The following is a 72,089-nucleotide window of genomic DNA, read 5'->3' on the forward strand; positions in this document are numbered from 1 at the left end:
GGCATTAAAAGCCCAAGAAAATCAGTGTTTTAGATTCAACCACAGGAATGGAAAGTTCCTGAATCCTTTCAGTTAGCATCAAGCTGGGTTTGCTGCCACACTTCGAGGCTTGACGAGGAAAAGCCATCAGTACGTCTCATGTCGGCATCCAACCTTGTGACCCAGAGGTACGGCTTAAAGAGGAGCCCAGCTTAGCACTGCCCTGATGCCTTTTCCAGAATCCAGAGCATATGTTCTGAAAGGCTCCCCCAGTGCACCCCCAATGTGGGGAGGAACCAAGCACCTCCTCAGCCAGCCATGTGGACACTCTGAGCCTGCCCGGCCAAAGTAAACACCCCTGTCTGTCCCCACCCCTGGTGTTTATGCTCAGAAGGGCCTCTGTCCTCCACTTCACTTCAAGGCCTGAGGACCACATGCAGGCCTGGGTGATGGCTGGGCAGGCCTGAGGAGCCAGGGGGCCATTTAACCGGCAATTAGGACCTGTACATACCCCTCACCCGCCCTGCCCACTTCCTCTTGACAACTGCACAGCTGAAGAGCACTTTTGGAGGAAACGGATTGGTCAGCCTATCTTCATGGCCTAAATGACCAGATCCCAAAAAGGTGCAGCCCTCTGGGAAGGTTCTGTTGTGCCGATCCCATTGCCTTGGGGCAGTTTGCTTCACTCCCGCATTAGAAGCAGAAGCATGGAGGGGGGTGGGGAGGACAGCTACTCTAACCGTGTACATTACTGCAAACACTTTCAGGGCCGTGTGACTATAACGAAAAGGCGTCTGGACACAGAGCAGGGAGTGCTTGCTCCCCCGCCACCCCCAGCAAGGCCCTGGCCGGGACAGCTGCTCCCGGTGTCAGAACTGGGCTGTGATTTCCGCTTAGTGGAGGGCTCTCTCTGAGCCCCCAGACCCTCCGCCATGAAATCGCTGGTGATGTCTGAAAGGGGCAGGAAGGAGGGTGACTGGGGCCGAGGACGGATGCCGTCTGCACAGCCTTGGGGAGTGGCCTGGGGCTCCGAGGGTAGTGGCCCAAGATCCAGGGCTCCCATCACTGCATACACTGGTTGGCCTGGCACTTATTCTACACCGACTGCCCAGGTTTGCCTTTCGGTCCCATCAGCGGTAAAAGTCACCCTCCAGGTGTGCTTTCCAGTGGAGAAGACCCCACAGAAGTCCATTAGTGCAGCACCACCTTCAACGGGCCCTCTGCCCAGGCAAGTGCCTTCCCGCTACGTCACATATACCATTCAACTCTAATAAAGCAATAATGAAAGTATGAAATACCACAGGCAAGAAGATGGGAGGAGGGTCATCAGTGAACAAGGGTTTTCAAGAAAGTGGAAGAAGATGGGAGGTAGATGGCAGAATGAGCGTAGAGCAAAGCCCAGGATAAAAATGCCGCAGGCATGCTGGGGCTGATAGGGAGCAGGTCTGCCAGGCAGAACCCAGTAGGGGCTCAGGATTTGAAACAGCAGGTACCATAGAAAGCAGAGAGACAAACGGTGCTAAAAATGGGGACTGCTGAAAGAATCACTGACAATGGGCCCCACCTTCCCCAGCCTCTAGACACTGCCTGGCATAAGATCTCAAAGCCAAGCCAAAACAGGGGGGCCCATCTTCAAAGACTTTGACCGCTGTGAAAATGCAACAAGCAGGAAAACGGAGATCCTTCAAGCCATTCTTGGTGCTGTATTCATATCATAATTGGGAAGCCAAGTCGAAAGACGGTTCCTGATCTTCAAAAAATACAAGTGATGTGCCAGGGTCTTTATCCACACAGGTGGCCCCACTGTAAGGTGAACCAGGGGACAAGGGGTTCCCTGGCCACCTAGCCTGCAGACACAGGGCTGCCCCGCACAAATTACGGACAGGAAGACACCATCGTCAGGAGTGGGACATCCCAGCAGATGCCCCCAGGCACCATATGCTAAACCAGCAGACCACATCCACCCCACGCAGGGTCTCCACACCAACTAGTCCCACTATCTCCAGCCAATCAGCCTCACCCTGAGGCCCCGCCTTCCTTAAGCAGGATAGAGTTTGCCATCTTTGGGCTTTAAAAGCTCCACCTGTTTTCTTCTCCAGAGCCTCATCCTCAGAGCATATTGGATTCTGCACTGGAGCAGGTTCCCTGCTTGGCCGTAACTTTTCTTCGTGTTTGATTTCTGGTCTCTAATAATTTTTCTTTTATAACATGCTGAAAGCCTTGAAAACCCTGTGCTTTGGTAGGTGATTAAGCTCCCACATCATTCCCACAAATGAAAAATACATGAAATAAATTATAAATGTGTATTTCAAGAGAAGGCAACGTGTCTGAAGTCTTCCATCATTGGAGTTTGTTGAATAGGATGCTATGGGGTATTAGAGCAGTGTGTGCCCGCTCTAAAACACGCATGTGCATGTGTTTTCACAGCTGCTAAAGAGTCTTTCTCCCACAAACTCTTATATGGGAGCCCAATACACAGAACTGACTACAAGAAGCTGCCATGGCAAAGCAGGGGAGGGGAATCAAGGCCCCATCTGCTCAGATCGCCTTCTCTTTCCCTTCTCGTGGCCCAAGTAACTTCCTAAGATGACATTTCCAGGGAACACAGTTAGCAACCCTGCCTCGGAACAACTAAAAAGTAAACTGAACTATATGAAAAAGAGGAGGTACTTTAACTTTATAAAATATACAAAATTTAAAACATGAGCAGTTATCCTTACCTGCACACTTGTGAACACTGACCAATAAAGTCACAGGGAAATTCAGCCAGGCGTAATTCAGCCATCACCACCACCGTCTTCACCACCACCGTCCTCATCCTCACCTATGTTTAATAAATTAAAGGTGAGCCAGGCCTAAGGGACTGAAGCATACTCAATCATTCAATCCAAACAACCAAACCATGAGACCAGTATTGCTATTATCCACATTTTAAAGAATTTGACCAAGGTCCCATAGCTAGTGGGTGACAAGGGCCCAAGATGCAAGCCCAGGTCTGCTGGATTCTCCTTGCACACTCTTAGTCATGGTGTTCCACTAGTACCCATAATAGCCACTTGTGTCCTTCTTTATGTGTTTTATGAATTTTTTTTACTTGTATTAACCACTTTCATAAGAAGGAAGACAGGTATCAGAGGGAGAGCCAACTCCTTAAGTCCTAAAGAGACAGGTAAGGCAGGGATGCCCTGGGTGGCTCATCTAGCCTGGGATCACCATGGAGGTGACCCCAAATGTACCAAAGGAAGGGCTCAGAGGAAATTTCTCACCCCAAGGGGACTCAGTGCTCCTGAATCAGCCAGGTCTGCACATCCTTCTTCAGCTTCTTCCCTTCCTACTCATCAGACACATTAGAAAAGCTTATTAGTTTTGATATAACCACACACTAGCATATAACTATACTAAGAAGACAGGGGAGAGAAGGAAGGGATGTAGAAGAATTAATATTCCTAATCTACCAAAACAGACAATGTCTAAAATTGATAAGTCAGGGACTTCCCTCATGGTGCAGGGGTTAAGAATCCACCTGCCAATGCAGGAGACAAGGGTTCGATCCCTGGTCTGGGAAGATCCCACATGCCACGGAGCAACTAAGCCCGTGCACCACAACTACTGAGTCTGCGCTCTAGAGCCCGTGAGCCACAACTACTGAGCCCATGAGCCACAACTACTGAAGCCTGCACCCTAGACCCCGTGCTCTGCAAAAAGAGATGCCACCCAATGAGAAGCCCACTCACCGCAACTAGAGAAAGCCCACGTGCAGCAGTGAAGACCCAATGCAGCCAAAAAAAAATAAATAAAAATTGTGAGAAAATATTTTTTAAACCTTTTTTTCATTAAAAAATAAAATTGATGAATCAACAGACAGCAGTATATTATTTAGAAATTTGAAGGAAAATATTAGCAGAAACAGATCCAATAATTTACAATTGTTCTCTGGGGAAGACACAGTAGAGGCCAAGGGGCAGCTACTTAAGAGACTGCTACACTTTTATAAGCATTTTAGCACCATTTGGTTTTTCAAATCGAGTGCCAATATTTGATTTGTGAAAATGAAACAAAAATAATAAAACCTACCCTCCTAAGTGGTCTCCTTTAGCTTAATGGACTCCAGAAAGGAGTTCAAACAGAGACAGTGTGGTTTGATGTGGTTTGTGGAGCCATGCGATCTGAGCCACTGCAGATGGGGGGTGCCTGGTGTTGGGTGAAGAGCCCTGGATCTTGAAACAGAAGACCTGGGTTCCAATCCTGGCCTTGGTGCTCCAAGCTCTGTGGCTTTCCGCAAGCTGCATAATCTCTCTGAGCTTCTTTACCGCATAAGGGCAGGCAGCCAGACCTGATATAACCAAGAGGATTAAATAATATAGATCCCAACCCAGTGAAGCAAACCTCGTGAGGAGAAAAGGGTGGGGACCTGAATGTCTGGGCCAGGCAGGTGAGAGCCATGGAAAGACAGACTTGGATAAGAGACATAGGTTTCTTGCCTATGAACAGGCACTGAGCTGAAATTTTCCCTCTCCCCTCCACACTGTTCCCCCGTTCCCTGAGACCACGGAGTATATTTTAGGGTTCCACAGACTCAAAAGAGAGGTGGGTATCCCAGGTGTCAATCTGCATCCCTCTGTATGAGGCTCACTCAGACCCTGAATCCATCTGATCCTGGCCGGGGCCCTCTTGAACAAAGTTCCTCCTTGACTCTTCTGAATTAAAAAAAAAAGAAATCTCCAAACTACTTAGCCTTAGGATCAAACCTTAGGCCCCAAAGAGGAACCTCCAGCCCTTTCTCCAGGATAGGATCCAGCTCACCACTGTGTCAAGCCTTGTGAGAGGTCTGATCACAGCTGTCATTTTAGGACAAGCAGGTCCAGGAACCAGCCCAAGCTGAGGCCATTTTTTCCAGGTTCTGAGCATTTAGAAGAGCTCACGGCTCAAGGGCCAGCTGCCGACTGCCTGGTTGCCAAGGGTCCCTTTTTCCCCCTCCTCTCCCTGGACTCAGAGCCTGCACTGGTTTGGGAGTGAGAGAGGTCTGGCAGGTCCATGCTTTCCTGGGACTGCCACAGAACCTCTTCCTACCCCTCCAACTCCCATGACCAGACCCACACCCATTGAGACAACACTGTTTGTGCTCATATGCCATGACGTGAAGAGGTAGAAAGATGCCCTGTGCAACAGCCCTGGGCAGAGAGAACCCAAAACAAGACTCCAGATCAGGCCCAAGGCACTCCCACCACGATGCGGAGGCAATGAGAGAGTTAGGCTGAAATCTCCCCGAAGGTCGCAAAGAACACAGTCTGCTCTCTGTGTAGACAGCATGTGGGGTGAACACACGGACCTTCAGATTCAATCCCCCCAAAGTAAAGTTTATATTCTTTGGCACTTAATACTTGGCAAGGGTTAATCATAATGTCAATTAATACAATGATTAAATTAATAAAATACATCTGGATGGGAAAAAAAACCCTCAGAGACCAGCTTTGATTCCATGAGCACAAGGTAAAGGACCCAAGAGGGGGAGACAGCAGAAGGAGGGTTAAGGGGACTAATTACCCAGTGATTAAATGTCATTTTCCTTGAGTCAAGTGATTCTCATTTTATTCAAGTGTGCTGGAAACGATGGTGAAGATTTCTTTTTTTTCATTTTGGGGAATTTTTTTTTTTTTTTTTTTTTTTTTTTCAAATAACTCAATCATCTGCTTTTAAAAGTAGTCTGCAATTTCTAAATTACAGTCTTTAAAATTCAAGCTGACACTGTCAACTCCTGCTGGTTAGGATTTTCTGAATCACCTACAGAAAGACGGCTGCTCCGCCGAGAGCCTGTCTGGGAAACTGGCCTATATATTCTGTGCCCCAAAGCATCTGTTTCCTCAAAGATGTAGCCGGGAGGCTCAGGGTACGAAGCCAGGCACCTGCTCATTTCCTTAGGAGTAAAGCTGATGGTATATGTGGTCTGGCCCTCCATAGGGATATTCGCTCGGGGGCCAGACCAGGCGGGCTTACAGCTTTTGGTAGTGACGGGAGGGCAGGGCACATAGTGGGCTCGTGTGGTGGTCAGGTGGTCCAAGGGCTCGGTGGGAAGTTTCAGCTGCGGGATGGGCTTGACTGGCTTGGTCTGCACGCTGGCCCACTGCTTAAAGTCCTCTTTGGTCGTGGTGGAACTTTCAAAGCGGCCACCCTTCTTGACCGAGAGCACCGGTCGGTAGGATCGAGCTGGGGCACCCTTAGGGTACTTGTAGTGGGCCTGCACTGTCGTCAGAAGGTCCATCTTTTCTTCAGGAGCGACATAGGTGGCGGGAGCTTTGGAGAACATCTGGGGCGTTGGCCAAGCTTGGTACTTATCTCGAAATTCGCTGGTGTTAGAGAACGGCATGTCTAGCACACTAGGCCTGGCTGGAGGTTTCAAGCTCTTGGCTGGCTCCCCCATCAGGCCCCGGTATGACTCGTTGTGAGTGGTAAGGCTTTCAAAGGGGATTTCACAGGGTCTGAACTTCTCCGGCTCATGCACATAGCGTTTCTCCATGGGGTGGGCCACGTAGCTCATCTTGTAGTCTGTCAGATCCTCCAGGGGGATGTTACAGAGCTTGAGTGCGGCCGGAGGCTTACAGCTCATGGTGTTCACCAGGCCCTTCATGGAGTAGTCATCCTGGTGTGTGGTTCGGCTATCAAACTTGGTTGACGCTGGCCGGTAGCTGTGTGGCAGACGAAGCAGTTCTCGTCTTGGTTGCTTCCAGGGTAAATAATCAGCTGAAAATAAAGCAGAAGTGGTAATCACTCATAAATCCAGTCACTCAACCTGCATGTATTCCAAGAAGCCCCAAAGCCACAAGCCAATCTCCAGTGAGATGTTCCCTGAGACAAAGAACAGAGCAGATCCCTGCTACTACCTCAACCAAGGGCTTGCTGTTCCAACTCTGTGGTATTTGAGGGCTACTGTGCAGAAGAGACAAATTTATAGGTGTCTCATCATACCCACAATGCTGCATGCAGGGATTTTAGAGGGTCCACAGCCATGGGAGGATACAGGGAATCGATTCCAACAGAGAAGTCCAACCACTGGTTTACCCTGATCCAAGAAGAGTTCCACCCCTCTAAGGGGAAGGTGGCCTCTGTGAATCAGCAGAGAGTGACTCTGAAGGTGCATGCAGGGCAGTGAGACAGGGGATTCACAACCCACCACTGCTGGGCCACCAGCCAGACCTACCAGGCCTCCCTGGTCATCCGTGGAGTGACAGCCATTAAGTCCCTATAATCTACACAAATCAAATATGGCACTCCAAGGGAATACGGGCACTGTGTTGGCTAGCCAACTCTGAATCCACAGGGAATTCTCTTGCCTACAACTTGACAAAGAAAACAAAAGCAGCTTCCCAGGAGTCTTTGAGGTATATAGCCAACACCAGTGGAGTCCACAGGCACACTTTCTTTAAACAGCTTTACTGAGGTATAATTTGTGTGACATAAAATAAAACGTACCATCCTTCATACACAATTCAATAACTTCTACAGAGCTGTGCAACTATCTATAATCAAAATCTAGTTATACTGAGTCACCTTGCTGTACAGCAGAAATTAACACAACATTGTCAATCAACTATACTTCAATAAAAAAATAAATTTAAAAAATCTATTTGTAAAACATTTCCATCAACCGAAAAAATATCAATCAAGCCCATCTGCGATCTTCATTCCCATCCCTGGGCAACCATTTATCAGTTCTTGGTCTCTATAAATGTGCCTTTTTCTGGACATTGCCTATAAATAGAATTGCACAATAGGTAGTGTTTTGCATTGGCTTCATTCACTAAGCACGTAATGGAGGTTTATCCCTGTCATAGCATATATCAGTTCACTCCTTTTTATTGCTGAATAGTACTAGAGTATATGGATATACCAAATTTTGTTTATCCATTCTTCAGTTGATGGGCATTCGAGTTGTTTTCACCTTTTGGCTATTATGAAAATCTCTGCTCTGAACATTGATAGACAAGTATTTGTGTGGCTATATCTTTTCATTTCTCTTACAAAGATACCAAGAAGCAGAATTGATAGGTTATATGTTAATCTATGTTTAACTTTTCAGGATACTGCAAACTCTTCCAAAGTAGGTGTGCCAGTTTACTTTCCTACCAGCAATGTATGAAGGTTCTCATTTCTCCACATCTTCAACACTTGTTATTGTGATTTGTTTTTTAATTATAGACATTCTGTAGTGGGTGTTTAGTGGTATCTCATCGTATTTTAATTTACATTTCCCTGATGACTAAAAATGTTGAGTATCTCTATATGTGCTTATTAGCCATTCATGTGTCTTTTTTGGTAAAATGTCTACTCATATCTTTTGCCCATTTTTTAAAACAGTTGTTTGTCTTATTTTTGAGTTATAAGAGTTATTTGCATATTCTAGATACAAGTCCAATAGCAGATATGTGATTTGTAAATATTTTTTCCCGGTCTATCACTTATCATTTCATTTTCTTGCTGGTATCTCTTGAAGCACACAGAGGTTTTGAATTTTCATCAAGTTCAGTTTTTTCCCTATGTCTTAGCCTAAAAGATTTAAAATTTTACCTTTTACATTTAGGTCTCTAACACTTTTTGAGTTAATTTTTTAGTATGGCGTGAAGTAAGGTCCACGCTCACTTTTCTGCATGTGGATATCTAATATGTCAGCTCTTTTGGTTTGATTTTTACATATAAAATTTAGGATCACTTTGCCAATTTCTGCAACAACAAGAACAACAACAAGCCTGCGGGAATTTTGATAGGAGTAGCATTAAATCTATAAATAAATTTGGGTGGAACTGTATCTTAGCTGTGTTGAATCTTCCAGCCTATGAACATGGACTCTTGCTACCTGTTTCCATATTATTTCTCTCGGCACTATCTTGTACTTTTCAGCGTACAAGTCTTACATTTATTTTTTTTAACTTATTACAAATATTTTATTCATTTTGAGGCTATAATGAAAACTGTCCCTTAATTTTGTTTTCAGATTTTCAATGCTAATATATATTTTTTCAATGCTAATTTTTATATATTGCTCTTCAACACTGACACACTGATGAATTCATTCTAGTAGGGTTTTTTTTGTGGATTCTTTAGGATTATCTTATCTGAGAATAAAGACAGATTTACTTCTTCCTTTCTAATCTAGATGCATTTATTTATTTGTTTTTCTTGCATTACTGCACTGGCTAGAACCTCAACTACAATGTTGAACAAAAGAGGTGAGAACTGCTATCCTAGCCATGTTCCCAATCTTAAGGGGAAAGCATTCAGTCTTTCCACATTAAGTATGATGTTAGCTGTAGGGGTTTTTGTGGAAGCACTTTATCAGGCTGAGGAAGTTTCCTTCTATTCCTAGTTTCTTGAGAGCTTTTATGGGTATCAGATCTTGTCAAATGCTTTATCTGTGGCTTTCAATCATGTAGGTTTGTCTTTTACCTTATTAATATAGTATATTACATTAATTGATTTACTGATGTTAAACCAACCTTGCATTCCTGGAATAAACCTCACAGTTTTATAATTATTGGTTCTGCAATTGTCTTTTAATTTAGAGAAAAGTATATATTTACCTACATAAGCAGTTTTATCAGTGCTCTTTATTCTTTGCATGGATTTGTGTTAACGTTCAGTATTATTTTCTTTTAGCCTGAAGGACTTCCTTTATTATTTCTTGCAAGGCAAGTCAGTGAGCTACAAATAAACTCAGTCTTTGTTTATCTGGGAATATATTTTCCCATCATTTTTTTAACATCTTTATTGGATTATAATTGCTTTACAATGCTGTGTTAGTGTCTGCTGTATAACAAAGTGAATCAGTTATACATATACATATGTCCCCATACCTCTTCCCTCTTGCGTCTCCCTCCCACCCTCCCTCTCCCACCCTCCCTCTCCCACCCCTCTAGGTGGTCACAAAGCACTGAGCTGATCTCCCTGTGCTATGCAGCTGCTTCCCACTAGCTAGTTATTTTACATTTGGTAGTATATACGTCCATGCCACTTTCTCACCTCGTTTCCCATCATTTTTGAAGCATAGTCTTTAATAGTTATAGAATTCTTGGTTGAGAGGATTTTTTTTCCTTTCAGTACTTTGAGTATGTCACACCACTGTTTCTGATGAGAAGTTAGTTATTGTTGTCATTTCCCCGTATGTGATGAGTTGTTTCTCTTTTGCTCTTTTCCAAATCTTTGGCTTTCAACAGTTTGACTGTTATGTGAATAGGGGTGGATCTCTTTGCATTTCTTCTCTATGGATTGTGCTTCTTGGATGGATGTGCAGATTAATATTTTTCATCAAACTTAACAGTTTTGACAATTAAATACTTTTCTGCCCCTTCTTCTTCTGGGCCTCCCATTATCTGTCTGTTGGTACACTTAATGGTATCTCACAAGTCTCTGAGTTCATTTTTCTCCATTTTTTCTCATTCTTCACATTGGATAATCTCTACTAAGATCTCCATTTTCATGGATTCTTTCTCCTGTCAGCTCAAATCCGCTATTAAGCACCTCTAATGAAGTTTTTTATTTTGATTATTGTCCTTCCAATTGCAGAGTTTTCATTCAATTATTTTTAGGATTTCCCTTTACAGTATTCTCTATTTGACTGGAAATTGTTGTTATATTTCCCTTTATTTCTTTAAACATGGTTTCCTGTTGTTCTTCGAACATATTTATAATAGCTACTTTGAAATATTTGTCTGCTAGGTCTAACATCTGGGCCTCTTCAGAGATAGTTTCTACTAACTGCTTTTTTCCTGGATCACACTTCCCTGTTTCTTTTTATGCCTCATCATTTTTTGTTAAAAACTCAACACTTTGGACAATATGCCTCAGCAACCCTGGATTCTGATCTTCCACCGGGAATAGTTTTTGCTGTTTGTTTAGTGACCTGCCTGCAGTAATTCTATAGAGACTTATCTCCCCTGCAATGTGCGGCCACTGATGTTTTTGCTGAGTTTTTTTCTTTTTAATTGATTTTATTTTTAAGCCTAGGTTCCTAAGAGCCACCCTCTATCAGCATAGTTTAGCAATCAGCCTGTGATTTACCAGAAGTTATACTTAATCACCTTAAGCCACTAAGGCTTTCACCATTTGCTAATGGATCCGTGTGTGGGTTGGAGAATATAGTCAAAGATCAGGCAATTAACAAGTCTCCCCCGGCTTTTATTTTCTGCTGGGCTGTCTCTTGTCTCCTCTGCACATGCACGAGGCATCATATTCAGCCAGGAAAGATGAGTAGATAACTAGACCCTTACTCTGATCTCTTGAGCCTGCACACTGCCTTGCCCATATGCATAGTCTTCCAGACCACCAGGAATATGTATGAGCTTATCAAGGCCTACTCTGTGTCTGTCTCATTCTCTGGAACTCTTTGGGAAATTTCTGACTCTTCTACTGGACTGTTGCTTGCTTCAAGTAGTACTGCAACCTCAGACTAACTGCAGAAGTTGTCTTCCCTGGTTACTTTGCCATTAATATCACAATTTTTTTATGGGAATGCCTGCGTACGTACTTTACTCCAATCAGCCCCCACTGGCAGCAGAGCTGCTGGCTTTCACAGCCCAGCCTGCCCAGGCAGAACCTACCACACAGATGGAACTTGGGGGAGGGGTGATGGAAGCAGCCCCAGGATAAAACACCACACACCCCCACTGTTCATAACAAGGTTTAGTAGTTTTTCCTGAATAAATGGTTCTCAATTTGTTGTATGCCTTTGGTTGATTTCCAGAGTCCTAAAATGATTGGTGTTTTACTATTTTGTTACTTTTTTGGGAAGAGAATTTGTCAGGCTCCTCACTCTACCGCTCTGTAAGGCCTGACATACCCCACCCCCCAGGCACACTCATAAGCTTATTTTAGGCTAATAATACTACCAACTATTTATTTTAAATTGGCTTCATTTTAATTGAAAATCTAATCTTTCTCCAAGAGCCATTCATGGCTCTATCAGCATCTTGAAAGCATTAGGGGGCCTTAGAGGGAACCATCTCGCTGAATATAAGCCACATGTCTCCCCCTCAGACTTTAAGCCTCACTGAAATGGGGGCATCTACTTGTAGATGCCTACACACTGCCTCAAGGTGCATGGGGGTGGGCAGGACAGGGTTTCCTGGCCCTCTTCTGGGATGGATGAAGTGTTACGAAAACAGGTTCCTAAACTGAAAGTTGCCTCGCGATTTCTGATACCCAGCAATACAGCTGAGACCACATTATTACCTAACCTCCTAACTTCCTCCAGCCAGCATATATTACAAAAAACCTCCACAGGACCCTGAAAACCTCAGAATTCCACATGACAAACTATTCACATGCCTGAAAAGCCACCAGTAAAAGCCCTTCAGGGCCAGTGTCATGTGCATAATTGGCAAGAACCTCTTTAAAAGAGATTCCATTCAATAATGTGTCTTTAAAAAAAAAAAAAAAAACTTAGCTAAACCTGAAGCTGAGTATCAACTAATTACACTCTCAGTCTTTCCAATTGCACAGCGTTTTGAAAATGTCAAAATTACAACCAAACGCTACTGGAGCATATATTACTGGTGGTTTTCTGGAGCCCGGTAAAGGTGCTGGCCATGAGAGTAGTAAGAGAAAACTTTGAATATTTTTCCTATGGAACCATAGTAAGCAGAGCATACAGACGTAAGATAGATGCACCCATTGAAACACATATATTTAATGACCTTGGTCTTTGATTTCTTTTTTCCCCTCCTTTGTAAGGAGAATCAATGTATGGCCACAAAACTATGAAGGCTGCTACGAAAAAGACTTATGAAAGCAAATTTCCACAAGAGAAACAAGTCATCAAACGAGTGATAAACCAAGAGATAAGGCAAGGATGTGGACCCTCAAAGATGCATGAGGTTGTGCCGGACCAACCAAAGGGCAGAGTAGATGTCATGGGTCTTCTCTAATCTTCACTCCTGCTCTTGGCCTGCACCCACAGAGTAACAGACCTGATGGGGATTTGTGCAAATCTAATGCTAAAAGGTGTCACCTGGAGTCCTTGTAAACGGTGATCCAGAACCCTTCGTTCATTTATTCCCTCGCTAAACACATCTTTGTTGCTGCGTCTCCTGTGCTAAAAACTGTAAGTGCGTGTTTGGCATTCAAGACCAAGTTTTGGAAGCCACTATACCACAGAGGAGTAATGGAAGAAATAAACCACTGAGATTATATGAAATGGCAAGTATTATTCAAAAAACTAGTAAGACACATAGGTGGCAAACTGACACCTATAGGTGAATTCTAATGACAAATACGTTCTCTTTGACTACAAACTGATTTGTCTCTTTTTAAACCTGAATTTCAGAGGAGAACTATGAAATCCACCCTCAAGTACATATGCAGCCAGAATAAAGCCAAAGGGTCGGGACTTCCCTGGTGGTACTGTGGTTAAGAATCTGCCTGCCAATGCAGGGGACACAGGTTCGATCCCTGGTCAGGGAAGATCCCACATGCCACAGAGCAACTAAGCCTGTGTGCCACAACTACTGAGCCTGTGCTCTAGAGCCAGCAAGCCACAACTACTGGAGCCCGTGCACCACAACTACTGAAGCCCACACACCTAGAGCCCGTGCCCCACGACAAGAGAAGCCACCGCAATGAGAAGCCCACACACTGCAACGAAGAGTAGCCCGCACTCACCGCAACTAGAGAAAGCCCATGTGCAGCAACAAAGACCCAACAGCCAAAAATTTAAATGAAAAAAAAAGAATCCGCCTGCCAATGAAGGGGACACGAGTTCAATCCCTGGGCCAGGAAGATCCCACATGCTGCAGAACAACTAAGCCCATGCACCACAACTACTGAGCCTGCGTGCCACAACTACTGAGCCCACATGCTGCAACTACTGAAGCTCGTGTGCCTAGAGCCTGTGCTCCACCACAAGAGAAACCACTGTGATGAGAATCCCGTGCACCCCAGCGAAGAGTAGCCCCCACTCACCGCAACTAGAGAAAGCCCACGCACAGCAACGAAGACCCAACACAGACAAAAGTAAACTAAAAAAAAAAAAAAAAACAAAGGGTCTAAGCCTGCCTGGTTCAGAAGAGTCCTGTTGCTACTCCACTGGTATACATTCATTAAATATGTGTAAGTAGATAGCAGTTAACAGGTGCCAGAAGTTTAAGAAAAATAAAAGAGAAGAAAATAAGGTTTTCTCAGTCTTAACTTTCTCAGTAGGGAAAAGTCAGCCACGATTCAGTTTTAGCAGCGGAATACTATTCTCTGGTTTGCAGAGGGCAATTTGAGATGTAACTGTTTGGAGAAGGGGAGGAATATGGGAGAGCTGGAGGTAGGAGAGATTAAAACTTAAGTATTAGATTGTTTTGGTTTTTTTTTTTCTGTGTGTTGATTTTGAGAGGTGAGTATTTTGTGGGAGGAAGTGGGGGGACTTTCCTTAAAATAACACCACTAGGCTACTCCATCCTTGCCAACCCCCAAGGAAAGCAAGGAGCATTTCTCACCCCTAGACCTCTCCCTGCATGTAGGGCAAGGCGGGGAAGGAAAACTGAGCTGAGCAGGCAGTTGTTCTGAAGAATCTCTAACTATTCCAAGATGTGTAAATCCAGGCAGCCCACAGGGAGGATGTGGAAAGTAGAAGATGTAGTTGGATGAGCCCGACCAAGTCCCTGCCCCTCCCCCAGTGAAGGAAGTGCTCACTCCAGCTTTGTTTTTTCCTGGTTCTCAGCGTCCATTTTTGGCCCTCCTGTAAACACTGATTGAAAGGGGAGACAAATGAGCTCTGCAGAGGCCTGGGTGCCATCCCACCACATGCCTGGTTGTGTTGACCCCTTGGTAAAACATCTGCTATGGTGCCTGCTTTGTTGAGGGTAACAGGCAAAGAAAAAGATCCCTGCCCTCCAGGAGCTTGCAGTCTAGCCAAGGAGACAATGTTAAACAAAATTACAAAATGAATTACAAAACAAGCGAGTACAAGACACTCTTAGAGCACCTAACAGGGTGTGTTTGGTCTGGCATGAGGGAAGGTCTGGGACTCCCTCTGAAGGTGTGATCCTTCCGCCACTCGCTGAAGGATGATGCTGGACAGGAGACAGGAGGACAGCTCTCTAAAGAGGGAAGAGCAGTGCAAAATGCCCTGAGACAGAAAAGAAACAGAGCAAAGGAACGGAAAGAAGTTCCTGTGGTCGGAGCAGAGGGGCTCAGGGAGAAGGAACCAAATCTGCAAGGAAGCAGAGGAGTTGGTAAAGGTGTGGGATTTTATCCTAAGAACCATAATAATTACTTAAGGAGTTTTAGGCAGAGGTCATGTGAGATTGCCATCTGCAAAAGCCCTCTCTGCTTCCATTCTGTGGATAATGGAGATGAGCTGACAAGGTCGGAGCGATGCTCAGGCACATGTCCAGGTGCAGACATGGAGAAGACAGGGTTCGGTTGCTGCTAGGAGGAAGCAACCGCAGGACAGAAGACAGAGGGAGTAAGAGACAGGCTGCAGAGATATAATGTGGAATAGACTGTATGATGACAGGCACAGGCGGGGCTGATGCTGAGAAGGAAGGCTGAGGCATCAGTGGGCTGGAGATCCCAGTGAGGCCAAGGACTGTCAAGGTGGGTGTAAATAGGGCAGCAAGCCAGAAGGACCCGATGATGGAGGGCACGAAGGTGGAGCCATGCAGGGGTATGACGATATCCAGAATGTGGCTTGGCAGAAGGCGGCTACAGAAGAGTGGAAGAGGACGACACTGAAGGTAAGAAAGTAAAAGGACACACACACAAAAAAAAAGAAAAAAAGAAAAAGAAAAAGCAGAGAAGCTCAGCCACATGCAGAATCTTCAAGAATAATAGATTTAGAGCTCCTGGAAGGGCTTCAGGAAGATTCCTACAACCCCGCAAGCCTCCCCACCTCCCCTCGGCTACGTGTTTGGCGTGGCTAAGTAAAAGCCGTTAACATCACAATCACGTAGACACCCACAGACATGTGACAGGAACAGTTTAGCACATACTTTCAAGGCAGCCACGTGCATCGTAAGCAGCAAAGTCAATGGTCACAAAGCGGGCCTCCATCCCCATGGTCTCAGCCCTGTGGCTCGTGCTCCACGCTGCCTGCGCTACCACACCCGCCACTCCACACCCTGTCTCTCCTACTAGACTGTAAAGTCAGGGGCAGGTCGTTATGCTTCCTTCACAGTTCCCAATACCATGCCTGGGATGCAGGAGGTGCTCAATGAGGAATGCAATCGTCCCATTAAAATGAAGTTCAAACCTGGCAAAACTCATTTATGAAGTTAAAAGTCAGCATAATGGTTCTATCCTGGGTGGAAATGGTAACTGGAAGGGAGTATCAATGCCATAGGTCTTGATCTGCATCCTGTTTCCAGGTGTATTTACTCAAAATTCACTGGTCTGTATCATTATGTATTTGTGCATTTTTTCTGTATGTTACGTTTTCATAATTTTTTTAATGAACCAATCCATCAGTCAGTGATGGAACTCAACTAAACTTAAACTTGAAATGCTTCCCTCATATAGGATGGGAACGGCAAGCTGAGGCAGGGGTTGGCAGATATTTTCTGTAAGCGGCCAGATATTAAATGTGTTAGCCCTCGCATGCCATACGGTCTCTGTCTCAGCCCCTCAGCTTTGCTGCTGTAGCACAAACGTAGCCATAGATAGCAGAGAAACCAGATGGGTGTGGCTGTGTTCCAGCAAAACATAGCCATGATACTGAACTTTGAATTTCACTTACTATTCACATGTTCTAAAGTAATAGTCTTTTTCTCATTTATTTTTAAGCATTCAAAAATGTAAAAAGCTTTCTTAGCTCTCTAGCTGTACAGAAACAGGCTGCAGGCCAGATTTGGCCACAAAAAGTACTCTGCCCAGCACTATTTGCAATAGCCAGGACATGGAAGCAACCTAAGTGCCCATCGACAGATGAATGGATAAAGAAGATGTGGCACATATATACAATGGAATATTACTCAGCCATAAAAAGAAAGGAAACTGAGTTATTTGTAGTGAGGTGGATGGACCTAGAGTCTGTCATACAGAGTGAAGTAAGTCAGAAAGAGAAAAACAAACACCATATGCTAACATAGGTATATGGAAACTAAAAAAAAAAAAAAAGGACGGTTCTGAAGAACCTAGGGGCAGGACAGGAATAAAGATGCAGACGAAGAGGATGGACTTGAGGACACGTCCTCAAGTATTTTACACTACCAAATGTAAAATAGGTAGCTAGTGGGAAGCAGCCGCATAGCACAGGGAGATCAGCTCGGTGCTTTGCGACCACCTAGACGGGTCGGAGAGGGAGGGTGGGAGGGAGACGCAAGAGGGAAGAGATATGGGGACATATGTATATGTATAGCTGATTCATTTTGTTATAAAGTAGAAATTAACACACCATTGTAAAGCAATTATACTCCAATAAAGATGTTTTAAAAAAACAAAAAGTACTCTGCCCAACCTCCGCGCTGAGGGGGTGTGTATATAAAACCCACTCCCCAGCCAGCGCTCAGGCTCAGCCCATCCTTCCCCCAACCTGTGCCTCAGGCACTCTCCCACCTTTATAAGTAGGCAGACACTCCATCTTGTCCCCGCATGGGTATTTACTGTCCCGAGGTCTGATGGGGTCCACTCGACTGACAGGGTATGGGTTGTAATCTTGTTTATATGTCGTGAGCAGATCCATATTCTCTTCACTTGGGACAAACGGGTCGGGCTGGTGGATCTTCACCGGTAACACTCTGTGAGGCCCAAAATCTCTCCTGTAAGGAAAATAAGCACACACCTTGGGGGCCCTTGCCTTGGAATAAGGCTCATGGTTTCCATTCAACCCAGTTCTACAAATGCTTGCTGAGAAGTCATCCTCTCCTCTTTCCCTTAGCACTCTTCCTCCTGTTTCCCACTTTTGAGAGAGATACCGCCATTCACTCCTCTCTCAAGTCAGACGCCTTCATGGTCCAGTCATTCCCCAAGTGTGCTCGCCTCACAGCTCCTCGGTGTGTCTCTCCCCTTCAGTTCAGACCCTGACCATTTCTCATGTGGGTCATGTGATAACCCTTCCCCCCCGGGCTTCCTGCATCATTCCCACCATTGCTACTTCCATCCTCACAGCGCGGTCAAAATCAACTCTCTAAAACCCAAATCACACCTTTCACTCCTCAGCTTAAAAATCTTCCAGATAAAACCCAACTTTCCAGCATAGTATGCAAGCCTTCCTGGACCTGCCTCGGCCTCCTCCCCAGCCACAGCTGCCCCCTCTCTCTCCCACTCCCCACGCACATTCTACCTCAGCCACCCTGGACCACTGGGAAGGTCTCCCCTGTGCCTGCTCTCTCCCCCTCCCTCCCCCAACCTGTTCACTGTGGAGCTAACTTCTGTTTTTCAGGTCCCACCACCTCCTTCTCTGTGCTCCCAAGAGCTCCTGCTGAGATTTATCTCCTGCCTCTATTTGATCTCACAGAAAACCCAGTAGAAAAGGCCAATAAATGGAGGCAGTGAACCTTTCACTTCTCAGCTCTCTGGCATCAGCACCCCCATTATTTCAGGCTATATGAAAACAATGGGATAGGAAAAGCAAGACACCCTTTACTGAAGAGTTTAGGAAGCGCTCTCTTCCCAAAGCATCCCACAGTTCTAAAAAGGCCAAGATGCTACTGCAACACCACCACGAAGCACCCTGCAGCACCAGGGCTCAGCTTGGGCACCCACTGCCTACCGGGGCAGTCTCAGCCTCCCACTGCCCAGGGCAAACTCTCTTGAGCAAACATTTCCCCCCATCCTCCGAGAACTTCTGCTTTACACAATAGCCTGTTTTTGCCTGAAACCCATTTATCCAACTGGACAAGAGGAAGGTAGGTTTTCCCTGATGGTGCTTGCTAAAACAACCTCACCAAGGGAAGGGGAAGGCTTCCGGACAGGAAGACATCAGGCCCAAACACCAATAAAACCTACTTCCTGGCCAAAATGTGGAGCAGCATTACTGAGCCATGCTTGACTAGCAGAGGTAACACGCTCCACTGTAACCTGTCTTGCATGAATTATACACATGGTTGTCGATAAACCCAAACCGGGGCCTGAAAATGTTTGTTGGGATGGGAGGAGGGAGTTAGGAAGCCGGAGAATTAGTCTCTCTAGGGCTCAAAGGGGGAAACAGGAGATGCTTCAGTTGAACTCCCTGTAATGCCCTCTGGGTAGGTTTAAAAATACATCTCAGCAGCAGTTACTGGACCTGCAGCCTGGGCTGCCTTCTCGGGGGCCCCGTGTTGGCAAACAGCAAGAGGAAGCCCAGTGACCCGAGGCGACTGGAAGCTGACTGTGTAAGTCGGGGTTGATGGAGGGAATGGGCTAAACAAGAACCCAAGAATCAACTCCATGCTCCTACTCTCCTTAGTGTGCAAGCACCTCACGCCGGTGTCTGTTCGGTGCTAAACCAACTGCAGCAGGACTAGAGGCGTCAGGCCCTAGGCTTCCGAGAGAAATGGAAATGCCCAGAAAACCCTGGCTGAAAACTAGTTAACTGCAAAGTGGCTTTGGTCAGAAACTCTCTGTTCTCAGGGAAGAGCTCCAAAGGGGTGGAGTGGGGTTGAAAGCAGCCTGAGACCACACAGCTCCATACAAACTTGTCTTCACTGACGGCTACCCAAGGGTTCAGCCCTCTTTGCTTCCAACAAAGGAGATACCAGGGGATACCAGGGGCAGGTACTGAGAAACAAAGCTGAATGCCCAAGCTGCCCCGTGGAGCCCTCCGAAGCCCAGAGCAGCCAGGAGCGCTTTCCTGTCATCGCCCTGTCGCACCCTGGAACCCTGCACACAGGCCACAACATTCTCTTCTGCTGTTACTTCTACTGAGGGAACCAACTTCCCCTCAGAGATACTGCAAGAACCTTCCTACAAGGCCTGCCAAGCTCTCTGGCAACTAAAATGTGCTTAATGCCCCCATTTCCTGCTGCTACAAGAAAAGAACAGATAAATGCCCACAACCAAACTCACCAATTCATGGACTTTCCTGAAGCTGGTTTCTCAAAAGCAAAATGTGATGCAGCAAAGTCCTTACTGACCATGTTCAGGGAATGAAATTGTTAACTGAATCTCCTCTTCCGACAAAAAATTTAAGTTATTGTAATGAAAGTACATTTATGGGTTGAATTTACGGAGGTAGTGATCTACCTCTGAAGAGAGGAAAGAAGTTTAAAGTTTAATTCATTTCTCTTCCACCCAAAATTATTTACTGTGGCTTAAGGGTGAATTTAATCAGAATTTATGTGTTTTCTCATTATGTTTTCATGTTCAGAACATTCACTGAAACCTATCATTAACCACAACATAACTGCAGGTCCCCAACCTCACATAATCTTACAGCCTTTAAGCTCACGTAAAAGAAAAATATTTTATCCTTCCCAGAAACTGCTCAATTTTAGTAGCTTTCTTTTTGTTTAAGAACACTCCCTTCTCTTCCTGTGGTACATTTCCTAGTCCCTGTGCCCATTCTGACTATGAACCAAGAAAAAAATTGGTCAAAGATGTTAATAAGTTTCTTTTAGGTGCATAGCCATGAAAGTTATCTAGTATGGAAAGCCCCGAGTTAAACTCTGAGTTAAGTAAAGGTTAAAGAGAACTTGCTGGGAAGCCATAACAATTTGACTTCCCATCATTAGGCAAAATTAAAGAAAGGCATTTGACAAGAGTCTGGCAAAAGGAAAGAAACTGTAACGTAACAGCTAACTAGGGTCATGAGCCTGGAAGAGGGAAAAGGATATTTTCATCATGATAAAGAGGATACGCAATACTTTTTTAAATTTATTTTTAATGTTTATCTATGCAAACTTCAGAATTTGTGAGTATGCCCAGAGAGTTCATCATATTAAATGGAATCCATTTTAAGAAGAGCTCCTGGTTGGAAATTAACCCATGCACTTATGATCAATTAATCTACAACAAAGGAGGCCAGGATATACAATAAAGGAAAGACAGTCTCTTCAATAACTGGTGCTGGGAAAACTGGACAGCTACACGTAAAAGAATGAAGTTAGAACATTCTCTAATACCATATACAAAAATAAACTCAAAATGGATTAAAGACCTAAATGTAAGACCAGAAACCATAAAACTCTTAGAAGAAAACACAGGCAGAATACTCTTTGATATAAATCGTAGCAATATTTTTTTTGGATCTGTCTCGTAAAGCAAAGGAAATAAAAACAAAAATAAACACATGGGACCTAATTAAACTTAAAAGCTTTTACACAGCAAAGGAAACCACCAACAAAACAAAAAGATAACCTATGAAATGGGAGAAGATATTTGCAAATGACATGAGCAGTAAGGGGGGTTAATATCCAACATATATAAACAGCTCATATAACATCAAAAAAACCCCAAAAAGCCTGATTAAAAAATGGGCAGGGGCTTCCCTGGTGGTGCAGTGTTTGAGAGTCCGCCTGCCGATGCAGGGGACACGGGCTCGTGCCCCAGTCTGGGAAGATGCCGCGGAGCATCTGGGCCCTTGAGCCATGGCCGCTGAGCCTGCACGTCCAGAGCCTGTGCTCCACAACGGGAGAGGCCACAACAGTGAGAGGCCCGCATACCATAAAAAAAAAAAAAAAAAGGGCAGAAGATCTGAATAGACATTTTTCCAAAGAAGACATGCAGATGGCCAACAGGCACACAAAGAGATGCTCAAAACCGCTAATGACCAGGGAAATGCAAATCAAAACCACAGTGAAATATCACATCACACCTGTCAGAACGACTATCATCAAAAAGAACACAAGTAACAAATGTCGGAGAGGATGTGGAAAAAAGGGAACCCTTGTACACTGTTGGTGAGAATGTAAATTGGTGCAGCCACTGTAGAAAACAGTATGTAGGTTCCTCAAAAAACTAAAAATAGAGCTACCATATGACCTAGCAATTCCACTCCTGGGTATATATTTGAAAGAAATAAAGACACGAATTCGAAAAGATACATGCACATCAATGTTCACAGCAGCAGTATTTACAATTGCCAATATATGGAAGCAACTTAAGTATCCATTAACAGATGAATGGATAAAGAAGATGTGATGTGTATGTGTGTGTATATATATATATATATACACACAATGGACTACTACCCAGACATAAAAAAGAATAAAATTTTGTCATTTTCAACAACATGGATGGATTTGGAGGCTATTATTCTAAGTAAATAAGACAGAGAAAGACAAATACTGTATGATGTCACTTACATGTGGAAGTGGAATCCAAAAATTACAGCAAACTAGTGAATACGACAGAAAAGCAGCAGACTCACAGATATAGAGAACAAACCATCAGTTACCAGTGGGGAGAGGGAAAGAGAGAGGGGCAATACACCGGTAGGGGATTAAGAGGTATAAACTATCAATATTATGCATAAAAAGCTACAAGGATATACAGTAGAAACTCACACAACATTGTAAAACAACTATACTCCAAAAAAAAATTTTTAAGCTACAAGTATATATTGTATAATACAGGGAATACAGCCAATATTTTACAATGACTATAAATGGAGTATAATATGTAAAAATTGTGAATCACTATGTTGTACGCCTGTAACCTATACAATATTGTACATCAAGTATACTTCAATTAAAAAAAAGAAGAGTTCCTCCTCTTGGCCCAAAGCCAATCCCTTCACCCCTGCCCTAAATCTCCCCAACCTCTTTCTCAAGGACCCCTTCTGTGGAGCCCGTCAGTGGTTTCACCTTTTCCTCCTACTGGCTGCTTTCTGTCAGTTTTGGGCGGGGGGGGGGGGGGAGGTTGTTTGTTTTTTGGCCAAGCCATGCAGCTTGTGGGATCTTAGTTCCCCGCCCAGGGAATGAACCCAGGCCCTTGGTAGTAAAAGTGCAGGAATCCCCTCTATCAGTATTTAAACATGCTGCAGTCTTTCCCACTTTTAAAGGAAAACAATAAACAACAACAACCCTCACTGGAGTTCACTCTCCTCCAGTTCTCTCCCCTCCACTTCTCTCTGCTAGAAAGGGCTGTCTACAGATACAGGCTTGCCTTCCTCACCCCTTACTCATGCGCCATCTATCAAATCTCATTCTCCTCACTCCTTGCTTCAGCCAAGGCCTCCAAAGTACCACCTTATTTCCAAATCCAGTCACTGGTCGCCAGGTTTTTACCATTATGCACATCTTCATGGTGTCCATCCTCTCACTCATTTTCGTAATACTTTCTCCCTTGACTTCTGCGATACTCCTCCTTGTCATTTGTCCTCTCAATCTCTTCTATGGGGTTTTGCTCTTTGTCTTTCCATTAATTTCATTTCACTACTTCCACATGTAATTCTGAAACTCCCGGGGTACAGGAACCCTCTAAGGAAACCATCATGTCATTGCAGGCAGGTTGGGCAGGCCATTCCAGCACACTGAGAAAGATCCCTAGGTTGATTCACAGGGCTTGATTCGTGCCGCTTATCCTGGTAAGGACACACTGAGCCCTCCTAATCTTCTCTGTGATAGATGGATTCCAAGAATATGCCTCCAGTATGGACATCCCTCAGTATCCAGTATCCGTGGAGGACTGCTTCCAGGACCCCCCATAGATACCAAAATCTCTGGATACTCAAGTCCCTTACCTAAAATGGTGTAGTATTTGCAGATACCCTGTGCACATCCTGTTGTATACTTTAAATCATCTCTAGATTACTTACAATACCCAGTGCAATGTAAATGTTATGTAAATAGCTGCTAGTGCATGGAAAATTCAACTTGAGCCTTGGGGAACTTTCTGGAATTTTCAAAAATATTTTCAATGCACAGATGTGGAACCCACAGATATGGAGGGATGACTGTACCTGTCTATTCCTCTACTCTCTCATCTCCTCAAACCCCACTAAAGCTGAGGATAAAATCTGTCATTGCTTCATATAAACTCTGGACAAAATATGAAAACAACTACCTGTGAGCACTAAAGAACAACAAAGATAGGCAAATTCTGGAGCCGAACCAACAGGTGGAAGAAGGGAATGGTACTGGGTGAGTCTCTGTGTTAAGCTTCCTTTTTTTTTTTTCAGTGCTCCCAGTCTGAAGGCAGGCTCCAGTCTGTGCCAGGCAAGGCAGCTAAAATGTGAATAGAAAACCTTCCATCCTTCTTGACTGAAGAACCAGAGGATGAAGTTTGAGACAACCACAGATGCTGGAAAGTGAGGGAGGAATCCTGAAAAGGAGAGGCCAGAGACAGGAAGGCTCAAATTCTGTTTATAAACTGGGCCCAAATCTCTGGTTGACCTCACTTGCATGGGACAGACTTCAAACAATTGTGCGAAAGATAAAGAACTGAACTGAGATTAGAATTGCACCCAAAACACCAAGTTTCCATTTTGAGTCCAATCAACTTACTATATGCTTTAAAAAAACACACTCTACAGAGGAATGTAAAAAAAATCCAGACTCTACATGCACCCCAATGTTCACTGCAGCACTATTTACAATAGCCAGGACATGGAAGCAACCTAAATGTCCAACAACAGAGGAATGGATGAAGAAGATGTGGTACATATATACAATGGAATATTACTCAACCATAAAAATGAAATAATGCCATCTGCAGCAACATGGACTTAGGAAATTGTTATAGTGAAGAAAGTCAGAGAGAGAAAGACAAATATCATATGATATTGCTTAAATGTGGAATCTAAAAAAAAGTGGTACAAATGAACTTATTTATAGAACAGAAATAGAGTCACAGACATAGAAAACAATCTATGGTTACCAAGGGGGAACGGGAGGAAGGATACATTGGGAGATTGGGGTTGACATATACACACTACCACATATAAAACAGATAACTAATAAGGACCTACTTTATAGCACTGGGAACTCTATTCAATACTCTGTAATGCCCTCTACAGTAAAAGAATCTAAAAAAGAGTGGATATATGTATAACTGATTCACTTTGCTGCACAGCAGAAACTAACACAACATTGTAAACCAACTATACTCCAATAAAAAAATTTTTTTTTAAATCCAGAGTCTCCACAACATAACAATAACAATGCACAGGGCAGGAGGGACTCTGAAGGGTTGGGCAAGAGGCCTCTGCATTTGGCACCCTATGAGCAAGTGAAACTAGATGATGCACAAAGGAAAAGAAAAAAAAGGTTCTGCTGTTTGCCTTCTGCCACAAGAGTAGCATGTCCCCAAAAGGAGCTTCTCTTTGACTCTGGTACCCCAGAATAAGAAGACCTGTGGAACAGAGTAGCCAACATGTGGCAACTGCCATGCAAGACTTAACAACAAAAACACAGTCTGGGGGGACCTTCAAGATGGCGGAGGACTAACACGTGGAGCTCACCTTCCTCCCCACAAATACATCAAAAATACATCTAGGTGTGAAACAACTCCTACAGAACACCTACTGAACGCTGGCAGAAGACCTCAGACCTCCCAAAAGGCAAGAAACCCCCCCCCATGAACCTGGGTAGGGCAAAAGAAAAAAGAATAAACAGACTAAAGAATAGGGACGGAACCTGCACCAGTGGGAAGGAGCTGTGAAGGAGGAAAGGTTTCCACACACCAGGAAGGCCCTTCGCGGGCACAGACTGCGGGTGGCGGAGGGGGGAAGCTTCGGAGCCGCGGAGGAGAGCACAGCAACAGGGGTGCGGAGGGCAAAGCGGAGAGATTCCCGCACAGAGGATCAGTGCCGACCGGCACTCACCAGCCCGAGAGACTTGTCTGCTGACCCGTCGGGGCGGGCAGGAGCTAGGAGCTGAGGCTCGGGCTTCGGTCGGAGCGCAGGGAGAGGACTGGGGTTGGCTGCATGAAGACATGTGTGAAGGCGGCTAGTGCACCACGGCTAGCCGGGAGGGAGTCCGGATAAAAGTCTGGACCTGCCTGTTTTGAAGGGCGCAAGGAGAGGGGATTCCTTCCCCGTGTGCCCACAGAAGGCAGAGCACCACCTAAGCGAGCTCCGGAGATGGTCGTGAGCCACGGCTATCAGCTCAGACCCCAGAGACGGGCATGAAATGCTAACGCTGTTGCTGCTGTGCAGCCCGCCACTGCCAGGGTCCCGGGATCCAGGGACAACTTCCCCATGAGAACACACAGTGCGCCTCAGGTTGCTGCAACGTCACGCCGGCCTCTGCTGCCGCAGTCTCACCCTGCATTCTGTACCCCTCCCTCCCCTCAGCCTGAGACAGCAAGAGAGCCCTAATCAGCTGCTGCTTTAACCCCCTCCTGTCTGGGCGGGGAACAGATGCCTGAGGGCGACCTGCACGCAGAGGCGGGGCCAAAACCACAGCTGAACCCCAGGAGCTGTGCAAACAAAGAAGAGAAAGGGAAATCTCTCCCAGCAGCCTCAGGAGCAGCAGATTAAATCTCCACAATCAACTTGATGTACCCTGCATCTGGGGAGTAACTTAATAGACAACGAATTGTCCCAAAATTGAGGCGGTGGACTTTGGGAGCAACTGTAGACTTTGGGTTTGCTGCCTGCGACTGATGTGTTTCTGATTTTTATATTTATCTTAGTTTAGTTTTTAGTGCTTGTTATCATTGGTGGATTTGTTTATTGGTTTGGTTGCTCTCTTCTTTCTATTTTTTTTCTTTTATTTTTTAAATATTTTTTTAATTTCTTTTTTCTTCTTTTTTCTCTTCTTTTTCTTCTGAGCCATGTGTCTGACAGGGTCTTTGTTTTCCGGCCGGGTGTCAGGCCTGAGCCTCCAACGTGGGAGAGCAGAGTCCAGGACATTGGACCACCAGAGACCTCATGGCCCCACCTAATATCAATTGGCGAGAGCTCTCCCAGAGATCTCCGTCTCAACACTAAGACCCAGCTCCACCCAGCGGTCAGCAAGCTCCAGTGCTGGACTCCCCATGCCAAACAACTACCAAGACAGGAACACAAACCCACCCATTAGCACAGAGGCTGCCTAAAATCATACTAAGTTCACAGACACCCCAAAACACACCACCGGATGTGGTCCCGCCCACCAGAAAGACAAGATCCAGCCCCACTCACCAGAACACAGGTGTCAGGGTCCCCCACCAGGAAGCCTACACAATCCACTGAACCAACCTCACCCACGGGGGACAGTCACCAAAAACAACAGGAATTACGAACTGCAGCCTGAGAAAAGGAGACCCCAAACACAGTAAGGTAAACAAAATGAGAAGACAGAGAAATATGCAGCAGATGAAGGAGCAAGGTAAACACCCACCAGACCAAACAAATGAAGAGGAAATAGGCAGTCTACCTGAAAAAGAACTCAGAATAATGAGAGTAAAGATGTCCAAATCTTGGAAATGGAGAAAATACAAGAAGTGTTTAACAAGGACCTAGAAGAACGAAAGAGCAAACAAACAATTATGCACAACACAATAAATGAAATTAAAAATTCTCTAGAAGGAATCAATAGCAGAATAACTGAGGCAGAAGAACGGATAAGTGACCTGGAAGATAAAACAGTGGAAATAACTACCACAGAGCAGAATAAAGAAAAAAGAATGAAAAGAATTGAGGACAATCTCAGAGACCTCTGGGACAACATTAAATGCACTAACATTCAAATTATAGGGGTCCCAGAAGAAGAAGAGAAAAAGAAAGGGTCTGAGAAAACATTTGAAGAGATTATACTTGAAAACTTGCCTAACATCGGAAAGGAAATAGTCAATCAAGTCCAGTAAGCGCAGAGAATCCCATACAGGATAAATCCAAGGAGAAACGTGCCAAGACATATATTAAAAGACTATCAAAAATTAAATAGAAAGAAAAAATACCAAAAGCAGCAAGGGAAAAGCAACAAATAACATACAAGGGAATCCCCATAAGGTCAACAGATGATTGTTCAGCAGACACTCTGCAAGCCAGAGGGAGAGGCAGGACATACTTAATGTGATGAAAGGGAAAAACCTACAACCAAGATTACTCTACCCAGCAAGGATCTCATTCAGATTTGACAGAGAAATTAAAACCTTTACAGACAAGCAAAAGTTAAGAGAATTCAGCATCACCAAACCAACTTTACAACACATGCTAAAGGAACTTCTCTAGGCAGGAAAAACAGAGAAGGAAAAGACCTATAAAAACAAACGCAAAACAATTGAGGAAACGGTAACAGGAACATACATATCGATAATTACCTTAAATGTAAATGGATTAAATGCTCCAACGAAAACACACAGGCTCACTGAATAGATACAAAAACAAGACCCATATATATGCTGTCTACAGGAGACCCACTTCAGACCAAGGAACACATACAGACTGAAAATGAGAGGTTGGAAAAAGATATTCCATGCAAACAGAAATCAAAAGAAAGATGGAGTAGCAGTTCTCATATCAGACAAAATAGACTTTAAAAAAAAGACTATGAGAAGAGACAAAGAAGGACACTACATAATGATCGAAGGGTCAATCTAAGAAGAAGATATAACAACTGTAAATATTTATGCACCCAACATAGGAGCATCTCAATACATAGGCGAATGCTAACAGCCATAAAAGGAGAAATCGACAGTAACACAATCATAGTACGGGACTTTAACAACCCACTTTCACCAATGGACAAATCATCCAAAATGAAAATAAATAAGGAAAAAAAACCATATGATCATCTCAATAGATGCAGAAAAAGCTTTTGACAAAATTCAACACCATTTATGATTTAAAAAACTCTCCAAAAAGTAAGAATAGAGGGAACCTACCTCAACAAAATAAAGGCCATATATGACAAACCCACAGCTAACATCGTTCTCAGTAGTGAAAAACTGAAATCATTTCCTCTGAGATCAGGAACAAGACAAGGTTGCCCACTCTCACCACTACTATTCAACATAGTTTTGGAAGTTTTAGCCACAGCAATCAGAGAATAAAAAGAAATAAAAGAAATCCAAATTGGAAAAGAAGAAGTAAAACTGTCACTGTTTGCAGATGACACGATACTATGCCTAGAGAATCCTAAAGATGCTACCAGAAAACTACTAGAGCTAATCAAGGAATCTGGTAAAGTAGCAGGATACAAAATTAATGCACAGAAATCTCTTCCATTCCTACACACTAATGACGAAAAATCTTAATGTGAAATTAAGGAAACACTCCCATTTACCACTGCAACAAAAAGAATAAAATACCTAGGAATAAACCTACCTAAGGAGACAAAAGACCTGTATGCAGAAAACTATAAGACCCTGATGAAAGGCATTAAAAGACAATACAAACAGATGGAGAGATATACCATGTTCTTGGATTGGAAGAAACAACATTGTGAAATTGACTCTACTACTCAAAGTAATTGTCAGATTCAATGTGATCCCTATCAAACTACAAATGGCATTTTTTGCAGAACTAGAACAAAAAATTTCACAATTTTTATGGAAACACCAAAGACCCTGAATAGCCAAAGCAATCTTGAGAAAGAGAAACAGAGCTGGAGGAATCAGGCTCCTTGGCTTCAGACTATACTACAAAGTTACAGTCATCGGAACAGTATGGTACTGGCACAAAAAACAGAAATATAGACCAATGGAACAGGATAGAAAGCCCAGAGATAAACCCATGCACATATGGTCACCTTATCTTTGATAAAGGAGGCAGGAATATACAATGGAGAAAAGACAGTCTCTTCAATAAGTGGTGCTGGGAAAACTGGACAGCTACATGTAAAAGAATGAAATTAGAACAATTCCTAACACCATACACAAAAATAAACTCAAAAATGGAATAAAGACCTAAATGTAAGGCCAGACACTATCAAACTCTTAGAGGAAAACATAGGCAGAACACTCTGTGACATAAATCACAGCAAGATCCTTTTTGACCCATCTCCTACAGAAATGGAAATAGAAGCAAAAATAAACAAATGGGATCTAATGAAACTTAAAAGCTTTTGCACAGCAAAGGAAACCATAAACAAGATGAAAAGACAACCCTCAGAATGGGAGAAATATTTGCAAATGAAGCAACTGACAAAGGGTTAAGCTCCAAAATACACAAGCAGCTCATGCAGCTCAGTAACAAACAAACAAACAACCCAATCCAAAAATGGGCAGAAGACCTAAATAGACATTTCTCCAAAGAAGATATAGAGATTGCCAACAAACACATGAAAGGATGCTCAACATCACTAATCATTAGAGAAATGCAAACCAAAAGCACAATGATGTATCACCTCATACCGGTCAGAATGGCCATCATCAAGAACTCTACAAACAACAAATGCTGGAGAGGGTGTGGAGAAAAGGGAACCCTCTTGCACTGTTGGTGGGAATATAAATTGATACAGCCAGTATGGAGAACTGTATGGAGGTTCCTTAAAAAGCTAAAAACAGAACTACCATATGACCCAGCAATCCCACTACTGGGCATATATCCAGAAAAAATCATAATTCAGAAAGAGACACATACCACAATGTTTATCGCAGCACTGTTTACAGTAGCCAGGACATGGAAGCAACCTAAGTGTCCATTAATAGATGAATGGATAAAGACGAGGTGACACAAATATACAATGGAATATTAGTCAGCCATAAAAGGAAATGAAACTGAGTTATTTGTAGTGAGGTGGATGGACCTAGAGTCAGTCATACAGAGTGAAGTAAGTCAGAAAGAGAAAAACAAATACCATATGCTAACATACATATCTATCTAACATACATACATATCTAAAAAACATACATACATATCTAAAAAAAGACATGGTTCTAATGAACCGAGGGGCAGGAAAGGAATAAAGACGCAGATGTAGAGAATGGACTTAAGGACATGGGGAGGGGGAAGGGTAAGCTGGGACAAAGTGAAAGAGTGGCATGGACATATATATACTACTAAATGTCAAATAGATAGCTAGTGTGAAGCAGCTGCATAGCACAGGGAGATCAGCTCGGTGCTTTGTGACCACCTAGAGGGGTGGGATAATGAGGGAGGGAGGGAGACACAAGAGGGAGGGGATATGGGGACATATGTATACATACAGCTGATTCACTTTGTTATACAGCAGCAACTAACACAACATTGTAAAGCAATTATATACTCCAATAAAGATGTTTAAAAAAATAAAAAAACACAATCCAAAAAAAAAGCAATGTACAGGATCAATCCAAATTTCTTGACATACACAGAGAAAATGTGACGCATTGTCAAGGGAAAAAAAAGATAATCGTGAAGACCAGCCCCAAGCTGACCCAGATGTTGCAACTAGCAGGCAAGGATTAGACAGCTGCTATTTTCACTATGCTTTGTTGCAAAACGGAAAATAAGGTCACAATGAATTAAAAGGCAGGGAATCACAGAAGAGAAAGAGAAACTATATATGAAAAGAACCACATGTAAATTCTAAAACTGAAAAACACAACATCTAAAATAAAACACTCACTGGATGGGCCTAATAGCGGAATGGAAATAGAGGAAGAAAGAAAGGCTCAGTGAACTTGAAAATGGTTGAATAGAAGCTCTCCAATACGAAGGACAGAGAGAGAAAAAATTGGGGCAAAGAAATGAACAGAGCCTTGGGTACAGAAAAAATACTTAAAGAAGGAACGGCCAAAATGTCCCCCAAATTAATCAAAGATGCACATCAAAGGCTTTTAAACTACCCAAGCAAGTCTAGTGCCGAGACCTTTTACTGCATGTCTTAATTCTCAGGTCCAATCTATAGAGGTGAGGAAGTATGCCCGCACTGGGATAGCTGTGAGTAGAGAAATATGTATTTGAACAGGAAATGTGTAATATTCAATAGGTAGGAAAAGACTCAAGCCTACTACCATCTTGCTTCTTTCCTGGCTTTTCTAAAAGCCCTTTCACTTTTAGCTCTTCCCCCTTACACTCCTATTTACCAAGGAGTCTTGTCAATACAGGAAGGAATCTGTGCCACCAACTCTCTGCCCTCTTCCCTGCAGTCAAACCCATCAGGGGTGAACCCGATTCCATCCTCCCCCTCTGCGCCTCCATTTCACCCTACCCTCGGCCCCTCTCCCTTTAAGAAAAAAGGTCTAACACCATCTTGAAGACTCACCTCTTTTTTCTGAGGCTGTCACTTTGCCCATCTTTAGGGATCTCACTTAGCTAACAAAATAATGTCCCAAAATGGGGCCCAACTGTTTTACATGGTGACATGCCTAAGGGGGAATGGGGCTTGAAGTACAAACCTCTCATTCATAAACTGATCTCAGGTCTACCCGAACTAAAGGCAGATCCTCTGTGAGAGAATTACTCAGGGCGGCAAGAAACAGTTCAACGTTAAGAAGGGCTGAAAAGCACAAGCACTCACCTCGTGATACCTGCTGTAAATGCCCGAGATTCACAGTCAGTACGAGTTGTGTGCGGCTGTAATCATGCCTCATGCTGGGATGATAACCTCTCCAGAAACCAGGTGTTTTTTGTGTCTGAGCTTAATCGCCAAACCTAGCCAAGCCACGGGCCACATGACTTTTTCATGCAGCAGGTGGCAGCCCCAAACTCAGAAACTAAGCCAGGTCAGCCTTTAGATAGGTAAGTGGGTCGGACATTCTAATAATCAAGAGTTCTAAGGGCAGAAGGATGACAATCCACACAGACACAGAGGTGTGCAGACACAGGGCTGACCCGTCCTTTCCCCAGCATCCTCTGGCAGAGAACCTAGATGACAACAACTCTACATTTCCCAATGGGGAACAGTTTTACTGTATGTATTCAGATATGGGCCAGAGTCTCTGCTGAGTTTATAAAGTTCAGAAAAGATGGTTGGTACAATCTCGATTTTTGTTAATTTATGTCAATAAAAGCCCACCAAAGCTCAAAAAAAAAGGGAGGCATCCTGACAGGGGCATAGGTATTTTTTTTTTTTTTCAGCCTATGAAAATGTGCCCAGCAGGGTAGGCACAGGGCTGAGAAATGATGAGACTGAGGGACGGGGGAGAGAAGAGATGCCTTCTGCTCATCCGTCCCTTAGTCCTCTTTCTGGGGAAGGAAATAAAGGAGAGGAGAGAAGCACTTCTGTTCTTTTTTCTTCCCATGGGTAACCATGATCCTGCCACTTTTCTTTTTAAGGCTCTTACAATCATTAATAAGTTGTTTTGGAAATTCTTTCAGGATCTTCATTCTTCCACTTCGGCCATATCTTAACATGAATGATTTTGCTATTCTGGCCTTGGCAGGGACAGAGAGACTTTCCGGGTGATATGTTTATTGTTGTAAGTGACACAAGGCAAAGATAACTTAGGACAGGTCAAAGGGCAAGTTTTTGTTTTGCAAAGCACCATCGGGAAGAGGGAGGGCATGTGGGGCTCCACTGGAGGCCTCAGAGCTAGTGGATGGGACAGGACGCCTGCTCCAGAGAAAGGATTTGTTCTCATTCTCCTGAGCTTGTGGGCAACAAACAGAAAGCATCCCTCAACATCCAACCCTCCAAGTATCCAAATATTTCCGGGACAATATCTGAAGCTGGCCTGTACTCTGTATTCCACAAGGCACTCCTGACTTCCTGCAAATCAGGTACAAAGAGAAGTGAAGACCAGCATCTGGAAACCGAACGTGATGTTTGTAATCCATTCCTCAACATGCTCTTATCCTTTCCTACCAATTGCATGTCTCTTATACATAAGCCTAGTTCCTTTCATGAGCACTGACTGTGGTTTCTTAAAACGAAAAGCAATGCTCCAGAATGATCCACTTCTCTTGTCGTGGTCTTTAGACTCATGGAAACAAAGAACGCTGCTTTCCTGGGAAAATGAAGCCCAAACTTTAAGGTTTCTATTGTTTAGTAAGTCACAGGTTGAAAAACAGGTTGCATAGATTACATTTTTTTTCATGAATCAGGACCCAGAAACCTTGTGCTGACCTCAAATCATTTAATATAACTACTCAGCATAAAGGTGACCTGATTCAAGTCAAGAGTCAGAAAAGACCCTCGAGTCCCTCTCATTCTCAAGCTGCCCCTGTCCAGGGGTTCCCACAAAGCCGAGAAATCCCTGGGCCTCATTCCCCACATTGTGGGTCTTTTGTGATAACCCAGACATGGACTTCTTCCTTTGGATCTAGAAGACAGCAGCTTTTAGGAGGAATACTTCATGCCTCCAACCCACATTCTCAACAGAGGACATTTCCAGGCCTACCCTGGGGGAAACTGAATGAACTGGTGTTCTGCTTAGCCAGGGTCACCTGGGACCTTTACAGAAAAGCACAAAATTGCAAGGCAAAGGCCGAAGCAATAGGAAGAAATTTTACCACGTCTTGCAAACCTGTAATGTGCGGGCATCGCGGTAGAACAATTTCACCTCCACCACACAGCAATCCTGCCCTGTAGGTATGAGGAACTTGGGAGGCAGAGAAGGCACCCAGCTCTCAGGTCTCATGTGGGGACTAAGTTCTACAACCTGAAACACTGCCCAACTGACTCAAAGATGTTTCTACTCCTCTGGGTCACCAGTCACAGGTCATCACCTGGAGATCACTAACTGAGCTGTCAACAGCAGATTCTGTTAGAGCCCTGCAACATGTGGAACAACCCTGAGACTGATCATGTGTCCCCACCCGCTCAGTACAGATACCTCTGCAGGCCAGACACGCCGAGCCACGGGGTTCAGTCTCCTCGCAGAGCTGGAGCTCAAGAATCAGAGTTGCTAAGTCAAGGGTAATGTAAAAGGAAATATTCTTTGTTCGTATTCCTGATGAATGTTCAAGGGGACCCCAACTCAAACTCTATAGCATAATTTCAAAAAAGCTCAAGTTCTCTTTCACCACGACCGACATCACTACCACCACCCAAGCTGACCTAGAGCTTCTGTGCAGAAGCCCAAAGTTCCTTTTGCTGCAGCAGCCACCCTCTTTCTAGTTATTATTTTCCTTTCCTACTTAACCTCCCACCCTTTTGATGTAGATCAATTTACAATTCCCACCCCACGGCTCCCCCTTCCCCCGCCCCAGCCCCAAGTAAGAATCCTTTCTCTTTAAGAGGGGGCTAGGGAAAACTAAACAGGCTAATAAATGCAGGATTTTCTTTGAGGGATGCAGTAAATTAACACTCAAGCATTAATAGCATGCATTGACAGTGCACGTCAATGCAATTTGAACGTTAGGTTAATGCTGTACGTTACTCCATTAGTGGTGTGCATTTATACGTTCACACTGTTGCCCTCACCTAGATGTGGTCAGGCCTTCCATTGGTGCGCACCCTTTCCGGTACTCCAGCTTGGGCTTGAAGGACTCTCTGGGCAGGTAAGAGTGATAGAGAGGGTAGTTCTTGGTATATTCGGAGAAAAGACATGGTTTCTCTGTTTTATCATAGATCCTGGTAGGGAGGTGTGGACAGCGATGCCGCCTAATTTTAAAAAAAGAAGAAAAAAAAAGGAATGTTAGGTTAGTTACCTTCTTGGGAAGAATACATGCAGTTTGCTACCTCCTCAAAATCTGACCCAGAGTATAAAATCATGACTGCCGGCATTGAAAACAGCAGTTTAACCCTTCCTTTTCTCTACTGAACTGTGTGAGGCGGCCAGAATTTCTTAAATGATCTGTAACTGCAATTGGTTAATTGTCAGAATTCCTTGAACCATAAAATTATGCACAAGCGTGGCTGATGACCAGCCATCACACGCGCCATGCTGCTTGTTTAAATACTGAAATACTTCCATACCATAATAGGTGAATGGTTGTGGCCCCCAAGGCATCTGAGTGCCAACCTAGTCCCTCCCCTGAGGCCCTCCCTCCCAATCACCCAGCAATTAAGGGCTTAACACCTGCCCTAATGGGGGCTCCAAGGCTGTGCTCCAGGGCCAGGCTACTGTCTTTCCTCATTAGTTCCTGGGTCAATTCAGAATATCACCCTCGCACACAAGGGGCATCATACCTAGCAGAACCACCTCAGTTCTGAGTATACTAAACACCATTGACTATGTGAAACCATTTGTACATTGAAAGTCTGGCTCCTTTATTCTTGCAGGTCTCACTTCACTTAGGCTTCCGCTGATCATCTTTACCTAAAATACACCCCTCCACGCCCTCACCTCTCAAACAGAGTTTCTCTCATCACGTGGATGCCTTTCCCATCACTTACTCTTATCTGTAATTGGCACATTTGTTGCTGAGTTTATTATCTGTCTCATCTATCAAGCTCAGAACCTTTTCCTATCTTTTTCACTGCTACATCCCTGGTACCTCTCATATCCTGCCTGGCACAGAGTAGGCATTCAATAAACATTTATTAAACGAATACTGAACATATGAATGAATGATTAAATAAACTTTATGCCTCATTATGCAGGGAGATGATAGATAATAATTTGAAGTTATAATTTATAGTGAGTTTTTCCATTTTACATGCATGGTAATAAATGACCTTATTATTCTACTTGCAGGTGAATAAAGGGCAGCTACTTGAGCTGCCCGAAACAAAGTAGTGTATCAATTATTTAAATGCCCACATACAACCCTTGCAAACCAGCTAGGGTACCTCTAATCATCAGACACCAGCACATCAACAAAACTCCACGTTAGTGATCTCCAACTTAGTTCTATCCAGAAATGGCATAGAATTTTCAAAACTTTTTTTACACTAAACTGATTCTGATTACAGAAACGAAGATACACAGTATTCTGGGGCAGCACATCAGAGAAAAGAGAAACAGACATACAGAGAACTCATCACTGCTCCGATCAAAAGCTGGTTTCTAGGCAACAGTTAGCGTGCCGCTCCCATTGTTAATAAGTTCAACCCTCCGCATAAATATTGCTGCCACCACTGTTATTGCTGTGTGCCTCTCTTCAACCTCCAGCCACCGCCCTGTCACCTGTCCCCACCAGGGAAAATGGTCAACACGTGCACGGTTCGTACGGGTAGAGCTGTATATGAACACGTTTACCCCTATTTTCATTTCACGTGTAGATTTGTGTATCAGGTTAGGATTCCCACAAACCTCAAATTAAAAGCCAAAAAGTGCTGGTTACTCAAAAATACCTCTGCAGATATATTTTATTCACCCATACTCTGAGAGAGAAATCAGGACTTTATGAAGGGTAACTTAGATTCAGGCACTTGCAGTAAAGTGGATTCCACAGGCCTAACAGTATTTTCCCTCTCTAGTGCCCTTTTTTTTTTTTTTTTTGCGGTACGCGGACCTCTCACTGTTGTGGCCTCTCCCGTTGCGGAGCACAGGCTCCGGACGCGCAGGCTCAGCGGCCATGGCTCACGGGCCCAGCCGCTCTGCGGCACGTGGGATCCTCCCGGACCGGGACACGTACCCCCCTCCCCTGCATTGGAAGGTGGACTCTCAACCACTGCGCCACCAGGGAAGCCCTCTAGTGCCCTTTTTTAAACCAGTAAAACTTTGCTTTTATATAACCCCCTTTCTATATTGTTACTTTTAAAAAATGTAACATATTGTAAAAGGCTCATTCCAAAAGAAAAATAAATTAAATGGCAAGAAACTACATTGCAACTGGTATTATAAGGGGATTTCAGTATAGCAACACAGTTGCATCCAGACATGGATGTTCCATTAAATGGAATTATATATAATATATATTTATAGGGCAGATTTTATTCATTTGACGTGTTGGTAGTTAACTAAGACCTTGTCTCACTTTGAAACATCAAAAACTCTCAACTGAAAGTCAACTTTTCATCGCCTAGTGTGCTCGTGGCGCCACCCTCTTTTCTCACCTGTGCCCACCCCAGCTTGAATGTCCCTCTCAAGACAGAAAGCACCATGTATTCACCTTGTTGGTGAAGTTTAAAGGTGGAACCCCTTTATCCAGGAGTTCCTCAAGGATAAAGACCAAGTCTTCTACTTCTGTGTTCTGGAAACTAGCCCAACACCTGATATATTTTATTTAATATCAGATGGACAGTGTATAAGAGGATGAACTGCTGAGAGAAAAGGTATTTACAAAGACATGACTGATTTGTTCTAACATTAGTAGAGCCAAAAGGGAAAATACAGATCAGATTCTCAGTTTTTATGGACCTAGACAGTGTCTAAATAAAGTTTATGGGATCACCGTGCATGGGGTATTCAAAAGCAGTCTTAACAGTCATGAACCAAAGAAAGGAGAGACGTCTTCTCCCAGCTCTCTGATGCTTCTACCATTTTAAAGGAGCTGGTGGGCCACCTTGTTCAGGAGCGCACTGAAACAAGCCAAGATGGGCCAACAGACAGAGAAGAGAAGGAGAGGAAGAAGGTGTCCTTAATCTATCAGAACTCTGAAGTCTTTCGACTCCAAGAATTACTAAAGGACCACAAGTAAGAGGAAATAATCTGGACTTTTTCTGACATTTGGTAAAGGGAGCAGTAGAGACCTTTCAATGGAACCCAGAAAAAGTTAATAGTTGACAACAAGCTAGAATCATAGAATTTTTTAATTGAAAGGGGCCATGGAAAATATCTGATCTAACGTCCCCACTACACAGATGAAGTATCTGAAGCTCAGAGAACCATGTATGTAACCTAGCCATAGAGAGAACCTAGGTCTCCATCACATCTGAATGACCAAGTATGTTTCCTGAGGTGCACCCAGCTCAAAGCCATCTAGGACTCAGATGACCCTAGAATGGATGATAGAACTTTAAGTATATAACAAGTCCCTCCAGAATAGCACCATCCAATAGAAACAGAAGGCGAGCCATGAATGAGAACCACATGTGTCATTTTGTTGTTTTTTGTTTTTTGGGGGTTTTTTTGCGGTACGCGGGCCTCTCACTGCTGTGGCCTCCCCCGCTGCGGAGCATAGGCTCCGGACGCGCAGCCTCAGCGGCCATGGCTCACGGGCCCAGCCGCTCCGCGGCATGTGGGATCTTCCTGGACCGGGGCACGAACCCGTGTCCCCTGCATCGGCAGGAGGACTCTCAACCACTGCGCCACCAGGGAAGCCCCATACATGTCATTTTAAATTTTCTAGTAGCCACATTAAAAAGGTCAAAAGCAGGTGAACTTGATTTTAGTATTTTACTTTTAATCCAATCTATCCAAAATACCATTTCAACATGTAATCAATACCCAAAATTGAGATATTTTCCTTTCTTACTATGTCTTCAAAATCCAGTGTATGTCTCACACTGACAGCACACATCAGGAGGACCACGTTTCAAGCCATATGTGGCGGTGGACTCCCTACTGGGAAGTGCAGGTACAGACAGGAGAACTGCAAGCACCCGGGTGCTGGAAGCTCCCCTACAGATGGAGGAAAGACAAAGATGCCTAGAAGTATTTTTGTTGACAAATAGGGTATCTGCCTCTTAGACTCTCTGACCTGCCTTCATGTAACACAATCAAAGGCATTAAAAGACATGAAAAATCAGTTGGAGGATTTTTTTCATTATCTCCTCACTCCACAGAGCTCAGCTTCAGTGTTATGCACCTGGAATGCACCCTGTAGCTGCTCTCTTTCCTGCCACCTCCACTTTCCCAACGTTTCCCTTCCTTCGAGGCCCATCTTGAATGCTACTTCCACCACCACCGTCACCGCCATCACCACCACCACAGGAAGCTACTGACGATCCCTCTGTACCCTGTTACTGGCCGTGACTCTCTCTCCTCTGACTGCGCATGGTGTAGTGTCCCTAGCTCTTTCAGGACCCTTTACTGCTCTGCTCTGCCTTGCATGGTCCTCTACTTATAAATTTTCAGGTTAAGAATTTTCATGGTTGCAAACAAAGCCGTTCATCGGGGGAAAGCATGGTAATTCTTCCTGCCACCAAGAGGCAGCGTGAACAGTAGCTACTAGAACATAACTTGGAACTTTTCAAACAAATGAACTACCAGTAGTTCTTTAGAACCCAACCTGTTTGTAAGCAGAACAGCTTTCGGTGGATATGGGTGACACGTCTTGCCTCTCTCATGGTCTTTTAGAATCCCCTGCTGAGCCCAGCCTGCTGTGGGCAGTGAGGAGGGCTCTCCATTCCAGGAGGCAGAGGGCATGGCAGAAGGAGACTCTGGAGGCAGGAAGATGTGGTTTCCAATCCTAGCTCTGTCGCTGGCTGCTTGTGTAACGTGGAGAACATTATTTAACTCTTCTGAACTTCGATTTCCTCCTCTGTAATTTGTGGCTAACAACTTCCACCATTTAGTATGACTGTGTGACTTTCTCCTCAGATACCAGAGGAAAAATGCCTAGCGCAGTCTAAGGCAAGCACTCTGATTAAGAGGCCATGTTTATTGAGCAATTACTGTACACCACATGGGCTAGGAGTTCTGTATCTCATCCCATCTAACCCTTACAGCAACGCTACGATGGAAGCACTCTTATTTTCCTCATTTTACAAACATGAAGACTGAGGTTGAAGAGATGTGATCTCATTGAAGGTGACAGAGCCAGATGGTAATGAAGTCAGGACTTAGAACCCCAGGCTTTCTGCCTGGTTCCAAAGCCTGTGCTCTTAATCACAGCCATATACTGTGTGGCTTAATGGGATGCCAGCCTGTACCAAACACCTCTGTTTCCTGGCTGCTCTGATAAACCTAAGGGCAGTCAATTAATAGGCAGTTCTTAGACCTACCCATTCCCCGTCCCCCTAGCTACACTCAGCCTTCCAGGACAGGATGTGCCCCTCTTTCCCGAGGACCCCAAAACCATTCTAATATAAACCAACAAATAGATGCAATTCCAAGTGCTTTTTAAAACACTGATCATTCCACAGAACTTTCTTTACTGTCTAAACAAGAAAGTCTCATTAGATAAAGTCATAACAGTAACAACCAGGAAAACAAAGAACATGGAACGCTGGGTCTCAAAGGACCCTCAAGATCAGCCAACCCTTCAGTTTCAACAGGCAGGTGAGGGCACTGAGATGGAGGGACGCCAGGCTTCCGGCCAAGGTCACACAGCTGGTCAGCGGCAGCGTCCACCCCAGGTCCCACACCACCTGCCACATAATTGACTTCCATTTACAGCCTGACTTAAAACTCCAAGTGCAGACTCTTAAAGGATCTGCAGCCCAGTTTTCCTTTTGTCCGGTAGTTGGGAGCCTGTGACCTGTCACAGCTGCCATGCGACGGAGGAAAACACTTAGAGCGGAAAATGCATTCTTGGTCTAGAAGAGGCGAAGGTGCCAACCATCACCAAACCTCAAGTCAAAAAGTCATCATTCTATGCCGACCGTTTAGAACGATTTCAGGGTGTCTGGAGTAACAAGAACTCTGAGATCCTAGAGGCAGGGTCCTCTCAGAGGAGGACCTACATCTCCGGAACGGTCTTCTCCCTGAACAGCTCACAAAGCCAACCCAATTAGCCTCTGAGGATGGACAAAGCCAGTGCTTTTCCCAACGTGCATGTGTATCTACCTGCGGTGGCTTATGAACTTTTAAAATGTTTACTAAACTTTGTTCTCTCCTATTTAGAATATACCCAGAGGCAAAGGGATAAGTGAGAATGCTTTTATGAACTGCAAAATAAGACCACCGTTGAACATACATAGATATATTTCATACCAATCTTAAGACAACTCACATTCCCCCTACCTACATCTTCTGCCTAGATCTTTAAAGAAATGTTGCATTGTGAGAACTCTGAATAACTCCAGCTTATGTCCTGCCCACGGTGCTAGGAAATTGGGCAGGGATTATAAACTGAACCTTGGTGGTGGCTAATCCTTCAGGGGACCAGATTCTGGGTAACAGAAAGCAGGGCCATCTGGTACCAATATGACAGATAGATGCAACTGATGTACCAACTAGTAGTGGCTGCCTGCGAGCCACACTGAAAACTTCATAGGTCGCAGCCAAGTTTAGTGAGGATGACTGTCTCGATTGATTAGCCATGCCTGTCAAGGGTGCCGGGTTAGGGAAGTGAGGATGGGTGATAAATATATGAATGCAAGGAAAGGGAGGGAAGGAATTCTGGTGGAAATGTCCTACGTGGTGACTTACAGGAATCACACGTTTGGAAGACACCTAGAAACAACAAAGCCATAAGAATATAAAGTTGCCAAGATGAGAAAAAAGGAATAAAAACAAGGCCAAAATCTTGAAGAACACCACATTTAGGAAGCAGGATAAAGAAGTCTCAGGAGGAAAAAACTGACAAAAAGGAGAAAATTCGGTGACAGATCAAATAAAAGATTTTAAGTGTTCAACAGTTAGATGCCTCAGAAAAATCTCATATGGTGACTAGAAAGCAGCTTTAGTAGACTGGCTGTGCTGGATCCAAGGAATGGATGCTGCTGAGGAAGTGGAGGAGGGGAGAGAGACCATGCTGAAAAATCTGGTGCCAAAACCATCAAGAAAAGTCCAACGGGAGTTCCAGAAATTACCCGGGACATACACAAGAATTGTTAACTATGTGATTATCATCATGCAGTATTGCATGCAGAAGTGAAATCAGATCATCTTTGTAGGTAGAGGAACAGAGTAGCAGACAGGGATTCTTTTTTTTTTTTTTTGCGGTACTGTGGGTCTCTCAATGTTGTGGCCTCTCCCGTTGCGGAGCACAGGGTCCGGACGCGCAGACCCAGCGGCCATGGCTCATGGGCCCAGCCTCTCCACGGCATGTGGGATCTTCCCGGACCGGGGCACGAACCCGTGTCCCCTGCATCGGCAGGCGGGCTCTCAACCACTGCGCCACCAGGGAAGCCCCGACAGGGACTCTTTGATGAGCAAAAACAATTGCTGGAGCCAGAGCCTGGACTACAAAGGAGATATGATGAAGGCGGGAAGGCGGGCGGGATTCAAGAGACAATTTGAGAGGAGAGATGGGAACCTGAGCAGTACCAGTCTGGTGGCCTTGACGCAGGACACAAAGGCATTGACAGAAAGAAAGCAGATGAAATGAAGAGGTGCAAGGCACGCACAGGGCACTCCACAGGGAATGTGTTGAAGGGGCAGCTGGAAAAGAGTGCAGACTTGCTTCCAAGGAGTAGTGATGCCAAGGGAGAGGGGCCCAACTAGGACCTTGTGTGGCAATGCTCAGAAGCTCTGAGGGAAGATACTCTGGTTCAGCAGACTGTGAGGCAGAGGGCCTTGTGGGATGGCAGGCACCAATGAGAGGAGCTCTGGTGGGGCGTGCAGCCAACAGGCTGAGTGGGCAGGAGGGCAGTCAGTGAGAGCCAATGGTCCTTTGAAAAGCCAAGAGCCTGGAGAGAGCAGCAGAGAGTATGTTCAGAGCCACAGAAGAGCACCCCAGGGGCTCTCCCTGTCCCTTCCGCCTTAGCAGTCAAAAGGAAGAAGAGTTTCTTCGGTGAAAATAAAACAGATCAGTTGAGGAAACCTCTTCAAGAAGGTGCAACTGCTCAAGGCATCCTGAGGAGACACAGGGCAGGCATTTTAGCAACGGCCCCACTGAGTCTTGGAAAGACACACAGAAGGGACCATGCCAGTCACCAAGGCACCTTCTCTTTCCACCTCTTAGACAACCAACCCTCTGGGGGAAGGCGGGTGCCACCTGGGATGTTCCAACTTGGCACGTCTCCTCCCCACCAGCCCTGACAACACTCTACCCAGACCCCTAGTCCTACCTGACCCCCTTTACCTCCTTCAGATTTCAGCTCAAAAATCCCTCCCGCCAGGAGGACTTCCCAGACCCCTCATCAGACGGTGGTCACTCTGCGCAACCCCCCATTCTCACACCACATGCCGGCAGCCAACTGCTCAGTCTGACGTCCTGGCAGGCGGGTCTTGGGTACCACTGCCTTCGTGCCTGGCACATGGTGGGCATTCAATACTAGATTGCTGAACGCAGGCAAGAAGAACAGGGGCAAGTACCATAGGCGGCTAAAGTCGTGTCCACTGTGGCCTGAGCCAGCAGCACACCTACAAACTGTTTAAAAAGCAAACCCAGCAGCTAGACTTATTCGTTTACCGTTGCGGCATGGCGCTTCCTAGGTAAACGCAGCTTAGAGATTGGTTTTAAAAAAACAAATCCTTGCACAGCAAAGGAAACCATAACCAAGACCAAAAGACAACCCTCAGAATGGGAGAAAACATTTGCAAATGAAGCAACTGACAAAGGATTAATCTCCAAAATTTACAAGCAGCTCATGCAGCTCAATAACAAAAAAACAAACAACCCCATCCAAAAATGGATTGACCCAATCGCAAATCACACACGTACATCATTTGAGCTGGATCACAACAAACCTTAATGTGCAGGCTAGAATTATAAAGTTTTCAGGGGAAAACACAGGCAAATACCTTTGTAAGAGCAGAAGGCAAAGACTTCTTAGGTCCCAGAAAGTAAGAAGCATAAAAGAAGGAACTGGTTAAGTTAGACAAAGTCAAAAGCTTCTGCTCATCAAAGATATAGTTAAGAACATAAGCAAGCCACACATTTGGAAATAATATTTGCAAAACAGATATCTAGCAAAGGACTGTTATCCAGGATATAGAAAATAATCTATAACTCAATAATAAAGACACAAAAATCACAAGCAAAAATCTGAACAGACACACAAAGGTATACAAATGGACAATAAACATATACAAAAGGGCTTAACATCACAAGTCATCAGGGAAAGACAAGTTTAAACCACAATGAGATACCACTACACACGTACCAGAACAGCTAAAATTAAAAAGACTAACAAAACCTACTGCTGGCTAAGTCGAGTACCAGCGTTGTCATTCACTGTTGGTAGGGATGTAAAAAGGTCCAAACCAGTTTGGCAAAAGCTAATGCAGTTTCTACACGCTGGCCTGCCTCCCAGCCCAGCAATTCAATTCCTAGGAATTTATCCAAGGAAATAAAAGCCATACATTCACAAAAAGGAGTTGGACAAGAATATCCAAAGAAGCTAATTCATATAACCAAAAAATAGAAGCAGCCCAGGCATCCATCAACGGGAGGACAGATAAATCGTGGTATCATCATTCAATGAAATACTAATCGGCAATAAAGAGAAGCAAACCACTCGCAGCCCCAAAGCAGCAGACACATAGCAGCATGGATGAATCCCACGAACACTTCTGTTGAGTGAACAATATCAAGAATGCCTACTTGACGATTCCATTTATATGAAATTCTGGAACAGTAGGAACTAACCTATAGTAGAAAAAAAAATCAGCTCAGCGGTTACCACAAGGAGAGAGAGATAAGAGAATGATTGGGAAGGAGGATGCAGGAACTTTCTGGGGCGCAGGTATGGCTCTCTACATCTTGATAGGGGTTGGAGTTAGGCACATGAATTTGTCAGATTCAGCCAACAACCTCAAGATCTGTGCGTGTCACTATAAATTGATCTCAAAAGAAAAAGGAAACCAATATTAAACTGTTAATGACACGAACGCTGAACTATTCAGGGGAGAAGTTTACTGATGTATGTGATTTACTTTGAAAGACATAAACGAGATGGACTGACAGATGGATGGAGGGATAACGAGAGGACTAGATGGAGAGGTGTGTCGATGTGCATGAAAGCACCTAGGCAGTGGATATACAGCCGTGCACTTTCAAATTCTCAACTTTGTCATATGCTCAAAAGCATTTTTTTTTAATTTGTTTTGGCTGTGTTGGGTCTTCTTTGCTGCGCGTGGGCTTTCTCTAGTTGCGGTGAGCGGGGGCTACTCTTCGTTGCAGCACACAGGCTTCTCACTGCAGTGGCTTCTCTTGTTGAGGAGCATGGGCTCTAGGCGCACGGGCTTCAGAAGTTGTGGCGCACAGGCTCAGTAGTAGTGGCTCCCAGGCTCTACAGTGCAGGCTCAGTAGTTGTGGCGCACAGGCTCAGTAGTAGTGGCGCCCAGGCTCTAGAGCGCAGGCTCAGTAGTTGAGGTGCACGGGCTTACTTGCTCGGCGGCATGTGAGATCCTCCCGGACCAGGGCTTGAACTCACCGTGTCCCCTGCATTGGCAGGTGGACTCCTAACCACTGCACCACCAGGGAAGTCTGCTCAAAATTTTTCATAATCAAATGTTGGAGAGGAAAAAGAGCAAGAACAAGTTTCTGAAAGTCCTCTGTAGATGTGATCGTGGCAGTAATATAGTGTCCACACGTTTAGAGAAGCACGGTGAAGTACGTAGGGGTGAAATGACATGACGCCTGGAATTGACGGATGAACCACATGTGACAAAATCTTGATAATTATTGATGCTGGAAGATGATTATTGACGGGAGTTTGTCACTATTCTCATTTTTGCAGATTTAAATTTTTTTAATTAAAGAAATATTAAAACATCCCTAAGAGGCAGGGCCTACATGAAACAAGCATGTATCTGCTTCAGCAAGAGTTTCCCCGAGGCCAACACGGCTTTAATCCAACCACCTGGGACAAAAGAGGATCTTGATTTAAGCTGATGATAAGTGCAGAGCCAGCAACCAAAGGAAGCTTTCCTTCTCACACTCTGAAGTCTCTGTCAGCTGCACCGGGCTTGTTCCCATGTGGCCTTTTAGGGTCCTCCAGCCAAAAAGCAGGAAGCTCACATACTTAACCGGAGTTTCACTCTCTTCTCAAGAAATCGAGTGAGTATCCCGTGCATTTCAGATGAAACCGAACAGCTGTGCTCAGCAAATCTTCCCAAGGCTCTCTTCCAGGCATTGCCAAAAGAAGAAAAAAAAAAAAAAAAACCCAAAGCCTCTTTAATCCCTATTTTTAAATAATAACTGTCGCTGACCCACCACCTCACCCCTAACCTGAGATTGCGTTGTTGCCGAGCTCACTGTAATTATTCTTATCACAGCATTTATCCCACAATATTACAAAATGCTTGTTTGTTGCCCAGACTGGGCTCCTTGGTATGGGGAGTGGTGGCGGGGGGGTATCTTGTTCACTATTATATAACCAGCTAAGCACAATGCCTGGAACACCTACAAGCTTCCTAGAATAGTTTCTGGTGGCTGGGTGAACCATTTGTAAAACACGCACAGTTTACAGAGCCCTTCCATATGGTCTCCTTCTTCCGGCCACCCTAAGAGCTATGCAGGGCAGAAATTATTCGCCTCCCCGCAATATCCCAGATAAGGAAACAAGGCCAAGGGGGCATTCAAGACGCGCTCCATCTCACAGAACAATCAGTGGTAAAACCTGGGCCAGGGCCAGTTTTGCTAACTCCTTGAGATGTTCTTTTCATCATATTCCTTTCTGAGGAAAATTCAAGTTGATCACTCAGAAGACGAGACACTTCTCTAAGCATGATCAAAACGCTTGGAGTTAGGGATCCTGTGGCCTCTGAACCGACGAACTTTAAGAGTGAACAGGAGCCAGTGAGCATGGATCTTCCTCGGAAAGCAGGGAGAGTAAACAGCTGGATAAACGCCACTACCCATAAAAGCCCAGATGTTCGGCTTGATGTTTCAACATATTAAATGTCTCATCTAATTAATTAAGGTAAAAAGACAATAGGGGCGCTGTACACCATGTTAATCTCCACCAGCCAGCTGACATCAGCTGCTCCACATGCATTACTCTGTTGCAAAATTTCTCCCTCCAAACACGCCCCTTCCCCCATTTTGCATAAACAACAACCAAGTGCTGTTTTCATAGCCCCTTTGGAAGGATCAGGGGCTGGCTAGGATTACCGTGAGCTGTCATCTTTGAGGTCAAATTACCCCCAAGCAGTAGTTCACACAAAACTCGTCCTCTTCTCTTAGCTTCAAGTTGGGGGAAAGAACTGGAAGTTCTGGTGAATCTGTAAATAAAACACTGGCCATCGGCTGAGGTGCATGCCCTCCCTGAACCCATCCACGCACACATGAAATGCAGCCCAGGATTCCTGCTTTGAGTTTCAGCAGGTGAACTGGCAACAATTTTCACGGGGCCAAAGGTCCCCAGGCACAGCTGCGCTCCAACTCCTTCAGAAAAGCAACCCAGCATCCTGTCTCTAGAGTACAAGCATGCTTTTTATGTCCTATACGGAGTTACCGACAGGCCTGGGAGCTGTCAAGGGCCTTGTGAATTACTGTGGAATTACCAGGCACTTCGCGGTATTTATTGATATTCCATTGCCTTGGGCTCCAAAACTTGGTGCTGAGGTATCTTAGCCTCCATGCTAGGTTTTCAATGCCAAGGTCTTGCTGTGTCAAGATTTCTGGGAACCTTTCCTTCCCTAAATGTGGACCTGTCTCATGCTGTGGGTAGTGAGGAGGAAATGGTTCCCAACACCTATCCCCAGCCCCAGGCCTCCTACCCAATATCATTTCCCACCTAAGCAGCCACAGAAAGGAGTACTTTTGTCCTTCAGAGCAGCAAGTGGCCAAGCAAGACACGCAGACAGAACAGATCTGAATCTAGCAGCCAATGCCCAATTGCAGCTCTGAGGCTTTTCTCCACTGCTTGCTCATAAGCTACTGACTTTACCATCATAAACTGAGTATTCCCCGTGCCCCACTGCTGCTTGCTTCAATTCAAGAAACCTTTGGAATTTCAACTGATACCAAAAATTCAACTACAGTTATATCCTCCATCAAAAAAGATTTACCAATACTAATCTACATTTTTTTTTCCTCTGCCTCTAAGGAGCCTTTCAAAATTTGAGCCAAATCTCCTATAATGTCATTAAAGTGAAAGAAAAATAATTTAAACAATGAGTGGAATGATTTTAGAAAAATAGCCTTATTGAGCTACATGTATTCCTTTGAGTACCAGAAATATTTTTAAACAAGCATTTGATTCTTAGGGACTGAAGTTACTGTTACGAGATCACCACCAGCCCCCCCAAAAAAGCAGGAGGCTGAATTTCCAGTTTAATTATGACCACAGATGAGCAGCTGGAATGAAATTACTTCACTGTGCTGTGTGTTCCTAATTCATCATATACAAGTGATCTCTGATTTCATTAATGATTTTTCTCTACTTCTCAGATGTTTAGCTTAAAGGGAAATTCTTTAAATTATCTCTTTCCAACTATACTTTTTCAATATAGTCTTCACTCTGGAAATTCAAATTTACTGATATTAATTTCATACTGATAGTGTAAAACCCACTCCTTCGATAAAACATGATCTTATAAAATGTAAAAGGCAACCCACTCTTATCTCTGAACAAATATCCTGCTTTACATCAACTGCCCAATAACCAATAACAAAAGATTCAAGTTTTACTTTGTTACCTGACACACAAAGATGTGTGGCATAAAAAACCGAGTTACAGAAATTGTACTTTTTTCTTTTTAGGTTTATATGTTTTAGCTAAAATCAGAACTTGTTAAACCCCTTGGGCTTCTGGAAGAATGCAGAGGATTTAAAGAGCATTTCTTCCTGGACCTCCCAGATGCTGGCAAAGTCCTCGGGAATGAGGAGGTGTTAGGAGAGAACAGGCAGATATACACACACGATGGGTATTAATTCCAGTCTTGATTTCTGGTAGAAGGCAGCCCTTTACCAAAAATATGAGATTCACAAAAATAAAATTCTTGGCTTACTATCATCTCTGCAAAGTGACCTCCCCTTTCTCTTCTCAAACCACTGAAGAAATAAACACCATACGTTTCCATTAACCTGGATGAAAACAGTTCTCCATGGGGCCTTTGGCTTTCCATAAAGGTAGAAAATCCGTACACCGGTAGATCTGTACACCTTCAAAGGTAACAATATGAATACTCAACATTGATGGAGCACTGACTATGTACAAGGCACAGCTCTTAACTCTTTATCTGTATTATCTCAGTCTTTACAACAACCTGCCCTTAGACCAAAAGGCTTACAAAAGACCCATATCCTCAGGCTGTGAGTCACGCTGCACAGAGCCCATGGCTGCAAAGCGCAGTTAGAGGAGCAGCTCGATGCAAAAGGCACACAAGGGCATGAACGAGGGAGTGGACCTGAACCTCTAAGAAGCCTGAGGTGCCCAGGGTGGGCCTCCCCCAAGCTTCCGTCAGACTCCATCTCTTTCCTCATCCTCTCCCCTTTGCTCTTCCCCTAGCTCTTTTTCTCCTCTTGGTGCCCACACTACTCTAAACCTTGAGTCCTTCAGGATTGAAGGCAGCGATCATCCCCAACCTAGACAACACTCAGGGAGAGAAAGCCCATTGAGAGAACACAGTGTCAGCGGCCTCAGGCACTCAGGAACCCGACCTTCTGCAACCAGACAAAGGAAAAGTGAAAGCTACTTCCTATAATCCTTTTCACTAACTGGAATCAGGTCATAAGCCACACCCAGCAGCAAGAGGAGCTGCAAAGTCAAGGATCAGGTTTCTTTGGTCACCACAGTGGGCAACAGGCAAGACAGATGGGGATACTTTGAGTGGTCACCCAACAGAATCTGATTCTAATTTTATGTATTGTCATGTAGTACATGCAGGTACCATGTAAGCATTGGTGAAAACTCGAATGGAATGGTAATACGCACATTTGTAAAACTAATACGCACATTTATTTCCAGTTGCACACTACTAGAGAGGATTCTAAAGCACCTTTACGCTAGCAACTGTCTAGCAACTGTCAACATAGCTGCCGTAAAGTTGCACATCCCAATGGAGTTGGACAAAAATGTCATGAAATACTGCAAGCCAAATAGAATTTCAGAAATCACATAGGGGGACAAGAACTGTTTACTCTGGAGTGTTGCCTTATATTAGCTCTAACACACACACACACACACACACACACACACACACACGAATCTCAAACAAAACGAAGCAGCCAAAGCTCAGACTGTGGCTTGCACTTGTTCCCATCATTATATCATTATACCTCCTGGTTAAAGGGTCCCCTGGAGCTGTGCTGGATACAAAGACAAGCTGGTGGCCTCATCTGTCAACTGACTCCAGAGTTTCATTTAGCTTCTCTGGCTGCTTGAGCAGGTATTCCCATATCTGCCCCTTTCCCCTGTAGCCTTCCAAAGCTGCTTACAAGGGTGAAAAGAGACAAAAATCTTCCTGGATAGAGAAGATGCTTTGGTCTTACCTATTCTATTCTCATCCTCTGATAATCCCAACATAACATTCACAAGATAAACAATGCACAACAGTAGTACAAGTTTGTTTACACTTCCATTTGCTCATTGATCCATTTATTCATTCATTCATACAGCATTTATAAAGTTGTACCATGTTGGGTGGGGAAAGGAGAAAGCACATATTCCCTGCCTAAAAGCACATATCCGTTACTTCTTACCTCCACTTCTTAACACTGGTACTCAGCATTCAGAAACGTGGGGAGGCAAAAGAAGAAGCCCTTATGCCTTATGAAGACATTGGTGGCAGCATCCCCAAGGGCCAAGAAAGCAGGCAGTAAGAGGTCGTAGATACGGAGGCGGCAGACAGAAGAGGCAGCCAGATAGTCAGGAAGATCAGTTACACTGAACAAATAAGTAAATATAGTGAGAATAAAAGGAGTCAGGTTTCTCACTCTGAGAAGGGATTTCTGACCATGGAAAGAAGGCTGGAAAGACCTCTGAGGTGTTGGATTGGAATTAGAAGTATTGGTGTAAAGTGATGGGTTTTTAAATAAAAAACAGACAAAATATTTATTTTTCTGTATTTGTGTGTGCGAATATATACATATTTACATGCACGACTGTGCGCACACAGCAGCAATGAGCACAGTGAGCTATCAAATTCTGGTTTCTGAATATCACCCTCCACTAAAGTGAATCAGAACAATTTGAAGAAAAGTTGATTTCAGAGTTGGGGCAGAGAAAATGCAAGATGATCCTGGGACATCTGTGTCAGAATATAAGGAAGTGCTTAATAAATGATGGGCATCTGTCAAGAGGACAGAGCCAGCTTGCAGAAACAAATCAGGCACAAGTTGAGGATTAAAATGGTAGTTGACAGGTTATAACCCATTGGTTAAAACAGAACCATGAGTCCATACTGAACATACATGTATAATGGAGGAGAAGGGAACCCTCTTTCTTACAGTAGAAAGCCAAGTAATAAATGCAGAAATGGTGGAAATAGATTACTTCTATTCAGCAACCATGGTGGTGGTGCGTGCAGGTGGGAGTCGGCCATGGATGATAAGGTTGATGGGTGATATTTTTGTTTTGTTTTGTTTTTGTTTTACGCGGGCCTCTCACTGTTGTGGCCTCTCCCGTCGCGGAGCACAGGCTCCGGACGCGCAGGCTCAGCGGCCATGGCTCACGGGCCCAGCCGCTCCGCGGCATGCGGGATCCTCCCAGACCGGGGCACGAACCCGTGTCCCCTGCATTGGCAGGCGGACTCTCAACCACTGCGCCACCAGGGAAGCCCAGATGGGTGATGTTTTGATGAGGAGCAGGATATTAGTATAGTACTGTATACCACAGTAATTAAATACAAAGGGAGAATGGCAGCTGTACAGTGGAGACACCTGGCAGACCCCATCGTGACCAGACGATCAAGGTTAACATCACCAGTGATAAGACAGGTCCTCATCATGTGTCTCTTGACGTGATACACCAGGAATATCTCAGTGCACGGCCTGAGTCTAATTAGGAGGAAACAATGGACAGACCAAAGTGAAAGGCTGTCCTACAGAATGAAAGGTCTTTGAAGGGCATGAGACACAGGGAAAAGACGGAGGAATGTTTCCAGGTTAAAGGATATACTGATGTGGTAAGATAACTAAATAGAATGCATGTTCCTAGATAGGATCCTGGACCAGAAAGGAAAAGGGGACATTGTCGGAATGCTCGGATAAGTCTGAATGGGGTCTACAGACTGTACAGTGAGTACTGTTGCATCAATGCTCATCTCCTGATTGGGATGCTTATACAATGATAATGCAGGAGGAGAGGTCCTTGTTTGGGGCAACATTAGTGGTGATGAGCATGTCAGAAAACAGATGTGTGTCATGTGTGGCCACATGCATGTGTAGAGAGAAAGAGAGGGTGACTGGAAACGGAAGTGAAATATTAACAACTGGAAAATCTGAGTGAGGTGGAGGAGATACAGAATTCTTTATACTGTTTTTACAGGTTTTTTTTGTACGTCTGAGACCATTGCCATTTTTTATAAAAACACATGCTATAAGAAAGAGGCCCTGACGCCACTAGGACCTGAGTTTAAATTCTAACTCAGTAATTTCTTTGATCTATGACCCTAAGGAAATAATCTGAGGTTCAGTTACAGCATTTAAAATTAATTCCTGGGCTTCCCTGGTGGCGCAGTGGTTGGGAGTCCGCCTGCCGAGGCAGGGGACACGGGTTCGTGCCCCGGTCCGGGAAGATCCCGCGTGCCGTGGAGCGGCTGGGCCCGTGAGCCATGGCCGCTGGGCCTGCGCGTCCGGAGCCTGTGCTCCGCGACGGGAGAGGCCACAACAGTGAGAGGCCCGCGTACCGCAAAAAAAATTAAAAAAAATTAATTCCTACTGTGCCTCACAAAATTGAGATTAACGTAGATAACCAATAACATCACCATTTACTGAGGACTTACCATGGTGCACGCACATTTTAGAAATCCTATTGCTAAACCACTCAACAACCTGGCACAGTATTATGATCCCCAATTTACAACATGAATAGCCTAAGACTCAGAGAGACGACATGTCCTCTCCTTAGTCAAAAAGCAGGGGTCAAGCCAGGAAGTCAGCTTCAAAACCCTACCTTCATTCTACTGCACTGAGCTTTTCGGATGGGCAGCTCTTCCCAGTGTATTTAGGACGCTGAAGGAACTCGATCAACATTGATTTTCCTACCAACCACCTAGTAGAAGAGCAGATATATGATTAAATGATTATACTATAACGTGTCAACCATATTATGTCTATGCAAAATGCAATGCGTAACTGAAAAAAGAACAAAGTGATTTTGTGGGGTCTGGCTCTGTGGCAAAAGGGTGAGGAGGGTTCAAAGGCAAGTTATACTTAGTTGATGTTGAAGGGTGAGAAGGCAATGGAGAAGCAAGGGGAGGCAAGAGGCAAGGGATTTCAGGCAGAAGTTCGGCAGATACAAAGCCGTGGCGGCAGGCGTGTTGGGGAAGCAGTGCACAGAGGGAGGAAGCCAGCTGGGGAGGGGTAAGTGGTAGGTGGGCAGAAACCAGATCAGGAAGAGTCTGACATGCCATGTTTAGAAGTTGACACTTTTTTTTTTTTTTTGCGGTACGTGGGCCTCTCACTGCTGTGGCCTCTCCCGTTGCGGAGCACAGGCTCCGGACGCGCAGGCTCAGCGGCCATGGCTCACGGGCCCAGCCGCTCCGCGGCATGTGGGATCCTCCTGGACCGGGGCACGAACCCACGTCCCCTGCATCGGCAGGCGGACTCCCAACCACTGCGCCACCAGGGAAGCCCTAGAAGTTCACACTTTGGGGCTTGCCTGGTGGCGCCGTGGTTAAGAATCCGCCTGCCGATGCAGAGGACATGGGTTCAAGCCATGGTCTGGGAAGATCCCACGTGCCACCAAACAACTAAGCCCGTGTGCCACAACTACTGAAGCCTGTGCGCCTAGAGCCCACACGCCACAACTACTGAAGCCTGTGCGCCTAGAGCCCATGCTCCACAACAAGAGAAGCCACGGCAATGAGAAGCCCGCGCACTGCAACGAAGAGTAGTCCCCTTTCCCTGCAACTAGAGAAAGTCCACATGCGGCAACGAAGACTCAACGCAGCCAAAAATAAATAAATAAAATAAATAATTTTTTTTTTTAAGTTGACACTTTGCCCTCTTGGCTAGGGAGGACACGGCACATCTGCTATCAGCGCCTCTCCCTACACATCAGACATTACAAATCATGGCACTTTATGACACTTCAGGCAGCCCACACCTCAGACAGCCACTACCAAATAACTGGAATTGACATCTGAAATAAAATCGTTTGCCGCCCCTGCTCTAGGCAACAGGGAAACTTACAGGGTTTTTAACAGGTGGCTGGTAAGATCGGCTCTGTTCTTAATAGAGCACCACCAGCACAGCAGCAAAGATTGGTCGAGAAACAGACTACAGGGCTTCCCTGGTGGCGCAGTGGTTGGGAGTCCACCTGCCGATGCAGGGGACGGGTTCGTGCCCCGGTCCGGGAAGATCCCACATGCTGTGGAGCGTCTGGGCCCGTGGGCCATGGCCGCTAAGCCTGTGCGTCCGGAGCCTGTGCTCTGCGGCGGGAGAGGCCACAGCGGTGAGGGGCCCGCGTACCGCAAAAAAAAAAAAACAAAAAACAAAAAAGAAACAGACTACAGGGAACTTCCCTGGGGGTCCAGTGGTAAAGAATCCGCCTTCCAATGTTGGGGGGGCGCTGGTTCAATCCCTGGTCAGGGAACTAAGATCCTACATGCTACATGGCACAGCCAAAATCAATCAATAAATAAAAAAGAAACAGACTGCAGGCACTGTGACAGGTGAGAAGGTCACTACGATAGTCCCGTGCGATGTATAAAGGAAAGGTGCACATCCAAACAAAGTCAGTATTTGGTCAAACTCCAAGCTTTCATCTAGTCGTTGTCAGAAGGCATATTATGGTGGAGAAAGCATATAAAGTGCTCTTCAAACAACAAAATCCAAGGCAAGCTGAAGGCTGTGCTCAGGGGACAGTGAGACCCAGGAAAACAGACTATACTAGGAGTGAAGCAGGCAGACCAAGAGAGATGTAAGTTTCACTAACCTTGAAATTCCACACAAACATAGTTGCAAACTGACCACAGCAGTACCGTAACACCTGTCAGGTATCAGGTGCTATCAGACTACTAGTCATTCCCTGCAACACTGAGGTGCTCAATTAAAGGATACTATTGAAAGGCCACTAGTCGCAGTTTCTACATCTTGGGAAAAGACACGATATTTAAGCACTTATATTTTTTTTGTTTCTTTTCTAATTAATTTTTATTGGAGTGTGGTTGATTTACAGTGTTGTCTTAGTTTCTGCTGTACAGCAAAGTGAATCAGTTATACATATACATATATCCACTCTTTTTTAGATTCTTTTCCATATAGGTCATTACAGAGTATTGAGGAGAGTTCCCTGTGCTATACAGTAGGTTCTTATTAGTTATCTATTTTATATATAGTAGTGTGTATATGTCAATCCCAATCTCCCAATTTATCCCTCCCCCGCTTTTTCCCCCTTGGTAACCGTAAGTTTGTTTTCTACATCTGTGACTCTTTATCTGTTTTGTTTTGTTTTGTTTTGTTTGCAGTACGCGGGCCTCTCACTGTTGTAGCCTCTCCCGTTGCGGAGCACAGGCTCCGGACGCGCAGGCTCAGCGGCCATGGCTCACGGGCCCAGCCGCTCCGCGGCATGTGGGATCTTCCCGGACCGGGGCACGAACCCGTGTCCCCTGCATCAGCAGGCGGACTCTCAACCACTGTGCCACCAGGGAAGCCCTCTTTATCTGTTTTGTAAATAAGTTTAAGCACTTAAATTAAAATGCACACACATACATAAACCCCTGTGTGCGCAGAGACCTAGGACACAATGAGGAAGCATTCCAACCCAGGATGTGGGCGAGAAACTGGTTTCTTGAGTTTTAGGAGCAGTGGAGTGCTGGGTGTAGTCAAGAGTACTGGGTAGAACTGGGTTTCATCTCTTCTCTGGGCCTCGGTTTCCTTGACTGAAAAGTGAGAGAACGATAAAGATAATCTCTTCACACATAATAATGCTGCTTCTGAACTTTCCTCTCAGAATGAAAAGAGCAAGGAGGTTTGGGAGAGCGTTCTTGCTACACGCACAAGACCATCAGGCTAAATCCTCCTGAGTGCGAATCTGGTGAGGGTAGCAACTCATGGCACATCCAGAAACTTGGTAATACGATTGAGAAAACTGGAAACACATTGCAAGGGAAAGCCTGGGGAGCATACTACATTCTGCTTAAAGATGCTGACTGTTTTTGAAATAAAACTTTAAAACATGCCATAAAAAGCAACTTTTCCTCTGGGGAAAGAGTGGCCTAAAGTGTCTTTGATTGTAACTATGGGAACGGCTTTCATCTGCGCTCTTTATGAGGTTAATTGTAACTCTCCCCCAAGCTCAGAATCTTTCTGAATCTTGTGGTTGTCATCTTACACTCTGCGTGATAAACCTTCGTGTTCAACAGGCACATTCCAAAATGTTTGAACTCGCGGCTCAGAAAGCAGTCAAATGAGTGAAGGCTGATAAAAAGAAGCTCTGTTTTTGCTAGCCTGCATGCGTGTGTGCACGTACACACACTCACACACTCACACACACACACACACACACAGCCTGCTGACTTCCAGCTACACCCAGCGAGAGTGCTTTATGTTTGACTTCGGCTCTTCTAAGTGATCAAGCTTCGTCAGAAAGGACACTGCAACCCACACAAACGTGAGGCACCTAGCACAATGCCTGGCTCATGGTAACCCCTCAGAAGCTCATAACTGTTACCATTTATCCTTCTTTTTCTTCGTTATTGCTGATGGACTATAACACTGTTTGTATTTAGCTGTCATTGCGAGATTGATTCCCTCCAATGAGGTCATCTGCATGGAGCACATAACCACAGAAACACCCCTATGGAATGCTGTTGTGGTAGCCCTTTTTTACCAATGGGCAGAAGACAGTTACCATAAATGTGTTGTTTATACAGGAAAAAAAAAAAAAAAACCACCATGTTGTTCTTCACATTCTTTCATATAACAAGGACCTCCACTGAAAACTGTGGTTCATATTCTCCTCCCAGATGCTAATAGGAATTAATCTCCTGCTGTACTTTCATGGCTCCCTTATAACAGGCTCACTAGGAATAATTATGTGTTAACATCTCTTGAGCATTTGCCACATGCCAGGCACTGTGCTAATCGTTTTGTTTATTATTTCATCTTCACTACAACCCCATGAGATGCTGCTGTTATTCTCATCTACATGAGATGTCTGAGGCTTAGAAAGGTTAAGTTATCCAAGATCGTTCATTCAGTGAGACACACAGCTGGCAAGGGGGTGGAACCAAACTCGAACCAGGTGTTTCTGAATCCAGTGTCCGTGTTCAGGTTTTTCACTAGATTGTAATTACTAAATACAGGGTTCTTAACTTAGAATCCTTAAATGAACTTCAAGGGATCCATGAGCCCTTGTATGTAAAATGGTATGTGTATGTACACACTTTCCTTGGAGAAAGTCCAAAACTTTTACCATATTTTCAAGAGTTCAGGACTCAAAAAATATTTTTTTTTCCTTAAAAAAGCCCAGACTCAGGTGGGACTATATCTTATCATCTTTATATTCGGCACCATCACTTCCCTCACTGCCCCCAGCACCCAAAAGCAGTGCCTAGTACATGATAAGTACTCAACTACCAGTTATCTAATTGACCCCATTCTCTTCTCTGGTCCTTTCTTAGTCTTTTCCCCCAGGGAGACACAATCAGAGTGATGAATTTTTTACAGTTCTGTTTTTAAGCCACGCACATGTGAGAGCTCCATTAGCATAGTTCCAGGGCCCAGCCTTTCACACTGTTGCCCTTCGCAGCCACACGCTACAAAAGAGCAAACAGGACCCCATCCTGCCTTCTCATCCCAGAAAACCACACATCTGCTTGTTCTGGCCTGAAAAGCTCACCTGCTGGGGAAGAAATGCCCAGCATGGCAGAGCAGCACACCTGGCCCCTCTGCGTGAGCTCGAGCCCCATTTTCAGCGTCAGCTGTCAAGTAATCCTCTGCTTTATGAACAATCTCACATTTTAATAAAAGCCATTGTGCAAGGTGAGCTCTTGAAATACGTAAAGTTGGTTTGCAGTCTGCAGCTGCACTTAACAGATGCCCCAATTTCCAACTGAACCGTGTGTAATGGCTAGGAAAATAATAACCCATTATTGCACTTTGGGCATGCCTGTGTGCCAGGCACTGTCCTAGACGCTTCCATCCATCATCCTGCAATCCTCACAACAGCTTAGGCAGATATTATCAACATTTTGCCAATGGAGAACCTGAAGTCCTATCAGAAAGATTCAGTAACTTCTCAAGAGCCAGGATGTGACCCCATGTGGGGCCAACGCCAAAACCCTTACACACCTCTATCCCTCCATGCCCCCATTTTCTCATGGAGCTAAAATTATTCTGTTTTTTAGAGAAAGTTTACTCAAGTTGGAAAGTAGCAAAGATGTCCAGGCCTCAACATCTTAAGTAGCTGCAAAACTATCACTTCACAGCACTCTATCGATACTAAAATGGGATATAGCATAGAATGTCTTCCACTCCTCCCGAGTGAAGGTAAGAAACAGTATATTTCTTACATCTATTCTAGATGCCTCATTAAAAGTCATTTTTGAATCCCATTATTCAGTTACATTCAACAAACAGAGGAGGTTCAAGGCACTGAGCTAGAGAGTGTGGAGAAACCCGAAAGAGTGAGGTAGCCTTGGCCCCTCCGTGGATCTTCCAATCAGCTGAGCAGACGAATCCCCAAATTGTTTCATACATTCCTAAAGCAAGAGAAGAACAATTTCCTAGCATGCTAATGGACCTCAGAGGAAGGAAATAAGGACAAATTGACTTTCAAGGGGGCGGGGGTGGGGATGGGCGTAGGGAGGAAGGTATGTAATAAATACAGAATTCATGAGGAGATAGCACCCAAGCTGAGAACGAGCGGGCTGTGGCCTGTGAGGGATGAGCGGACAAAGGTGAAGGGCAGTGTCTGAGCAAAGGCTCAGGGAGAAGGCACAAGGCCCTCTGCTGGGAGTGCATGGCCTGGAGGTGGCCGTGAGGCCAGGAATTGCACTGGGAAGGGCTCACCGACCTGCTGCATTCAGTGAGGGCAATGGGAGCTCAGTGAAGGTTGTGGGCTGGAAGTGACCCGATCAACTCTATTTTCCAGCAGGACTGATCTGGTGGAAGTGTACAGAGGGAGAAGAGCCCAGAGCAGGGAGACCAATTACAGTCATCTGGTGGTGAGATCATGAGGCCTAAACTAGAATGTGGAAGCGAGAAAGTAAGGAGTTAAGAAACGGCTGTATCAGGGGAATGCAAGGAAATTCTCTACCAGCGAAACAGTCTGAAACGGGGTAGTTAGAAAGGGAGTTTTGCTAGAGAAAGGGAAGGATTTCAGGTTTTCTAACTGATTGATTCTGACTGATTCAAGTATTTACACGTTAGGATTAACAATTTAGACTAATTTCAAAGTTTAATTGGCACGGAGACCTGGAAACAGGGTCATTCTGGAGTCATTTTCATGCTCTGAGGTTGCTGAGCTCTTTCATAAAGCTGTTTTCTGGCACCTTTTGGCTTAAACTCTCAGAAGCAATAGTAGGAACAGAGGCGCTGTTTGGGAGCGTGTGTTTAAGCAAACAAATCAGAAGTACAGTGGGAGGTGGAACATGGCTGTGGTAGGTTGTATTTGGAATCTGTCGTTCAAAAGGAAGCTTCAGGAGATGAAGAAGGCGAGGTTTAGCAGCTCATTAATCCTCCAGACCCACCGAAACTGGTTATGTGATGCTCACCAAACTCCCCGCTCCGTAAGGCCTGGCCTGCAGGGGAGCCTTGTGGCCACTGGCCCGGCTCCGAGCAGCTGCGGGAGAGGACGGAGGGGGGCCCTTGTGCTGAGCTCAAGGGAAGTCTCCACCTGGGTGGGCCCAGCTTGCCTTTGGGAATTTTCTAGATACACTAGGCCTCTTCAGTATACTGGTAGATCACAAACTTTCAAAATCCCTATTTTTCCAATCTGAAATAGCATTACATTCAATTTGCGTGAGGAGGTGCATATATTTTTTGGATTCCAAACAACAAAACTCGTTCTTGAAAGGTTGCCAAGTACAGAAGAAGGGTAGAAAGAAAAAAAGAAAAACTCACTGAGAACTCAAGTATGAACCATCAGTCAACGTTTTGGTACATTACCTTCCAGTCTTTTCCACCTGCATTTTTAACATGGTCAAGGGATTTTCACCTTTAAAATGTGATTATCCTGTAGAGCGTTATCTAAGAGCTGAGGAATAAATTGACTCATGGACTTGTGCAACTCAGATCTGACCAGCCCCTAGTCCAGCACCTGACAGCAGAACAGGTGTCGAGTGTTAAACCAACTTCAAAGTCTCTCCTCAGAACCTCCGGAAACGGATATGACCACATCGATGCGCAATCACTTTAAGAGAAATGCTTCTCCCCCGTGCTCCTAGTTTATTTCCTTGTGGCTATGATGATTAAATAGCTTGCTCATGGAAGCAAGGGAGAGAGAGAGAGGACAAGGCCGCCCCCCACTCACCCCTACTCTCAGTCGTAAGATACCCCGTGGCGTTCTCATAACGACACTTGCACACCTACATTATTTGCTTTTATGTCAACAAACACCTTGGGAGGTGAGTGAGGCTGGCCCTCACGGATTTCCAAAGGAGTCTGGAAACTGAGGCAAATGGAGGGCAAGTGACTCACCACAGGTCATACTGGTGGTTGGGGGGCAAAGGCAGAACTAGAACTCAGGAAATGTGCCCCCTCCACCCTTTCCAGAGGGGCCCCCGAGCAGATCCCTTGGAGAAGGGAGCAGATGGAAGCTCCTCACACAGCGGGGAACCCTCCCTGTGCTGGTGTGATACTAGTCATCACAGCCATCTCACTGGTCCAGCGTGCAAAACCAAGTCACTCTCCCTTTCTGCGCCTCCGCAGACTTCTCGAACGTACTGAAAGAACAGATATGCACAATTGGCAGTAATAACTTTTGCACTCCTGATACGCATCGCATTTCATCTTGCAGCAACCCACAGGGAGCCTGGGTCCTATTTTATAAGTATAAAAAAGCAAACAGAAGGGCTCCGCAACTTCTCCAAAGTCCTGCAGCAAGTTCCAGAAACAGGATTCTAAATGCAGCTCTGCATTTTGCCACACTCTTGAAGTTCCGAGGCATTCAGCTCCCGGAAGCTGGGGGAGCTGGACCTTGTCACCCAGGAGGAGGAAAACCCTATCCCAGCAGAGGCTCTCAGACCTCTCACACGTTACCCCGTGTCCCCACCGCGGCCAGGCAGGGCTGCATTCCCGAGGGCGGCCTGCAGGATGGGGCGACAGAGCCCTCACCAACCCACTCGGCCAAAACTGGCCGCAGGCCACAATACTAAGATGCGCAAGCAGTGAAGATACAGTTGTCCCCAAATCTGGAGAAAATACAAGCCCTGTAGTGTGAAACCGAGAAAACGTTTCACTACAAAATGCAGCGTGATGAACTGACATGTCCTGCACCACCCCGAGTCATCAGCAGACTTCAGAAGCGTCACCGTCGCAGTGGGGGGTGACCCTGAGCAGTGCCTTCCTTCAGGTGACTTTGTATGTAACGTAACATAGGAGAGAAAGCAACAAGCACAGACATGAAAAGGCAGTTCAGCTGATTTTTCTCCAAGATAACTGAGCTCTTTCACCAAAGCCATTCCATTCTAGGTTAACTTGCCGGATTTAGAGATACCCGCCTTTGAAAAGAACGGCGTTTGAAGACTGACCTTGGTAATCTCTCCTTAATTCATTCATGGAACTTCTATATACCCAGTTTGTGATAGTTTATGGAGATATGAATTAAAAGCTATGATCCTTGACCTCAAGGAGCTCCAAGTGCAACAAGTATTTACGCTCCTAGGCAATTGCCTTGATGGCTGTGTTTACATAAAGCCCAAAGGGAGCGCAGAACGCTGAGCACCGAAATCAGGAGAGGAAATCAGGAAGGGCTTCCAAGATGAGGTGGTATGGGGCTAAGGAGAGTTAGCCAGATCGACCATTCGCAGGGAGGACATCCAAGGAAGAAAGAGCAAAGGTATGATGTGTGAGAGAGCAAGGTAAATTTCCAAAATCACCATCAGTCCTGTATTCCTGGAGCATAGAATGACAGGTGAGAAAGGTCAGGAGACTAGGCTGGACAAGGCGGCAGAGGCCACACCTTGAAGGGCATGCAGAGAAGTTGAACGACATTCAGAGAAGTTTTCATTATACGCTGGAGGTGACAGGGACCCCAAATGAGTCCCGAGCAGGGAAGACAAGGTCACGTGTCTTTCAAAGATCTCTGGTTACAACGCAAAGGGTGGATCGGAGAGCCCAGGGAGGCCTATTCGGAAGCTCCTGCACCAGTTCAAACACGATTCGTGGGATCCTGAAGCAAGCAGGGGTCTCAGCAGTGGAGAGCAGAAATGTGAGGAAGTAGAATCGTCAGGACTTGGAACACTCTTCAGCATTCTCTGCTGTTAAAGAACCAACACAGGCCTCGCTCTAGCGAGTATTTTCAGTGGAAACCCGAATGTTGGAAGTTTAATTACATACAGTGGGACAACGGGAGCTGGACTGCACAGAGAGGTGAGGTCCATTTTGTTATTTGGTTTGGTAGCTAAACAGAGCAGCCTTGGGCTTAGGTTATGGGGCTCCCCGACTGCACCTCCTGGCATGGCTGCCCAAGGAAGAAGCGGGCTCCTGCAACTCAGAATGGAGCCCAGAGGTCTCCTGCCAGAAGAGGTGAGAGTATTCGGGGCCACCTCTCCGTCTCTGTCTCCCCTGCCCCTTCTGTTCCGGCAGCTGCATTCCAAAGACTAATGAGAACAAGGTGCAAATGGTTTAACAGTTTTGATACATTCCTTAGCAAAACATAATTTCTTTAAAAATACATGGACTGCCTTACAGTGACTCCATCAGGCAAGACACATGTCAGGGAAAAAGCATGAGAAAATTTGGCAGGTACATATAACGTGTCAATAAATTAAACGAAGTTTATTTTCACAAAACCAAATGGTCGGACTTGTGTGCAGTTTCCTACAAAGGATAAGAATTACTCCCTAGAGAGAGTAATCAAAGTGCAATTAGAGCAGTCCTGGAATTTTTTTAAACATACTATCCTTTCTTCACACATGATTGCTCCTGCATTTTTAGCAAGCGTCCTTAACTCAGAGAAATAGTAATGGGCTTTTCTAGGTTTGGGTCCTTCTGTGATAACATACAGTCATAAAACAGGTTTTCTGGGGGTTTTTGGTTTGTTTTGTTTTTTACAAAAGCAATCGGTTTACAGTTAAGACTAAATGTCCTTCACAATGTATCCACTCATTTGTTCATTTAACAAATAATAGCATTGCCTGTTGGGTTGGTCTATTTCAAATGCCTTTCAAATGCCGGCAACAAAAACTCTATTTTCCTAATGATGTCAATAATTTTAAGCCCCCGGGGCAAGAATTTTATCACTCTTTGGATATTTCATTAAAACCCTAAGTTATTTGAGTAAAAGGTTTTTTTAATAAAAAGAGACTGTTGTACCAGGGTGACTCCATATTTTCAAAATGCAGCAAGTGGTCAAAGAACAGAGAATCCAACAATGGAGGAAGTTAAATATAGTTTTCAAACGAATCAGACTAAAGATGGATGATGTATGTCTCAGAAGACGGCAAAGAGACTTCACCTTCCTGTGGCCTAACAGAACTGAAATCATCTTCTTCCAAAAAATAATATCCCACCAGGTTTACAAAGATTTTCAAGATTTTTATCTGGAAATATCTGTAGAATTTCAAAAAGATTCAATAGTAGGAGGCAAGGGGAACAAAGGCTGTTATACACAGTTGTACAGGTTATGTACCGCACAAGGATGACAGGGTGACATCTAAGAGGACACCGTTCATTTTGGAGACATTGTCAATTTATAAATTTAGACAGTTTTTCAGGAGACACTAGTGAAAGATATTGCTCTGAAACTCAGCATGACAATTTTCTGACAGGTGAAAGTAAAACACATTGAGGAAGGGGTGTCTGTTTCTAATTTGCACAAAGGCTTCATATGGGTCACAGTGGCTCTGGTGGTAAAGCTATGATTTCTGGATGACACAATTCAAGTGATTCTTTGGAATGAACTGCTGCTTTGAGTCAGCTTTCCAACCCAGTGCCTTGCACATAGCACTCCTTAAATGCTTATTAAAACAAGCCACCAACGTGAGTGTCAGGTACAATCAGCTCAGGTGATTGACCAGGATGCCACTGAAGACAGCATCATGATGCAATTGCTGGAGAAGCAATCGTCTCAGCACAGAGAAGAGCAGGTGAGCTTGAGACCACACTCCACACCCCTTCGTCCAGGGGCAGCCACGTGTTTCCTCTCCCTCTTTCTCAAACCTGGAAACAAGGAACTCCAAGATGGCTAAGCTGCAGGATGGCTGCAGCCCTGATCCGTTGGTCACTGCACAAGAAGAGCCTCTGACTTTGATAAACCTTTGTCATAACTAATGAGATGACAGGGTTTGTTTCTGCAGCATTGACTAGTATTACTTGACTAATACACTAAGGTAAAAACATAGGGCCCTGCGTCCCCCTTCCATGCACTTGCCTCAGGTTGTCCACCTGCCCAGCCTGCCGTGACCACCTGTATCCAGTAATGCTACGGGGAAGGGGGAGGGAGCAGGGAGAGCAAGGACTCAAGAGTCTCTTACTCTCTGAACCCTCACAGCTGAAGTCTTCTCTGAGAACTCCACGCTTTCAGACACTTTACAGTTCCCTTTGAGAGTGACCCCAAGTTTGCACACTGCTCTAGGATGCCTGAAGTCATCCTGATGGCATCTGCTTATCCCAAGGAAAAATGTCAGGTCCTCATGGTGTATTTGAAAGGGCACAGAATGAGGAATCAGGAAGAACAGGTTTTAGTGTGGGATTTACAGCTTCCTAGTGACAGAGTGACTCTGAAAGTGCCACTCATCTCTGATCATCACTGCCCCTTCTTCAAAATCGGGCTAATGGTATCTTCTCGCAAAAGGTGGTTATGAGGCTACAAAACACATGTGAAAAGAACATTTGAAACAAAGCATGTAAGTGTAAGAAATATTACCTGGTTCATGAGTCACCCAAACCCCAAATGTCCTTCCAAATTCTAAGGAGAAGAAAAATATTCCTAACTAGACATTTAGGAACGTCTTATTGTGCGTGTATTACGTTAGGCTACATGCACAAGGCTAATAAAATTTCAGCTTACACTTGTATAGCACTCTATTAGTTAAGTTCTTTCATATACATGAAATCAGGGGCAGAGCTGTGCATTTTATGTGCTGAGTGTATGTTTTATAAAGCACTTGGGCCTTTGGATAATCTGTGTATATACTATATGCATGCCCATTGTATGTAACTAGGAGTATAATATTATTTAAATTATTACACGATGTATTATCATTGTATCTTTATTTTTATAACATATTAGTGGTAATATATATGATTTATATAATGCTGAGCACATTGTCAGGCATAAAACCTCTAATTAAAGCTAGATTCAGGGACTCCCCCGGTGGCGCAGTGGTTAAGAATCTGCCTGCCGATGCAGGGGACACAGGTTCGATACGTAGTCCAGGAAGATCCCACATGCCGCAGAGCAACTAAGCCCGTGTGCCACTACTGAGCCTGCGCTCTAGAGCCCCAACTACTGAAGCACGTGCCAGAAATCAATCTATCAATCAATCTAGAGTCCTGTGGGAAAATATGATTTGCTTTATGATGATTCATTTTATACTGGTTTCCAAATTATACAGCTACACAAATCAGGGTCCTACCTGAACACAGTTTGTGAAAATAATTAGAAAAAGAGGATATTAAAACTTTCGGAAATTTCCTCTGTTTTTAATTTTCCCCTAATGGAATTTCTAAGTTTTTTATTTTTAAAAGGAAGTAAGATCATTTGACTTTAAGTGCACAAAACGCAGTTACAGAAGGTAGTTGTATTGATTATAACAGGCATGGATAATCTCTCTCGCCTATCATCTATCATCACTTTCCTGGAAAATGGCAAATATCCCACCTCCTTTTAACGGAATCATCTGAGAATGGCTTTGAGACTAGAAAATGAATAAAACAAAACGATGTCAAAACCTAACGTTCTATGCCTCTTTCTTTCCCTACTCCATTGCTTTTTAAGTGAAACTAGAGAGTAGACTCCTCATGCAATACCAAAAGACTAATTCAATTAAGCTTAAACAGAAGTCCTGTTTTATATGGATATTAGTACAGTCTGCACTCATGTTTATAAAGAGCTTAGAGATTTTTAGGTTATTGATGTTATCTGAACCCCAAGTGCTCAAATAGCCACAGTTATTAATGCAGATTTATCTCAGAGAACTTCAAAAATATACATTTAATTTCTAGAGATGACCAATTCATAATTAAAGAATACTAGCTATAGGAAATTTACTTTTTCAGCCATCATGCACACACACACCCTTGTCTCATGATACCTCATTCTTCAAATGTTTAGTCCTTTCAGACTTTTTTTTTTAAATAAACAACTCAAAAGTTATATCACCAAAAGAACCATAAGAAGAATATCAACTTCACTGCGTACCATGTTGAAATAAGGTTTTGAATCTGAATTATGTCACTCAAAGGTTCTCAGCATGTAGGTGGTGGGTAGCTTTCTCCGGAGTATAATTTAAGGGGCACAATAAACTCTTAACCTATCCCAAAGCAACCTCCACATCAAGCCCGAAGCGACCGGCACCTGAGCCTCCGACAGTCGAGGAATGGGGAAGAGGGAAGGAGAGGAACTTTTTGTTTGTGAGTAGGTGTGTACCACATAGAAGAGGTGTTTCTTTACCTATGTTATCTTCCTTAAACCTTAAAACAGCCACTTGGGCAGGTAGCCATCACCTTTGTTTTATAGAGAAAGTAGATGCTTAGAAAGTAACTGGCCCAAGGCCACACAGGTACAAGTGTCAGACTGGAGCCCACATCTGATTCCAGAAGCCAAAAGTCTCCCAAAGGCTGAGAAGGATTTTAATTCATAGATTTTAATTTTTCTTCCATCACCAAATAATCCAGGTCCTACTTCCTATAACCTACAGTGACAGGCATTCAAAAGTAAGGAAATCAACAGGTACTTAAAGGTTACTGTATAACCTAACAAAGACTCCCTGTTAAAATGGTTACCAGAGAGGGTCCTCAGCCCATTAACACATACTAACCTATTACGATGGGATGGTTTTGCAGATTATCTGTTTGTCACTGAGCACACTGTCTGGAAATAAAACCCCTAATTAAACTAGATTTCCATAGGAAAATATGATTTGCTTTACATTAAGGTTTCTAGATCTATGGCCACAGAAACCAGACCTGGCTCAACAGCTTCTGAAGAAATGCAAACAAGGGACTGAAAAATGCAAAGTGGCCCAGGGCTGAGGAAGTCTGGGAATCTATGCAATAACAGCAAAGGGACACCATCAATAAAGGTCTTTTCAAAATGCCAGGCACTATTTAATCCTCAGAAGAACCCTATGAGATAGGTGTGATTTGTCACACCATCCCATTCTACAGATAAGGAAATAAGGCTGAAAATTTTAATAAATTTGACTGCTTCACATAATATATTCATTTCCTCCATAACAAAGTACCACACACTGTGTGGCTTAAACAACAGAAATGCATTGTCCCACACTTCTAGAGGTTAGAAATCCAAAATCAAGGTGGTGGCAGGGTAGGTTCCTTCTGAGGGCTGCGAGGCAGAATCTGTGTTTGTTCCACACCTCTCTCCTAGTTTCAGGCAGCCTCAAGCATTCCTTGGCTTCTAGATGTTCTCTCTGTGCCTTCACATCGTCTTCCCTCTGTATGTGTCTGCCTCTGTCCAAATTTCCCCTTTTAATAAGGACACCAGTCGTATTGGATTAGGGCCCACCCTAATGACCTCACGTGACCTTGATTACCTCTGCAAAGGCCTGATTTCCAAAGAAGGTCACATTCTGAGGTACTGGGGGTTAGGACTCTGACATCTTTGGGGGGACACAATTCTACCAATAACACACAGCTATTAAGTAGTCAGGCTGGCTCTGATTAACCACTCATTAATAAGCCTGAGCTCCTTGAGGAGGCCAAGCCCACTCAGGTGACAGAGTAGAGCCTTCCAAGCGAGAGGGCTGGAGAAGGCAGCGGGGACGAGGAAAACAGGGACCACCTCTTGAGCGTGTACTATTCTACTGATTTGTTTCAAAAACCACCCCACAAATCCACTGAGAGCTTATCCGAGATCACACCTGCTGTGTGGGCAGTATGCGTTAATGTCCTGTAGGAAGTGCAGGGCTTGGTCAGCCTCAGCCTCTGTCCTCAGACAGCCTTCATTCAGTGGCTCAGCTGTGGGGGGAGACGGGGGGATACACAGAGAGCTCCTCCATCATCACCACAGTGAAAGACATCACGTCCAAGACCACATGGGAGGGGCGGAAGGTACAGCGCACTATGGAAATACAGAGCAGCACAACTTCATTCCAACTGGGGATGGCTTCAGGAGAGGGCAAGCTTTGCTATGGGCAGGTATCAATGTGAGAAGGTGTAAGACACACATCTAGAAGGCAAAGAAAGCCAATACCTGTCGAGAGCTTTAGATGGAGGGCCTACGATGCGGGGCTCTCATGGAAGCTACCACCCTCAATCCTTAAAATAACTGTAGGCAATGGGTAATTTCCGCAATTTACAGGTGAAGAAGCTGAAGCCTGGAGATTTCCGGGAGGGGAATAAGGCGAGACTCCTAACCTCCAACTCACCTGGAAACCCAAAGGTCTTACACAGCACAGGACTCACAGCTGGCTCTCAAGAGCTACAAAACTACAAACTGAGTAAAGCCAATTCATCATCTTATCATTTCTGACACTAAAAACAAAAGCAAGAGTATGGTTCAGCATGCAAAATCAGAAGGATTTTATTTCAAAAATACCAAGTCTGCTCAAATCCACTGCAGTATGAAATAAAATCATTTCCTGTAGCCAAAGTAGAAAAAAAAATTCAGAAAGGTATAAAATTGGTGATTTCTAAAAACAGAAGTGATCATGTAGCAAGCTAGGGTAGCTATGCATATGTGCGTGCGTTTGTGTACGCGTGTTTCTACGTGTACATTTTTTCCTTTAAGCCATTAGAACCTTAGGAAAATTTTATGGCAATAATGTGCCATGTACATAAAAGACAGATGGGTTAAAGCTACTATTTTCTTAAGATCTGTCTGGCGTTTGACAGCCACACACCAGTGCACTATCTGGAAAGATTTAGGACCTCCGCCGTAAAATTATTTATTAGTTGTTATTTATACTACGTGCTCACCAGCAGACCACCCAGGGCTGTAACAACAAAATGAGTCACGCTGCATCTCTCCAAAACAAGCAAAAGACTACAGGGGCCACCTCTGGGTGTCACCACTGAAAGATGTGGCTTCCGGCAGGGAAGTATGTTCTATGTTCTGAAGGTGCTGCCATCCTAACAGAGACCAAGTAAATGGAAAACGCTGGGCTTCAGCATGAGGGCGCCCTGGCAAAGCCGTCCCTTTGGAGGTCTCAGTTCTGTCATCTGTAAAAGGAAGGGCTGCACCAAAAGCCTCTCAGATCCCTTCCCCTCTGAATCCTGGATTTTTAGAAGAAAAATCTGTTAGCAGTTACACACTAACCCTCAGATGTGATCTGGGGCTAATCTCAGTGCCTGGGGGCCTCAGGATCTGACAGGCTGCCAGCATCTTTTTGACCTCCCAATTTGGCTTGAGTAAGCTAACAAGGCATATCTGAACATTCTTACAGGCTTCAAAAGAAAAGCTCTCTGTATAATGCTTAATTATGATGAATTAAATATGTCAAGGTTGTGGTTCCACTAGACCATCCAAGAAGAGATCGAGTTTTTCTTTTTGGAATGTAGAAAGTAACTATAGAATGCCACGTTTCTACTGCTTATACTGATTTAAATAAATAAGTATAAAAATAAATGAATAAAGTAAGCTTCTTCCCCCAACCCCCCACCCAAAAAAAAAAAAAATCCTTTGGTAATCTGTAGTTTTTCCTTTGAGCTATTTGTCTAAACTTCAATCAACCTAACACACAAACATCTTCTTCGGTTCATGGAATTATTCCACAACAATCCCCTCATTTTTAGCGGTCAACATCTCTCTCTCAGGCTGAAGCTGGCATCAGCCAAAGCTTCATCATGAAATAACTCATTCAGGGAGCTCACCACTGGCATGGTTCAGTCTCCTAATTTTTCTGAGAATGAAGTTACCTGTTCAACCAAAGTCATCTAGGTCTATGGCCTGGACTGGAACTTCTGATTCCAAGTCCTGCTCTCTTCCTATTGAAGCAAGATAGTCTCTAGGCTGGAAGGAGGGAACACAAAGGGATGTTGCCCCCATGCCCTTTCTGAAGTCTTGTTCATATTTAACGATTCCCAAACCTGGCTGCATCGCAAACATTTCTGGGGACTAAATCCCACTCCAGGCCTGATGAATCCGTCCTACAGAATCTACACTTTTCTCAAAGCTCCCTCAAGTCATTCAGGTTTAGAAACTTCACACTCATAATACCCAAGAGATCACAAGAAACAACTTTACCAACTTCTAAAGGCAGGAAGAGCACTTTAAGCAAGAGTGAGACTCTTACAAACAGAAAAAATATAAACAGATACTTTTCCTATCTTGGGAAAAGGCAGAAGTATAATATAGCTGGATGTTGCAAAAGAACACAGGAAACCCTAAAACGAGGAGAAAGTAAAAGTAATCAAAACAATAATGAATTTAAAACAGAAATTTTAATAAATAAAAGCATTCAATACTGTAAAACAATAAAATAAGTACCCTAATAAAAGTTTAATTTCCAAACATACTCAAAAGTAGAAATAATCATTTAATAAATTCCCAAAGCATCATCCATTCTCCACAATTATCCAGATTTTGCCACACTTCAAATCCCTTTTTTTTTTTACTGAAGTATTTTAAAGTAAATTACCAGAAATTACCCTTGTATACTTTAATATGCATGTCTACAGAAAAGGCTTTACACAAAATTCAACATCCTTTCTTGATTTAAAAAAAAAAAAAACTAGGAACAGAAGGAAACTTCCACAACATGATAAAGGCCATATATTAAAAACACATAGCTAAGAAGATACTCAATGGTGAAAGACTGAAAGCTTTTGCCCTAAGATCAGGAAAAAGACATGATGTCTACTTTCACCACTTCTATTCAATATAGTATTAGAAGTCCTAGCCAGAGAATTAGTCAAGAAAAAGAAATAAAAGGTACCCAAATTTGAAAAGAAGTAAAATTATTTCTGTTCACAGATGATATAATCTCATATGTAAAAACACTAAAAAAACTGTTTTTACTGTTAGATCTAGTAAATTCAGCACAGTTGCAGGGTAAAAAGATAAAATAAAAACACAAAAATCAGTTGAATTTCTGTACACTAACAATGGAAAATCCAAAAAGGAAATTAAGAAACCATTCCCATTTATAATAGCACCAAAATGAGTAAAATACTTAGGAATAAATTTAATTAACAAAGGTGGTGAAAGACTTGTACACTAAAACCTAAACTGTCTGAAAGAAATCAAAGACAACACAAATAAATGGAAAGACATTTCCATTTCCATATTCACTGATTGGAAGATTTTAATATTATTAAGATGGAAATACTACCAAAAGTAATCTGCAGATTCAATGCAATCCCTATCAAATTCCCTGGCATTTTTTGCCGAAATAGAAAAACTCATCCTGAAAATCATATGTAATCTCAAGGGACTCCAAACAGCCAAAATAATCTTGAAAAAGAAGAATAAAATGGG

At 44.3% G+C, this 72,089-nt stretch overlaps 1 protein-coding gene across 1 annotated transcript; it reads right to left on the reverse strand.

The window, feature by feature from the left end:
- Nucleotides 1–5,713: 5,713 nt before the first annotated feature.
- On the reverse strand, nt 5,714–39,352 carry SAXO1 (stabilizer of axonemal microtubules 1). The gene is made up of 5 exons (XM_024760457.1): nt 39,212–39,352; nt 35,893–35,948; nt 35,028–35,207; nt 17,506–17,708; nt 5,714–6,717 (listed from the first exon to the last, which is right to left on the reverse strand). The coding sequence occupies exons 1-5, from the start codon at nt 39,350–39,352 to the stop codon at nt 5,714–5,716; spliced, it is 1,584 nt and encodes a 527-aa protein (XP_024616225.1).
- Nucleotides 39,353–72,089: the final 32,737 nt, after the last annotated feature.

Source organism: Neophocaena asiaeorientalis, unplaced genomic scaffold (genome assembly GCF_003031525.2).
Source record: "Neophocaena asiaeorientalis asiaeorientalis breed wild unplaced genomic scaffold, Neophocaena_asiaeorientalis_V1.1 scaffold174, whole genome shotgun sequence".
Classification (NCBI taxonomy): domain Eukaryota; kingdom Metazoa; phylum Chordata; class Mammalia; order Artiodactyla; family Phocoenidae; genus Neophocaena; species Neophocaena asiaeorientalis.

Excerpts from the sequence above, each read along its gene's own strand:
- SAXO1 (XM_024760457.1), bottom strand. The coding sequence starts at position 39,352 with ATGGCGGTGACGGTGGTGGTGGAAGTAGCATTCAAGATGGGCCTCGAA. Across the intron at positions 35,949-39,211 it reads CTGAAGCTGAGCTCTGTGGA|ATAAGAGTAAGTGATGGGAA; the intron begins GTGAGGAGATAA and ends TGCCAATTACAG. Across the intron at positions 35,208-35,892 it reads AGAGAAACTCTGTTTGAGAG|GCGGCATCGCTGTCCACACC; the intron begins GTGAGGGCGTGG and ends TTTTAAAATTAG.